The sequence below is a fragment of the Sarcophilus harrisii genome, chromosome 5 (genome assembly GCF_902635505.1).
Source record: "Sarcophilus harrisii chromosome 5, mSarHar1.11, whole genome shotgun sequence".
In the NCBI taxonomy this organism is placed as follows: domain Eukaryota; kingdom Metazoa; phylum Chordata; class Mammalia; order Dasyuromorphia; family Dasyuridae; genus Sarcophilus; species Sarcophilus harrisii.
In genome coordinates, this window is record NC_045430.1 from 273,909,743 (window position 1) to 273,981,362 (window position 71,620).

Genomic DNA, 71,620 nt, shown 5'->3' on the forward strand with positions numbered 1-71,620 from the left:
CCCTTCCCCTCCCTGGCCCTCCTCCTCCCCAGCCCCTCTCTCCCTCCCCTCCCGGCTCCTTTCCCTCCCCCCCCTCCCTCCCTCCTCCCCCCCCTCCCTCCTCCCCCTCCCTCCTCCCCCCCCCCTCCCCCCTTCCCCCCCCCTCCTCCCCCCCCTCCCTCCCCTCCCCTCCCTCCCCTCCCTCCCCCTTCCTCCTCCCTCCCCCTCCCGCCCTCCCTCCCCCCTCCCTCCCCCTCCCTCCTCCCTCCCTCCCCCCCCCCCCCCTCCTCCCCCCCCCTCCCTCCCTCCCTCCCTCCTCTCCCCTCCCTCCTCCCCTCCCCTCCCTCCTCCCCTCCCCCCCCGGCTCCCTCCCCCCTCCCTCCCTCTCCTCCCTCCTCCCGGCCCCTTTTCCTCCCCCCGTCTCCTCCCTCCCCCCGGCCCTTTTCCCCTCCCCCCCCCTCCCCTCTCCTCCCCTCCCCCCCTCCCTCCCTCCTCCCTTCCTCCCCTCCTCCCCTCCCTTCCTCCTCCCCCCCCTCCCCCCTCCCTCCCCTCCCCCTCCCCCTCCCCCCCCCCCCCCCCCTCCCTCCTCCCCGCCCCTTTCCTCTCCCCCTTCCCTCCCTCCCCCCCTCCCTCCTCTCCCTCCCCTCCTCCCCCTCCCTCCTCCCCCTCCCCCTCCCCTTCCCCCTCCCCTCCCCCTCCCCTCCCCACCTCCCTTCCGCCCCTCCCCCCTCCCCTCTCCCCTCCCCCTCCCCGCCCCTTCCTCCCGGCTCCCCCCCCAGCCCCTCCCTCTACCCCCCCCCCTCCTTTCCTCCCCCCTTCCCCTCCCTCCTCCCCCTCCTTTCCTCCCTCCCCCTTCTCCCTCCCTCCTCCCGGCCCCTCCCACCCCTCCCTCCTCCCTCCCCTTCCTCCTCCCCCCTCCCTCCTCCCTCCCCCCCCCTCCTCCCCAAGGGCCCCCCCATCGCCGCGGGTTCTTAGGGCAGGGACCCTGTCCACTGGGGCACGAGGGGAAGGAACTCCCCACCCCTTCTCCCAAGTACCAGACCACGGTTAAGGGAAACGGCGCCTCCCCCCAAAAGCCCCCCCGCCTTTGCACCGCCACAGGGGTTGGGAGCCGGCCCCCCCCGGCGGTCCGGGGCCCACCGCCCCCACATCCCTTTCCCGCCCCGCGCCCCCGCCTCAGTTTCCCATTACCACTCAACCGGGCGGCCCCGCCCGGACCCCGCACCACACTGCCCCCCCCCCCACGCCGCCGCCGCCCGCCTCCGCCCGACCCCGGGCCCAGGACCATCCTGCCCGGCCTTTGGGGACTGCCGAGGCTGGGAGGCAAAAACCCTTGTCCGGTCTGGATGCGGAGGGCGGAAGCCCGCCCCAGACCTGCGGGTCGGGGCGGAGGACGGGTTTTTGCCCCATTTACGCCGCGTGGGCCTGGGCCCCTGCGCCCGCCCCCAGCTGGGGGCTGAGGAAGGGGTGCTGAGGGACCCATCCAAGCCCGCCCCGGGGGCTTTGGCGGGGCCCCCTCCCACGCCCACCTGGTCCCTCGGCCTCTTGACCTCCTTTGCCTCTGGAAGCGGTTGCACAGATTAGCCTCTGAGGCCCTTTCCAGGTCCATTCTACTGGATGGATAGTGTGTGACATGATTATTTGTAAGGGGGAGGGGGGAGGGAGAGGGGGCAGAGGGAAAGAATGTGGCCTCAGACACTTGCCAGCCGTGTGATCCTGGGCGAACCACTCAATCCTGTTGCCTCAGTTTCCTCATCTGTAAAACGGGCTGGAGAAGGGTATGAAAGCCACTCCGGCACCTTTGTCAAGAAAATCCAGGACAACTGGTGACAAAACACACAAACATGGATACGTTTACACAGACACAGCCATACACACATAAACAGATTTATAAACATACACACGTTTGTAGACATACATATAGGTGTGTGTGTATGTATCTACATACACATAGTGTGTATATAGATAAAGAAACACACACAGGGTCCCATATTTAGCCTCTCAACCAGAGAGCCTAGATTATACAGCTGGAATCCCCATGCCCCAGATCCCAAAGGCAAAGAGCTAGACTCCAGGGAGGAACATCTGGAAGATGATTGATGCAGCTGTGTGACTCGGTGGATTCTTTACCTGTGAAATGAAGTTCACATCCCCTGTAGAAACCGCACTAGTTTATCATGAGGCCCAAAGGAGAATTAGGGAGGTAGCGGACAAGTCTCCCAAGCCAACCTCTTCATTTGACCATCACATGAATAGACAAGGATCCTTTGGCAAAGTGCTTGAGTCTCTTCTGTGGAAAATCCTAGGACCATACAGCAAAAGCTAGAAGAAGCCTTAGAGTCCATTTAGTTCATTCTTCTCGTCTGACAGGGGAGGAAACTGAGGCCCAGGGAGGATGTGACTTGGGACCAACAGAAGGCAGGTCAGAGGAAGCAGCTTTTGAACTGAGGTCTTTTCAAATCCAATGCTGCTTTCTGTTGACTTTCAGAAGTTTTGCTTCCCTTTCCCATCTTTTTTTTTTTTTCTTGGAGGGTAGTGATTAAGATGAAGCCCATTTAAAGAGAGCTTTCTGATGACCACAGAAATCATACCATTTCATTTGAAAGCATGCTCTACTTTGGGCATTGTTTGCTGTTAAAAATCACCACCCCAGCCCTCACAGATGGAGAGATGGGTCCTGAGAGGCCACTGAGCTGAGCCAATCCCTTCGATTGACTCCTAAGGAAACGAGCCCACAGAGGTGAGTGACTTGCCCAGGCTCTCACAGCACAGCTAGCAAGTGTGTGAGGTGGGCATTCCAAGGTCAGATCTTCCTTCCAGAGCAGGGATCTGTCCACCGTCCCCCCCAACCTTCTAGTTCTTGAGCAAAGAACATAGATCTGTAGTTTCCTCAGAACTCTCCAGGAAACCGAGCACTGCAGCCCTGCAGCCCGTCCTGCTGAGTGTGTAGAACGTGGAGTGATGGTCCCATCGGAGTGATCACTTTGCTTGGCCCGTGACGCTCACTCAATCCGGTCTTCCTTCCCCTTTAGACATTTTTATCGGAGGAACCATGGACGTGTGTCCCGACTTGCCCCGTTATTATAATCAACTGGAAGGCACCGACATCTTGTCCAACACAATCATTTCCAATGAAATCCACACGCCGTTGCAAGTCCCAGCACGGATAACTGCATCCGAGGACAGGTAAGGCAAAGAGAAAGAGTCTGGCCCTTTGGGGTGAGTCTCGGGCACATGCCCATCTTAGCGGAAGAAATCCGGAGATATTGTCTGTCTAAGGCCTGCGTTCAAGGCTGGCTCTGCTATTTACATGCAACAGCCTGGCTAAGGAATTAAAACGCTCTCTAAAAATGAGGAGGAATTTAATGAACTTAGCAAGGATGCAATTATTCAAGCAAGGGATCATCAGTACGAGTCAATTGACCAAGACACAAATTTATTAAGGGCTGTTATGTGGCCTGCATTGTGTTAGAAACTGGGGAGAAGGGGACAGGAATAGTAGGAGCATGATTTCTACCATTAATAAATAACCTCTGTCTTCCGGGAACATTTATTCTCCAGTCTGAGACAATGTGTGTTATTGGACATAAATGACAAATAAATATACATAAAACAAATTCAAGGTAATTTGGGGAAAGGTAGGGTAACAAATGTGGGGTGTAGAAAAAACACAAATTTGGAACCTGAGTTCAAATGTTGATTCTACCGTGTATTCCCTTGAGGACTCTGAAAACTTTATGTTCTCTCCTTTACTTGTTTCCCCCTCTGTAAAACTCTATGTGTGTGCATTAGTCTCCCCACAACTTAACATTTTATGATTCCATGTGCATCCTCGCCAGTCATGGCTATATTCTATTCCAGACCACAAGTTTAATAACAATAATGATAATAAAATGCTTTGTCTTCATAATACGACTGGGTACCTTAGTATTCAGAACGAACCTTGTGGCATTCGTGGCCATTAAGAACTTTTAGAAAGGTGCCTCTTACAATAAAAATGGGGAACCACAGTGCCTCTGTGGAGGCACGGAGAGAGAGGCAATGACAAAAATACAGATTTTTTGCATGTCCGGGGAAGAAGCTGAAGAAATCCTGTATTTGTCACCTTAAAAAATGCTATGAGAATAGAGCATTTCATGGTGTCATTATGCAAACCTGGCAGGGATGCCAAAAAAAGAATCCATCGATGAATTTTAGACATCTACAATGCATTCCGTGTCTCTCTTTATAAATTGATCTGTTAAGCAGCTTTTTGAGGGGAAGGGGAGAGAAGGGAGGGGTGTTTATGGATGTAAGAAACAAGTATAACATTTCACCAGGAGCAGTATTCTGCTAAAGAATTCTGAGACAGTTGTTAGTACCTGTGGTCTCGACTCCCACCATAGCAGGCAGCTAACTGTACGGCTCGCCTCCGCAGAGGTTCACTCCATCTGACTAGTATTTCTCTCTTACCCTTGACATTGTTGTGATTTACTTGTAAGTTTCCAGCTTGTCAGGCAAAATCCATCAAGAGGATCCTGTATCCAGAAACGGAAGGGACCCGTAAGGACATGGAGTTCAGGCTTTTAATTTACAGGTGGAAACCAAGGCTCACAGGGAAAAGGGTCTTGGTCAGAGTCACATGACTAGCAAATTCCCCTGATCTCAGATAGAGTCAGAAGGGACCTCAGAGACCACCTACTCCAACCTCTACCCATTTTACAGATGAGGAAAGTGAGGCATTGATAAGCTCCTCACTAGGATTTCCTTATGTCAATGATATCACAATACAATTTGGTTTAAAAAGTGATTTGAATATCTAAGGGATTCTACTGTACGTGTAGAATAGGTAGGTATAGGTCAGTAGAATATATATATGTCAGAATATAGGTCAGAGACACATAGTAGGTGTGTAGATGTGTTGATACATATGTGTGTATGTGCACACACGTGTGAAAGGAGGGGAAGGGAAAGAAAAGGGGCATCAATAGGAAGCCAACTTGGAAACCAGGGAGAGCTGGCCTCGAGTCCGTTCTGGCAAAGTCTGGCCGTGGGATCGGTCATGTGGAAGTCACTTTCTGAGTGTCCCGGCTTTCGGAGTCTGGCAGTTGCAGAGGAGACGGCCAAGCTGTGTCGGTGGAGGGTGTTTCCTCCTGTGGGAATTCCCCATATTAGAGAAGTAACAAGTACGAGAGATAGATAGGAAGGTGAGTGATGTGAGAGAAGAAAGGGAGAGAGACAGAGACGACGAGAGGCAGAGAAAGAGAAAGAGAGAGAGGAGAAAGAGAGGTGGTACATACTTGTAAATGACAGACAGACAGACAGATAGAGGATAGGGCAGCTAAGTGGTGCTATGTATCCATAGTTGGATGAGTAGTGCTGGGAAAAACAGAGAGACACAGAGAGAGACTGAGAGACACAGAGAGAGAGAGAGACAGAGAGAGACAGAGAGAGACAGAGACACAGAGACAAAAGAGAGAGACAGACAGAAAGGGAGACAGAGACAGAGAGAGAGAGAGAGACAGAGAGAGAGAGACACAGAGATGGTTCGTAGTTGTAAATGAGAAACAGACAGAGACAGAGACAAAGAGGGAAGGAGAGCGGGAGAGAGGGAGAGGGAAAAGAGAGATGGTACATAGTTATAAAGATAGACAGACAGACAGAAAGGCACAGACAGATAGAGGATAGAGCAGCTAGGTGGTGCATGTTCCAAGTTGGATAAACGTAGGGACAAGAAAACCAAGGGGAAGACAGAAGACAGAGAACACTGAGAACAGAGAGAACAGAGAACACTGAGAACAGAGCAGAGAGACACGAGAACAGAACAGAGACAGAGACACTGAGAGACAGGCAGAGAACACTGGGGACAGACAGAGAGACATGAGAGACAGGGACAGCAGAGACAGAGGGCACTGAGACAGAGACAGAGAGACAGAAGAGACATGGAAAGAGACAGAGACACGAGAGAACAGAGAACCGAGAAGAAGACAGAGACAGAAATGAGAGACAGAACAGACAGGACCGGAGACAGAGAGAGAACAGACAGAGAGACACTGGAGACAGAGGAGGGACAGAGAGCACGGACAGAGACAGAGAACCGAGGCAGAACGACAGAGCAGAGAACACCGAGACAGACAGACAAGGAAAGGAGACACGAGACGAGAAGAGACAGAAGAGACAGAGAACAGAACAGAGAACAGAAGAGACACTGAGACAGAGAGACAGAGCGAGCGTTGGAATGATTACAAACACACGCACAGGCCGAGCCGCCAGGCGGCGCTGTCACCCGCCGGAGCGGCCGGGCCCGGGTAACCCCCCCGGCTGGGCCGGAGCTGACACGCCCCGCGCTGTGACTGAGCCGCCCCCGGTTTCCCCCGGTTAGGTGGGGGCGATAACGGGACTCACCCCCGGGTTACCGGGGAGCGGAGGAGAGAAGGGCTGCTCGGCGCTCACCCGGCGCCCGGCACGCAGCGGGCGCTGCACAGCCGCTGGTTTCTATCCCTAGGGACGGACGGACGCACGGACAGGGACAGCCCATGCGGGGCCCAGCCCCCCGCCCGGGGGCTCCCGGGCGGCCCGAGCCGAAGCCTGGCCCAAAGGGCCGGGGACACAGGGTGTCGGGCCGGTTCCGCCCCGCAGCCCCGGCCGCCCCAGGCCCCCGCCCCGCGCCTCCCGGGCCGGAGCCTTGCCCGCCGCGCGGCGCGGGGACCGCTTCCCTCAGACGGTTCCTGGGCCCCGGCCCCAAACCGCCAGGCCCCCTCTGCTCCCGCCACGCCTGGGCTCTGGGGGCTCTGGGCGGGGCCGGCGACTTCAGGGGCCCCTTTTAGCCCCCTGGGACGCATCCTCAGCCGGGCGTCGGGCTCCCGCTTGCAGCTGGGCGCGTCGGCCACGAGGGGGCGCCTGCCCTTGAGGAAAAGTGGCTTTGTGCAAGGGAAAAGGGTGAAGGCCCGCCCGCGGTCGGAGCGGGGGCGCTCGCGGCCCGGAGCTGCGCGGGGCGGAGGGAAGCCGCGCGCGGGGAGCCCCGAGGCCCCGAGCCTGAAGGGAAGGGAGGGGCGGCCTGGGACCGGAGGGAGCGGTGACCAGCCCCCCCTCCCCAGACAGTGCGGTTTCTTGCGGGAATGTTGGCCCCCCTTGGTGGGGCCAGGAACGAGGAGGCCGCCACCGGTGGGGGGCGGCCCAGTAAGTTACGGGACAGGAATGTTCTGGAACGTAATTGCTCTGTAAGAAACGCCCGGCAGGAGGGTGTCGGAGGCCGGAGAGACTTGTGGGAACTGGGGCGGGGGGAGGGAGCAGGGCCCGGAGAGCGGCCACGGGCTTAGGTGATGGTCGCTCTGACGGCCGGGGCCTCCTCAGCAGCGAGAGGGTGCAGGCCCCTCCCAAGGTCGCGGGACCGAAAGGGCCGCCGGGCCCAGAGCGGCCGCGGGCCCTGGGCGGGGCGGGCGCAGCGGCTTCACCTTTTTGTTGTTCGGCTGCGTTTTGTTTTCTTTCTTTTTCCCTCTGGATCCGATTTTCCTTGTGCAGCAGCAGAGCTGCGCCCCTTTAACCTGGGGGGGGGGGGAGGGGGGGAGAAAGACGCGGCGCGCGGCCGCCAGGGATGCTGGCGCCCCTTCCCCCCGCCCGCCCCCCGGGTTTTCCTTGTTTTTCTCTGTCCAGGCCCGATTTTCCTTGTGCAGCCACATCGCTGCAAACATGTGTTGTATGTAAGGTGGACGTTAACATCTTTAGCGTGCGTGGGAGCGCCCGCCGTCTGGGGGAGGGGACTTGGAACAAGGTTTTGCAAGGGTCGGCGTAAAACGACCCTGGCGCCTTAAAAAAGGAAAAAAGGCTGAGAACCGTCTTTGCGCGTGTTTTGAAAATAACAAACTTTTTTAAAAGTTACGTTTAAAAAAGACTTTTCTGAGAAAGGGTCCGTAAGCGCCATCAGTCCGCCGGAGGGAGGGAGGGAGGGGTCCGGGCAAAAGAGGTAGCGACTCCCCGGGCCCGGGGGAAACCGAGGCCGGAGAGAGGCGCAAAGAGGAAGCGGGGCTGTTTCCCGTTTGTACTTGGGCCCCAGCGTGGGGGCGAAGCCTTGCACACAGCAGGCGTTTAATAAACGCTCGCTGGGTTCAATTGGAGCAGGAGTCTCGGAGCTGGTGTCTGTCAGAACCAGCCCCTTTGACTCCTGCGCTCGGCATCCTCGTTTCTTTTCCTTCATAAAATCTCCGCATTTCATGTTACGGACGGAAAGAACACGCGCTTCTAGAGCGGAAGGTTTTAATTGTCATTCGGTCACTTCAGTCTCGTCGGTGAGCCCCTTTGGGGTCTCTTGGCAAAGACGCAGGACGGGCTCCCAGCCTCCCCCGCTCCGTTTGCAGATGAGGGGACTGAGGGAAAGGGGACGGGCCTTGCCCAGGGCCAGCTCGCCGGTGTCTGAGCCTGGATCTGTACTAAAGGAGGGAATCCGGGATCCCGCCCGGCTCCATCCCCCGCGCTCGCACACCGGACCCCGCTCTGTCCCCCGAGACTGGCCCCTCAGACTATAGAATGGGCGAGATTGGGCGCCGTGAGGGCCCCAGCCCCGCCCGCCGGAATGGAACAGCGGGAGCAGAGTCAGCCGGGCCCGCGGCCTCCGGCCCCGCCCGGGGCCTCATCCAAAAGGGGCTTTGAGAGCCTCGGTGTGTCCGTGCTGCAAAGCGGAGGGAGCGCCCGCACTGTCAGGGGAGATGGGGGGGGGGGGGGAAGCACGTCGGGAACCGCAGCGTGCGCTGGGGGCGGCGATTACTCCTCCGAGACTCCGGACCCGCTGCCGCCGTCAGGGCTCCCCTCGGCCGGGGGGGGCTCGGGGCGCTCAGGCCGGGCCAGTCAGTGCCTGCCCTCGCTTTGGCATTAGGGGGTGAGTCCCCGAGGGGGCAGCTGCCAGGTTGTCCAAAGAGGGGCGAACCAGGCCGGAAAAGGTGCTGGAGGTTCAAGGGCCTCCGCCAGGCAGGGGGATCGCCCTGTGAGGGGCCCCTCCCGTGTAGCCCGGCCGAGGCGGAGGCACCTGCTGGGGGAACCAGCTCTTGTTAGATCTCTAGGGTCAAGGGAGAAGCCACTTCCTGCTGAGGCAGTCGCCGTCCCAGTCCTCTGTCGGATGGGAATTCCCCCGGTCCTCCTCGTCCCGCCCCCTGGCACAACAAGGCCCGCCCCTCCTCCAGGACCGGAGATTCCTGTAAATGCTGGGAAGCAGCTGCCCCCTCCCCCAGTCAAGGCCCCAGCTCTGCCCCATCCCCGCCCGGAGACCTGAGAGGTCTCTGCTGCCGGCAGCGGCCCAAGCGACTCCCTAAAGTGTGGTGCAGACAGAGGCGCATCTCCAGTGGTGGAGAGAGAGATGGAGACAGAGACAGACAGAGACAGAGAGAGGCAGAGACAGAGAGAGACAGAGACAGAGAGAGACAGAGAGAGACAGAGGAAAGAGACCCAGAGAAGCAGGCAGAGAGTAAAGGAGAGAGACAGAGACAGAGAGAGACAGAGACAGAGAGAGACAGAGAGACAGAGGAAAGAGACCCAGAGAGGCAGGCAGAGAGTAAAGGAGAGAGACAGAGACAGAGAGACACAGAGAGAGACAGAGACAGAGAGACAGAGGAAAGAGACCCAGAGAAGCAGGCAGAGATTAAAGGAGAGAGAGACAGAGACAGACACAGAGAGAGAGAGACAGAGAGAGACAGAGAGACATTAAAGGAGAGAGAGACAGAGACAGAGAGAGAGAGAGAGACAGAGAGACAGAGACAGAGAGAAAAGAGACCCAGAGAGGCAGGCAGAGATTAAAGGAGAGAGAGACAGACACAGAGAGAGAGAGAGACAGAGACAGAGAGAGAGACACAGAGACAGAGAGAAAAGAGACCCAGAGAGGCAGGCAGAGATTAAAGGAGAGAGAGACAGACACAGAGAGAGAGAGAGACAGAGACAGAGAGAGAGACACAGAGACAGAGAGAAAAGAGACCCAGAGAGGCAGGCAGAGATTAAAGGAGAGAGAGATAGAGAGAAAGAGACAGAGACAGAGAGAGAGACAGAGACAGACACAGCAGGGAGGATGTGCACACTTCTGGGGAAGGGGACATCTCTGGAGACAGGAATGTTTGCTGAGACATGAGGGGTTGAAGCAGAGGCAGATCCCAAGGGCAGTGATTTGTTGTTCTCCCCAAAGCACAAGAGACTCTCGTAGGCCACTGGGAGTTTGTTCCCCTTCCCACTCAGCCAACAATGGAGGCACAAACGGCACTCTATTCTCTGCCGCTCTGAAACTCTCTTCAGGGTCCTCCTTAGCCTCTGGGCTGTGCCCCCTCTGTGCCCTGGAAAAAGGAAAACCAAGAGAGCTGAGGAGCGGCCGGATTAATCTAGACCAGATGTGCTCATTGCACACCCACGGGGTAGATGTTGTATATGTGTGCAGGTAGATGCATGTGTGTGAGTGTGCGCATGTGCTGGGAAGAGAGGAGGAAGAAGGGAGGACTCAGCCAGAGGCCATCAGCCCCCTGAGGGGATGGGACCCTCCTCCGCTCCCCCCCACACGACCACCAGCCAAGGGAAGGAAAGCCATTGGGAGCACATCCCCCCCACCTTCCACATCCCCACCTCTCCACCTGCCATGCTCCCTGCACAAACCCAACGCCCCGCAACCTCCATGACGCTCTAGTCTCCCGGGGTTCCTTCTGTCCTCCACCTTTGCCATGGCTCCCTCCCAGGACCTCGGTCACCCCCTCCCTCCTACAGCCTCTGCCCATGGCAGCCAGACCACCTGCCCCTCCCTCCCCCCAGCCCCCAACGGGGACCCAGACTTCTAGGCCGCGGGAAGCCTGAACAACAGCAACACTGGAGAAATGCTCCTGATTTCACTCAGCTTTTAACAGATGCTTTCTTCCCATCCAGGTATCAGGAGTTTAAGAAATCAAATCCGGTCCCCAGGGTCCCATGGGGGAAAGAACGGGAATATGGCGCCATGGTACCAATGTCCCTGCCAGAAGAATACAAAGCAAAAATTGGGCCTCGGTTCTACAGCAAAGGACACAAGCATTTTGGCTTTGGGGGGGACCCCTGGCCAAGGTAAATGGGGCTCGGGGGATTGTTTCTCCATTGGTTCTGCCAAATTGAACCGTCCCTTCTCTTGTTCTCTCCCCAAACCCAGCTCACTGAACCAAACCACACAGAATACAAGAAATGACTGGAACAAAGAGGGAAAAGGGCTCCGCTGGCGTCATTTTGCTAAGACGTACTTGACATTTAATACATAGATGAGGGCACCATAGTGCAGAGTCCCCTGGGTCTTCTCCCCCAAGCTGCCTCCCAGGAGGGTGCCCCCTCCCATACCCGGCAGGCAGGTCTGGCCTCGGAAGCTCAGCCTGATCTCAGCTTTTCTCCAGAATGACTCACTGTCCTGCTCTCATTTATAAGTACTTAAAGGACACAGACACATTTATTCTTTATAACTGACAAATGTTAAATGGCTCCTTTCTGGGAGGCAAATTTAATATTCCAGTCCCTACAGACTGGGAAAAAGCTATCCCCCTAATGGAGGCTGGCTCCGGTAGCAGCAGACATAGCCCTAAAGAAGACCCTCTTAAACTGTCCAAAAACGGCGTCTCGGTGATTTCGAGACGTCCCCAGTTCTGTCATCCCTGAAGAAGATTTGGGTCTTTGGGTGATCAGTGTGGAAAAACAAACGCAGACTTCATGGCAGCTGGACACATCTGTTTATTACACTCCTTTTGGATCCTGAATAGAATCTCCTGATCTCTCTCTGGCCACTGGGTGCAGATGGTTGTGGAGGGAAAGGCGAGGCAGGTGACCTTATACTCTGAAATCCAAAGGGAATCACCGCTCTGAGGTCATGTTGAGAATAAAGGCCCAACTTTTCATGGAGAGGTGATTCAGGCCAGGTCCAGGAGACTGGTGATGGAGAGAGCCATCTGTCCCCGGGGAGGACTGTGGGAGCTGAGGGCGGATCACAACACAGATTTTCACTCTTTTTGTTGTGGTTTGCTTGGATTTTATTTTCCTTCTCATTTTTTTTATTTTTTTGAGCTGATTTTTCTCATTCAGCATGATAATTGTATAGATATGAGTACCTGTGTTGGCTTCAACATATATTTTTACCATGTTTAACATGTATTAGATTGCATGTTATCTGGGGGAGAGAGTGGGGAGCATGGGATTTTTCAGGGGTTAATGTTGAGGAATGATCCTTGCATATGTTTTGAAAATAGGAGAGAGAGAGAGAGAGACAAAAAGACAGAGAGAGAGAGAAAGAGAGACAGAGAGACAGAGAGAGACAGAGAGAGGGACACAGAGACAGAGAGAGAAAGAGACAGAGACAGAGAGAGAAGAAAGAGAAGAGAGAGAGAAGGCCAAACAACAACAGAATAAAAGCCTTGTGATAAAAATATAAATGATGAAACTTTGGGTCTCAGCTGTCCTAGTGTGGCCCACAGTTGTGGTATGCTCCAGGTGAACCAAGATTGACCTGGTGACCTACCGGCTTCCACCAATCAGGGAGCTGCACTTCCAAACTCCTCACCAATGGATGTGGAGAACAGTATTGAGGAGTATTAACACATCAGTACTTCCCAGGAACTTGCTGAGGTGTGCCTGCCCTCCACGGTGCACATTGCAGCTCATCCATTCCTATCTCCCCTTTGGATCCTTCCCACACCCAAGGGGGCTTCCCCCTCTGGCTTTGATTTGGGGGATTCCAGTAGGCCAGCCTCTCTCTGTGCTCCCTTGACGCTAACCCTCTGACCACCTTCCTCCTTTCCAGGCTTTACACGTTCTTCCTAACTTTAAAAAAAAAAAATCATCTTTCTGCATCTTAATTATCTTATTAAAAACATCATCCATAATATGTTTTGCATGATTTCACATGCATAATTGATATCCAATTGCTTGCCTTCTCAGCAGGCTGGAGGGAGGAGAGAATTTAGAACTCAAAAAAAAAAAAAAAAACCCTTAAAGAATGTTTTAAATAAATAAAAAAATAATTTAAAAAATAATCCCTAATCATCGCATAATGGAAAGCGAGAGGCAGGAGGCCTGGCACCTACCGCTATATAATTAGGGCTATTCTGGTTTTATAATCACCCCTCCTAAAGGACATACTGGGAAGTTTAATCTATATTATTTCGCTCCATCACTTCCTTAAGTCTGGACAATCGACAAAACAAGAAATCAAACTCTGATTTGTAGCATTTGCCAATTTCTAAGGCATAAATATTCACACTAAACATTTAACGACCAGCTCCCCGGAGCCAGTTTGGTCTGGCTCCTGCACAGCTCATGCAGCTTATACCTCTGCTAGTGGTGAATCTCTCTTTCTCCATCTGGAAAATGGGAGACAGTGGTACCTATGTAATTATGGCCATCCCTTCCAGGGAGTGTGCCCAGAATAGCCCCATTCCAGGGAATTGGGAGAGACCCGGCTTCTGCCATGAGCCGCAGGAGGGATGGCAGCCGTTCCCCAGGAACAACTGAGCCCTCCCAGGTGCATTGCTGATTGGGAAACCCAGCAAAGAGAGGAGAGGCTGTTTTGGGGCCGTTGAGTTGTTTTATTTTGTTTTATAACTGAGCTGAGTAAACCGTCCCCACATGAAAACCCCGCTGAATCCCTGGTGCTTCGGCAATTCGCTAATCATTCTGTTCAAAGAATAAAAATGCCCATTGAAACGTCCTAATGTGAGGGGATGTCCTGGCCCACTGTAAAGGAGGATCAAAATGAGGAGTCCTTCTTTCATCCCTCACGAAGTACTGAAAAATCCAGAACACCGGGGATGATGGGACTAGGAACAGGGGTCGAACTTCTCAAAGAAAGAAGTGAGTGAACGAGAGAGAAATGCTGTTCTTCCTGCTCTCCATTCTTCAAGGGAAAGGCTTGTCTCCTCCTCATAATGAGCTTAAAGGCACTGAACGCCCTCTCTGCGCTTTGGGGATGCACAGAATAGACTTTTCTGGTCAGGGCATGGGACTGTTGACAAGAATTGTGAGCTGCCTACTGTGTGCCAGGAAGGTACAGGGAGTGAGATCCTCTCTTTTCTGAAGAAGCTGTCACACATGGGACAATGCAGTAGCCGAATCTCCTTCTATGTAAGGACCCCAATGAGCTTTCCCCAGTCCCAATCACCCAGAGAACCCAAACTCATCCTCCATCTTTAGGGAGACCTCAGCGGAACATAAGCAGCATCTTTGAAGAGCTTCTGCACATCCAGGGAGTTGCTGACTGAAGACTATCTCGTTATCCAGCCCAGCTGGGTGTAAAATATAGGCCCCTTGAGGGAACTGGCTCCTGGTGGCTCCTGCCCTATTTTATTCCTAATGAGCAAAAACCCTTTGAAAAAAAGGACCTGAACACAATGCAATAAAAGCAGCAGGTACATGGTACATGGGAAGAGCCTTGGATTTGGAGGCAAAGACCCTTGGTTCAACCAATAACTCTACTAATTACTTCCTATATGACCTTGAGTTGGACCTTCATCTGTCAAAATTAAGACCTCCAAGATTCCTTCTGTCTTCAAACCTTCATCCCTATGAATTTGTGAGTTCAGGTGCCAAATTGCCAAATTACTGAAGAAAAAAAGTAATCAAAAAAAAATCATTGCTTTTAAAACAATTCACTTGCACATTCGGAAATGAAGAGGAAGTAAGCACAATCAAAAAGCTTTTATTCTGCAAATATAGAATCCCAGAGAAAATGTAAAATCCAGAATAGACAAAGTGGGAGAAAATGGTTTGAACTTTCCAGACGCCATCTCCCGCTCTAAAATGACATATCATCTCTCAGATTTCCATAAACCTTTGTCTTCATGACATATACCTCCCCCCAATAGAATGTAATCTCCTTGAGAGCAAGAACTCTTATTTTTTATGTATGCATATATTGGATTTCACATATATTTCTACTCTGTTTAATATATACTGGACTACTTGCCATCTAGGGGAGGGAGGAGGGAAAGGAGAGGAAAAGTTAGAATACAAGGTTTGCAAGGGCTTATGTTGAAAGGCTAATGTCCATGCGTATGTTTTGAAAAATAAAAGGCTTTAATAAAGAAAAAAAAGCTCTTATTTTTGGATTTTAAGGCCCTGGCACATACTAGGTGCTTTAATAGTGGTTGACCGTTTTCATGAGTTTGGATGAAGCTTAGATAACTTTCTTCTCCTCCAAGATGGTGGAGAAAAGACAAGGACCAAGAAAAAGGCTCCTTATGGGTTGACCTCTAAAATTAAATAACTCATTTTCTTTTTTCTTTTTTTCCCAGTGGTATTCCCATTCGACAGTTCTATCACATGACGCAGAACAAAAAGAGTAATCTTTATGAAAATGACTGCTTGTAAGTTTCAGTCAACAGGAGATCCGTGACCTTGTTTTGGGGGGGAATCACCATGTAGCACAAATATTCCCGTTCTTCTAGGATGTCAAAAGTGATGACTTAAAAGGGGATTTGTAAAAGGGCTGCGATAAGCAGAAAGTTAATAGGGCAGAACCAGTGATAGTCCTCAGAAAATAGCTTGGGAAGGGAGTGTGAGGAGCTGGGATGGGAGCTAAGGCCATAGAGGAAGACTTTTATCCCGGTCATCTCTGGGAGACAAGCGTTTTTCCCTTTTTTGGGTCCCTAACACATATATGGCACCATAGAGAAGTTCCCTTAAGGTCATGAGGTTGGTCCAGACCCAAGATGTCCCGGGATTTCCTAGTCCCCAGCCTGGCATGAGCTCACAAGCCATAGAGTGTGACTATCTCACAAAGGCACATAGTAGGCACTCAATAAATGCTTGGTGACCGACTGCTTCATCTCACAGTAAAAGCCCACAGCAGTGGCCAGTCGCTGCTCTCTTTAGAGAAATAATTCTTTTAGCCTTTCTTATCTAGCCTGAATGTCCTGGCTGCCTTCTCTTATAGATATTATTTTCTATTTTTATACCCAGCCATTTGGGGTGTGTGGGTACATCCATGTGCATATGGCAAATAAAAGCAAACCCTCTTATTGTTAATTAAAGAAAGACTGAGCACAAAAAGATGAATAAAACTGTTATGGGTTTTTTTTGGGGGGGCACGTTCAGCTAAATTGTGATTTCAGAGATTTGGGGAACTTCTATATTTTGCTGCTCCACACCAACAAATAAACAATATTGACATTTTTTATTACTCTCGGTGTCCATAAGCAGGGTTTCTCAAAAACCCGAGTTTAAGCTCCCTTAGCTGAAACGCTTGCATGTTTATAACCCACCCTTGCCTTCTACCTTCCTCAAAATGAATCTGGAGCCTGAACACTGGCACGTATGTTAAATCTAGAATTGTTCGGAGTTGTCCTAGCATCCTTCCAGCTTGAATATTCTAAACTTCTAGGGCAAAATGTCCATTTATTTTTTATTCTAGACATCTCTAACTATTGGAGAAATTGAGATGTCGATATCCGACTCGGCCACTGGGGGGCAGCAGAAGCACGTGCAATAGGCCAGTGGTCCTGCTACTTGTTTCAAAGATGCTGAACACCGGAGCCAGCCCTTGCAAAGTAGATGTATAATCTCCCAGCAGGACAGAAAAATTGATGAGCTGGTTTAGGTTCAGGAAATGGGCTGTCTGAGGCTCTGTGGGCTGCAGTCCATCATCCAGGGAGGTTGCTATGTGCTCTGGGTATTTAGCCAACTGATGGCATCCAATTTATTTTCGATTTGATTTGCCAGCCTTGCCCAAGTATTTTAAAGAGATTTTCTTGGATAGTAACATAGCTAGAGGGACTTTCCTCGCCTGGAGCTCCTATATCCGAGTCAAGATGGAACTGAAATCCCACAGAGCCGAGATAAACTTGCATTTGAATGCCCAACAGCATGAGAATATATCCATTTATAAATGGAAGGAAGCTTTCCCCACAAGCTCTTGGGTTAAGTGGGAGAATGTCTAATAGAAGACCCGGATTCCAATCCTATCTTTGACAGCTGTGTGATCATGGACTTGTTTCTGGGCCCCATCTATAAAGTAGGAAAAACAAGCCCTATAGTAATAACTGGAGGAGAAGCTTCATGGTAATGTGGATTTAAAGTACTTTTCACATGTTGAAATGTCAGCCGATATTCTTTACACCTAAATTCTGGTGTCAGTGAGCAGGTATTGAACCTTGGAAGGTGAGAGTGAGCTAGTCCTGGCTGGGTCACTCTGGGCAACTCACTTTGGTCTTTACTCCTCCCAGCTAGTCTAAAACAGTAACATGCGGAACAGTTTTTGATCATACTCTGAGGGAAGATAGTGACCCATCGCCACAAAACCACAGGTTCAGACCTTATTTAATCTTAGCCGTGGTGATGACTGGCAGAAGATCCAGGATTGAGAGATGGAAGGAACTTTGAAGGTCACTGAGTCTGATTCCCCTCATTTTATAACTGAGGAAACTGAGGTCTAAAGAGAGAATATAGAAGATACTCATTTAGGTGCCATTTATTGAAGTCTGTGCCACATGTTTAAGCACTAAGAATACAAAAAAGGCAAAAATAACATAAAGTGTTTGCCTTAAGAGACCTCACAGGCTAACAGACGAGAGCATCCTGGAACCAGAGAGCCAGTTGTTAAATTTTCAGTGTGAGTGTTTATATCTCAGAAATTGACAGAAGCAACAAATCAGGGCTTTGTTTGTTGTTTTGTCAGTTGTCTACACTTAAGAAAGTGGCAGGGATTAAAATTAAAGGTTTTTCATGAATTCTTTTTTTTTTTTTCAGAGAACTGATTATTAAACATTTATACTGACACACCCCTGAACTGGGAAGCCAACATGCAAAGAACTCTGTCCAACACTCTATCTCTATAGGATAAGTTAAGAGTAAGCCCAGAGGGAAGCCATTAAGATTAAGGGGGACTGAGAAGGGCTTCTTGAAGAAAGGGAGAATATAGCCAAGACTTGAAAAGAGCCAGAAGGTGAAAATGAGGGAGGGTAGGAGAGAGGGAGAGAGAAGGGAGAGAAAGAGGAGAAACAGAGAAAGAAGGAGAGAGATGAGAGGGAGAGGGAGAGAGGGGGAGAGAGAGAAAGAGAGAGAGAGAGAGAGAGAGAGAGAGAGAGAGAGAGAGAGGAGAAGAGAAAGAGAAGGGAGGAAGAAAGAAAGAGAAAAAAGAAAGAAGGAAGAAAGAAAAAAGAAAGAAGGAAGGAAGGAAGGAAGAGAGGAAGAGAGGAAAAGAAAGAGAGAGAGAGAGAGAGAGAGAGAGAGATCCAAGAAGCAACAGGGACAAGTAATGGGAGAGTCAGTCAGGGGATGGAGGAACAGTGTCACTGGCTGTGTGACCAGCCCAAACTCATAAAGATATTAAGGGGGGAAAGGTTATGATTTAAAGTCAAATCTTCAGCCTTCAGCTTCAGTGAGCTCCAAGTTTAGGGGGAGGGTTTTATTTTATGTTAAAGAAACTGCATGTGTGTGTGTGTGTGTGTGTGTGTGTAAGAAAGAAGAGCTCATATAATTTTAAATTTGGAAACAGATAAAGCTTAACCTCTGTTTCCCTTTCCCCCAATCCTACAGATCTTTACACAGGCTGAGCCTTGTTATGAAACCAAAATCCAAGCGAGGCAGGCCGCAGCCGGAGAGGGCTGAGTCCTAGGCCTGGGTGCAAAAGGAGCCCCTGGGTTTACTAATTGGGGGTAAATCCCTCTCCTCCAGGCCGCAGAGGAGAGTCTGCCTCTCAGCTGGTCTCGCCAATCAGTTTTTTTAAATTTTTTTTTTACATGACCAAACCGTTATTTTGCTGTACAAAAAGAATCAGACTCTGAAATACTGTACAATTAGCTTGTGAAGGAAATCAAAAATGCAGGTGGGCATAAATAGAGGGACTGGGAATTCAATGTAATGGTTCTTAGTCATCTCCCAGAGTTCTTTCTCTGTCGCCAATCAGTTTTACAAGCCTCAGTAAAGCATTTGATAAGTGGAAGTTGCCCCTGTCCTGGAAGGGGACCAAAATGGCAGGGCCAGGACTGTCACCTGTCCCTCCCAGGGCCCGTCCCGGGGCTGTGCCACATTTCCTGGAATCTCAACAAGCCCGGGAATCTCTGACTGGCCTGAGCTGGTTGGGCCTGGGGAGGGAGGGGTGAAAGTTTGGGGGAGGAGCTGCCCGTGTCCTCCTGGCGTTTATTGCATCACCTAGAGAGGGAGAGCCCTTAATGACGTGGGGCCTTCCCAGCTCCTGCCAGGGTGGGGGGGGCCACGGCTCACACGAGTTCCTCTGAGGTCACGGAGCTGGGCCCGGCCCGAGCTGTCACAGGACGTCCGAGGCCGGGCACAGAGGGAACTCTGGCCGAGAGCGAGGGCCAATCTCGGCGCGCCAGGGCTGGCTGGGGGCCGGAGCGTGATCGCTCCGGGGGCCTGAGGCAGCAGAGCCCGGGACCCCCAGGCCCCCCGAGAGCCAGAGCTGCTCAGTCCGGCCGGAAGCTGGCCCGGGGCTCTGGGGCAGAGTCTGCCTGTGGTGGGGGCGTCTGGCTTTTATGGATCGGTTTTTAAAGCTCCTTTTGTTGTTAAGTAGCCTTGAGGAATAAAAAGGGAATTTAGGCCCATTTCCTTAACAGCTTTTTGTTGTTTCCCTTTTGTTTTTTTCTCCCAGGCTTCCTAAACCACTCAATAGCACCGCAGAGTGAGTATTCTCCTGGCCAGACTGGATCTAGAACGCTGGGTGACTTGGGGGGGGGCAGCCCCTGCCCTCAGAGGGGGTGGGGAAGAAAGGAGGGAGGTTCCCGGAGAGGAGGAGGAAGGGGCTCTTTTAAAGCAGAGCCTTAATTTAACCTCCAAGTGATTTTTCTCCCATTAAGTGCCAGAGCGATGGCAACTCAAAATTGAATTTGCCCTTTTTTGTAGAGTGCTTCTGACGCAGCAGTCAGTGTGGATTTTAAAGAGCCCTGAAATTAAGGTCTGCGGGGTTAAAGAAATCATTTGGAGCAGCCAATCACAATGTTTTCGGGCCTCCTCTTATCTGCAATTAACAGAGAGGAGAGCATCCGCATGGAAAGATTGGGCTGTTTTGCTCAGGCAGACGGGCTGCCTCTTTAGCATTCTGCACGGAGTCCTGACAAGTTCCACAGACATTTGTCTGCTAGAAGCTTTTCCAATTTCTCATTAATAGAATGGCAATATCTCCGAGAGGCTCGAGGGGTTAGCAAAAGGGGGCCCGGGAAGGGGGGAGGGAGGGGAGGACCCTCATTCTCAACTGATGGATTCAAGTGAGTTAGGGACCTACTGTGTGCTAAATGCTGGGGATAGAAAGAGAGGAGCGGAACAGGGAGAGTGGAACAAGCCAGAGATCATTTTCAGAAGATTTTAGTGGCTTGTGCATGGAACAGCCGCTGAATCAGAGCTTGTGTAAGGGATCTCAAAGGGCAGTGGGTTGAGAAAGTCTTTGAAGGCCAAACAGAGCGTTTTTGTGTGATCCTGGAGTGATAGGGAGCAGGGAGCCGCTGGAGTTGGAGTAGGGGCGATGGGGACATATTGGAAGGGATGATGGGGAAGTATTGGACCATGTAGGAAAATCACCCGAGTAGAAGAATGGAGGATGGGCTGGAGTGGGAAAAGGCATGAGATGGGTAGACCCCTTCCCTCTCCCAGCAGGCTATTGCAGTAGTCCAGGTAGGGGACAAAGCCTGGACCAGAGGGGTCAGTGTCAGAGGAGAGCAGGAGGCTGCCGAGGTAATGGATTTTGGCAATAGCTTGGACGGGGGTGAGGATGATACCCAGTGGGGAGCCTGGGGGACTGGGAGGACAGAGCTACCTTCCACAATAATAGGGGAGGTGGGAGTAAGGGAGGGTTTAAGGGGGAAGGTAACAGGCTCTGTCTTGGACATGGTGAGTTTAAGATTTTACTGGACATCCAGCTCAAGATGGCTGAGAAGCAGTTGAAGAAGTGAGATGAGAGCCTGGCAAAAAGGTTAGGAAGAGAGAGGTGGGTAGGAGCCACCACATTCATGGGAGCTGGTGAGAGCACCAAGGAGAAAAGGCCCAGGGTTGGACCCTGAGGGACACCTAAAGTTAGAAGGGGTGGTCTGGAGGAGGATCCAGCAAAAGAGACAGAGAAGGAGCAGTCAGAGAGGCGGGAGGAGAACCAGAATGGAGGGGTGTCCTGAAGAGCCGGAGAGATGAAGGCATCAGGGAGGAGGCAGAGAGAGGGCAAGGAGAAGGAGGATGGGGAAAAGGCCATTGGATTTGGCAGTTATGAGAGGTTCCTTTGGAGAAGGCGGTTTCATTGGAATGATGAGTTCAAAGGACTGTGAAAGAGTTGAAAGTGAGAGGAGAGACAGTTTGGGAACCAGTGTAGACGCCTTTTCAAGGAGTTTGGCTGCAAAGGGCAGAAGAGACATAGATCAGCACGGATGGAGGATCAAGTGAGGGGCTTTTCAAGATAGGGGAGACACGAGCATGTGTGACGGTAGGAGGAAATGAGCCCGGACAGAGGGAGAGAATGGGTGAAAATTTGGGGACGACAAAGGCACTGACCTGCCCGGGGTAGTAGGAGGAATGGGATGGCTCGGGCAGGTGGAGGGGTTGGCTTTGTTAGGACTAAGGTCACCTCATCATGGGAGACAGAGGTGAAGGGAGGTGGGGGGGGGGGGGCAGGAAGCACCTGAGGAAGAGGGCAGGAAAGGAGGCTCCAGCAAATGGCCTCCGGTCTCCGTAGCCAGCCTTCCCCAGCACTAGAAGCAGAGCTGTTCAGACTGAGGGATAAAAGGCCCTTCCTTCCTTTATTACTTTCCTTTTTCACTAATGATTATCCCATTTTCAAAGAAAACCAGGTGTGATCTCGCCCCAAAGTCCAGATTTCATTTGTCCTCCCCACTACTCCCTATGTCATAGTAGCCCCAAATCTAGCATCCTTCCTTGTTAAATAAAACCAGGGGGGTTCTGCCTTGAGCTTTGTCTGGCTCTGTCCCCAGCTGTTACTGTTCTCTCCCCCATAGTTACTCTGCAGAGGTACCAGATTTATTTACCCGTGTCCCTGCTGTAGCCCCCTCCCCAACCCCGCTCTGGGAGGATGTAAGCTCTGACAGAAGCTTCCTCCATGTCTATGGGATCCTGCTAAGGGACACAGCTCAGTTCAGAGACAAATTAATTTTTTTAATTGATTGCTGAAGTTATCAGAACATTTGACTGAAGGTGAGACCCCTGGAGGCCCAGAGTAGGCTTAATGCTGTCCAGGTCTCCATTTCCATTCTGTTGTGATCACCCCCTTCTCTTTTTGCTAAACTACCCCAAAGGCCGCTGCGCATGGGCTTTCCAGTGGAACTGCCCTATCAGAGCCACACATCTCGGAGCGCCATGTTCCCAAGCTTCAGTCCCTCACAGGACCCAAAGGCCGGCCCGGCTGAGTGTGTCCAGCAGCCTTTTCCTGCCACCACAGGCATGTACAGGACAACCGTGGTGAAGAAAACAGGAGGTAAAAAAAGGGTCATTTCAGATAATGGGTCACAATCTTATTGCTTCAGTTGGGGGGGGGGGGAGGAGAGGGGGTGTTACTGCTGCTGTTGCTGAATCAGTGTTGAAGGAAGCGTGGAGGGATTGACTTGGGCTGAGCTGGGCCTGGCCCTAAATGTCCCCTCACTCGGATGGGAAGCCCACCCTCCCCTGCGATGGCTCCTCACACCATGGCCTTGGACCTGGGCTGCCCGGGGCCAGGCCAACAGGTGCAGCTTCTGGTAACTCCTGCATTAGACTAGATCCCAGATGAGGCTGTGGCCCATTTTCAGGGGATCCCAGATCTAAAGCTGGCCATCAGAGGCCATCAAGGTCAACCTCCTTTTACAACCGAGGCAGCCAGGTGGGGCTGGAGAGATTCTGACTGAGTGTAAATCTAGTAGTTGTGCAAGCCTATGTATGTACTTAATTTTTATCTGCCTCAGTTCACTCATCTGCAAAATGGGAATAATAGCACCTTTCTCCCTAGGGCTGTTGGGAGGATAAAAATATAAAGTGCTTTGCAAACCTGATAGTCTTTGTAAGGTATTTAAAATATCATATAAATACTGATATTGATATTGATAAAGTATCATATAAGTACTATCGATATTTTCATTTGTATTACAAAAGTGAGTCCCAGAGAAGGGAGTCGGCCCACGTAAGGTTACACTTAGCATCGCTCCTCTAAAGTTGGAAGAAGCTTTGGAGGGGATCTAGTCCAAACCCGTCCTCTTCGGGATGAGGAAAATCCAGACCGCAGAAATGCTTTGCTCTGGGTTATCCAGCAGGAAATGTGTGAGGCGGGATCTGAATGCAGGTCTTCCCCTCCCACCCCGCTCCCTAGCCACCATCCCAGGCTGCCTCGGGTTTGTGTCCGAGTCCCAGGCTGGCCAAACCCAGGGAGCCTCGTCATCAGCTTTGGTAAAAAGCGACGGCTCATCTGCTAGATCCAGGAGGCAGCGGCATCTGGTTGGGGGCAAACAAAATCACTGACCCCTGAAATATGGAACAAGACGCCCATTATAAATCACTGTTCCATGGATCCGAACAGAGTATGAGTTGGTTTATTATTTCTAAGAGCATGACTGGGGTGTGTCATCAGCGTGACCTTTCCATGGGTCAGTGCTCCACCGGCGAGCCACCCTGAGGGTGTGAAAGCCTAAAGCTTAGCCCACCCTCCTATAAAGATTTCCCTGCCGATCCTTGGCGGAAGAGCTCTTTGCAGGCTCATTTGCATTTCTGTCCAGAGACATATTTAGGATCAAGGTCATTCTCTCATTTTTCCACGTATTCTTCTTTTCACCTTTGCTGGGCCTCCCGCCTGCTCCGCCCCCACTCATCCTTGAGAGACCACGTCAACTGCTCCCTGAGAGGCCGAGGACAGACTCAGCTGTCCCATAAAGAGCTTCGACCATACAAGGAAATCAGTCGTACCTGGAGAAACCTGAGAAACCATCGAGTCCAACGCCCTGTTTTTCAGTCTGAAGGCCACAGGAAGAAAGTGATTTGCTGAAGCTCACATAGAAACTTAATGGCAAAGTTGAACCTGTCCCAAAATTTCATTGGAAGGACCCTCCAAAGGCTCTGTGCCCCATTCAGATTTAACATAGCATGACAATATAAGTTTGTTTTTTTGTTTTTTTAATTTCCTCAGTACGCTCATTTGAAAAATAGGGATAATAGCAACCTCCCTCCCAGGAGGATAAAAATGAGATACTCTCTGGAAAGTGCTTTGCAAACCATGAAGTATTACATAAATGCTATTGATTTTTTCATTTTTATTATAAAACTCAGTCCCAGTGACTCTTCTCTAATAAAGACACATTTAGTATCACACGTCTAAAGCCTTTGCAGGTTGTTTCTCTGGAGTGACAGGCTCCAAGAGGACAGCAGCCATTTTTTGCCTTTATATTCCCCAGCCTAGCATGATGTTTAGCACATTTTGTATGCTTAACAGATATTTATTAGTTGCTTGAATGATTTCCCAGGTCTTACCTTTTTCTGGCCAAACATCCCCATTTTATTCAGCACAACTTCCTGGCCTCTTATTTCCCTCCTAAAACATAGGTTATGTCAGTGCTCTTTGTAGTGTGCTCCATCATTGTTAAATACTTGCTGATCACTTGATTTCCCACCGTCCTTTACTTTCTTCCTATCCCCGGGCCATAATAGTGAGGGAGAAAGTCCCCGGGGTGCAGTCTAACCCACTCCAGATCCATGTCATCTAATCTAAACTGGACATTGCTTCTTGCTTAGCAAATTGTTTTATTTATCTCTTGTTGACTTTCCTGGCATAATCCTTCTTCCCTTAATCTCTTTATCTGCATTTACAATAGTCTAGCACTAGTAAGTAGCAATTAGATATTAGGGCAATATCATGTATAGAAGAGCTACTGATGAATTTAGAATCAGGAAGACTTGGGTTCAAATTCAACTTCAGAATGTGCTGGTTGTAGGAGCTTGGGCAACTAGCAGCCTTGGGTCTTGACTATAAAATGAAGAGGATGGACTTAATATGGTCTAAAGGCCCTTTCCACTCTAAATCTATGATCTTATAATTGATTGATCATTAATCACATTAATAAGAAAAGTAGCATGTCAAGAGATTGTAATTAAAAGCAACTATTCCAAGCTATTTCTACTTTCTTCCCCCTCCATTTTTGACAAATGATTGTGACCAACTATAAATAAAGGAAATGTAGCCCACCCAGGAGGCAAAGCTTTCATCCTTCTTTCCAAGTGTTCTTCTTGCCATTGTCTATGGACCAGTCTGATCCCATTGTGATCCAGGTCCCTCCTCACCAGACCCCTCTCCACTATCCATGAACAGACTGACCTGTAATCAAGTTGGTTGGTAGTCAAGTCAAGAAGCTTCCTTTACCAAAGCAGATTAGCTCCTTCTCCACTGTCTAAGACAAAGCAGAGAATCACATGGCCAATATGTGTCAGAGGCAGGTCTACTTGACCTGGGTCATCCTGGCTCCAAAAGCAGCTATTTATTCACTTCACCAAGCTGCCTCTCTTCCCTCCTATTCAGTTCTTCTTAAAAGTCTAGGGATGCTTCCTGACTGAGAAGTTCCCTATAACCTTCCCTTGGGGCACTGTCCATGGTATTATCCTGCCTGTCTCCAGACTCCACAGCTACCCATTTTGCCTGCTCTTCAATTATACCCTTTCAAAAATCACCATTGATCTCCTAATTAGGAACAACATGGTCTTTTCTCAGTCTTTATTCTCCTTGACTTACTCTGATTATCATTTCCTCTTTAAACCTTTCCTGCCGTAGCCCTGGAGTTGAAATCAAATCTTGATTTGATCAAGTCTTGAATCAAATCAAGTCTTGAATATTGATCACTTATAATCTGCAGGATCTTTAGTTAATCACCTAACTTCTCTAAGGTATAGTCTCACTACTTATAAAATTCAGGAGTTTAGATGGGGGGCCCTCTAAGGCTGACTCTAAATCTCTGACCTTATGATGATACAATCCTCTGTAAATCAGTCTTCTTTGTCTTCTACCTGCCCATGAACTTTAGTTCTTCCCGAAGTTTAGTCCTTCATTTTTGACTTTGTCATTACTCTACTTATATGTGGACCACTTTCAGAACTTTTCTCAGATTGACATCACCAGCCTTGACCTCCCTTTCAAGCTCTAAGAAGTGCTTCATCAGCCCATCTCCCAACAAATATTTATTAAGTGTTTGCTATATACTCCTACTTTTGCCTTCAAGAGGTAGAAGAACTAACTTCAAAATAATGAGAGAAACTCTTTTCTGTGACTTGAATAAGCAGAAGAGAAAATATGATATCGACAACCATACTCTTAGAATCGGCCTCCCATCTCACCATCGCTGCTGTATTCAGTTTAAGTGTGGTGTTTGTTCCGACTGAAACATGAATAGCCTTTATTTAGGACAAAGAATTAATAACCAATGGAGTTTTCTTTTGAAGCTTTAATATCTGCAATTGAGACATTTGACATGTTCCAAGAAACTTTTGGAAAAGAAATCACGTCAAGAGACAGAATTCATGATGGACACAAAAGGCTTTAAAGAAGTCAGGAAAGATTTCCATTAGGGAAGGACAAAGCAGTTGGTTTTGTCTCTAAAAGTAATGAAAATGTGGGGGAGGTCAAGGATGTGGGTTCATTCTAATAAAGAGTTATGAGTGATACATGAAGAAAGAAAGAGAGAAATTGATTCCTTCTGCAAAGAAAGCTTAAGTATAAGAAAAAGTGTTAGAATAGACTCCCACCCACCTCATTCTCTTGGAGTGATCAATAGAGAGAGTGAATGCTTGGTATTTATTTTTATCTTTTAAGAAGTTCAAATAAAAGTTTCTCAGGAAAAAAAGTAACTAGAAAATTTCACTAGGCCCCAAACTATACTTTTGTTTAAAAATTATTATTATTATTATTATATGTTTTTTCATTAACAAGTATTTTTATTAACCTGCCCCCCCCATCCTCTCATAGAGTAAATAAAAAATCCTGAGAAAATAAGGTCCTCGATAGCCATATGTTCCACTAAACCAAAATGCCACATTAACCTTCTCTGAAAATGTTAAATCTCTTTCAGCAGGTTAATAAGTCTCATCACCTCTGTGTCAGGAGGTGAGTAGGATGTTTCAACTTCATTTATTTTTAACTATTTTCTATTTATCACAGGAGTTTTGAGGGGGGTTTTATATAAATTAAAGATTTTTATTTTCAAAACATATGCAGGGATAATTTTCAACATTCACTCTTGCAAAACCTTGTGTTCCAAATTTTTCTCTTAAGTGTTCCTGGTTCTCCGGACTTTACCCTGCATCCTTTCATATTGACCCTCCCCTCCGAGTCTGTCCATTTCATCATTTCTTATGGCAAAATCATACCACCATTATAATCATATGCTACAGTTGATACAGTCATTCTCCAAATAGGGAAGATACCCCTTTATTTTCTAATTTGGGGATATTATGAAAAGGACTACTTATTATACTTTTTTTGTACATATAGACAGAAACATCATCTTCTTAGAGAGGCAACATGGTCGTGAACAGACATGTGGTTTTGACTGGACCTAAGAGTCAGAAAATACTGGCCTGCCCAGAAACCACTGGAGAGGTTATAAGCATCCTTTGTTTGTCCTTCTCCCTACCCTGAACTCCTCAGGATCTGTCCTTCCCAATATTCTCATCTCTCAGGATCTTCAGACTTCTCCTTAATCCTGATAATAAACCACAAGAAAACACACGAACTTTCTTTTTTTAATATAGTTTTTTTATTTTCTAAATACATGCAAAGATAGTTTTCAAGATTCACCCTTGCAAAACTTTGTGTTCTAAATTTTTCTCTCTCCCTTCTACCTCCTCCCCAAGATAGCAAGTAATCCAATATATGTTAAACATATACAATTCTTCTATACATATTTTTACATTTATCGTGCTGCATAAGAAAAAATCCGATCAAAAAAGAGAAAAAGGAGGAAAAAAGCAAGCAAACAACAATAACAAAGGTGAAAATACTATGTTGTTATCCATATTCAGTCGCCATAGTCCTCTCTCTGGATGCAGATGGTTCTCTCCATCACGAGTCTATTGAAATTGCATTGAATCATCTCATTGTTGAAAAGAGACAAATCCATCACAGTTGATCATCGTATAATCTTAATGTTGCCGTGTACAATGTTCTCTTGGTTCTGTTCACTTCACTTAGCATCAGTTCATCTCCAGGTCTTTCTGATATCATGATTGTTTCTTACAGAACAATAATATTGCATAACATTCATATACCACAACTTATTCAGCCATTCTCCAACTGATGGGCAGCCACTCAGTTTCCAGTTTCTGGCTACTACACAAAGAGCTGCCACAAGCATTTTTGCACACGTGGGTCCCTCCCTTTCCCTCCTTTAAGATCTCTTTGGGATACAGGCCCAGTAGTAACACTGCTGGATCAAAGGGTATGCACAGTTTGATAGCCCTTTGGGCATAGTTCCAAATTGCTGTGTATTGAATGGTTGAGCTATGTAGCAGTGTATCAGTTTTCCCACATCCCCTCCAACATTCATCATTATCTTTTCCTGTCATCTCAGTCAATCTAAGAGGTGTGTACTGGTACCTCAGAATTGTCTTTGCATTTTTCTAATCAATAGTGAATTAGAGCATTTTTTCATATGATTAGAAATTAAGGACCATGCCTTAGTTCACTGTAAGGGGGAGGTCAATTCTCCCAGAACCTTCACAGCTGTGACCATTTAAAGGAGTTGCAGGTATTACCCCCGCCCTCCCAGCCTTTACTGACACAGGTGTTGCTCATGGACTGGGAATGAAATAAATTGGAGGCAGAGGGAAGAGAAGAGAGGGCAGATAACTCAACGGTCTCTCAGTAGAGAGGTCGGAAAACAGTCTCCTTGTGTCATCATCATCCTCTCACAGGAAGAGAAAAAAGGTCTACCAGAGGTAAAGCAAAGTTTTCCAACAAGAAATGGTTTTAATTTTTTCTGAAAAATGTCTGTTCATATCCTCTGACCATTTGTCAATTAGAGAATGGCTTGTATTTTTACAAATTTGAGTTAATTTTCTATATACTTTAGAAATGAGGCCTTTAACAGAGCCCTTAGATGTAAAAAATTTTCCACAGTTTTCTGCTTTCCTTTTAATCTTGGCTGCATTGGTTTTGTTTGTACAAAACCTTTTTAATTCAATATAATCAAAATTATCCATTTTATATTTCATAATGTTTTCTAGCCATAAATTCCTTTCTTTTCTACAGATCTGAGATAAACTATCCTTTGTTCTCTAATTTGCTTATATTATCACCCTTCCTGTTTAAATCATGAACTGATTTCAATCTTATCTTTATATAGAATGCTAGTTGTTGATCAATGCTTAGTTTCTGCCATAATGATTTCCAATTTTCCCAGCATCTTTTGTCAAATAGTGAGATTTTATCCCAGAAGCTGGAGTCTTTGAATTTATCAAACACTAGATTATGATAGTCGTTGATTATTGTGTTTTGAGAATCTAGCCTTTTCTACCAATCATCTATTTCTTAGCCAGTACCAAATGGTTCTGATGACCACTGTTTTGTAATACAGTTTTATGTCTGGTATAGCTAGGCCACCTTAGTTTGCAAATTTTTTTTTCATTAATTCCCTTGAAATTCTTAACCTTTTGTTCTTCCATGCATTTTGTTATTTTTTTCTAGCTCTATAAAATAATTTCTTGGCACGGAATAAGTCGATTAATTTAGGTAGAATTGTCATTTTTATTCTATTAGCTCAGCCTACCCCATGAGCACTTGATATTCTTCTAATTGTTTAGATCTAACCTTATTTATGTGGAAAGTATTTTGTAATTGTGTTCATATAGTTTCTAGCTTTGTCTTGGCAAGTAGAATCTCAAGTATTTTACCTTAGATACAGTTATTTTAAATGGAATTTCTCTATCTCTTGCTGCTGAACTTTGTTGGTAACATATAGAAATGCCAGTGATTTATATGGAGACTCTCTTCTATATATGTTGTCCCTCCCAGTTAGAATGTGAGTTAGTTGCGAACAGAGATTCTGTTTTACATTTTGTATTCTCAGTGCTGGGCAAAGAGCACTTGATAAATAATTTTGTTTTGTTTTCTCACTTTCCTCATTTATAAAACGGGGATAATACCTGCTTCATAGAATTGTTGATGGGGCTCAAGAGAGCTGAAAGTTAAAAGGTGCTTTTAGAAATCTTAAGGAGCTAAATAAATATCGGATTTTATTGTTATTCTGTATTCTGGCTGCCAAGATGAATGCTTTGTTGCCATTTGCTTTTATCAGGGGCAGTTGGTGCACATGGTAGATATTTAAGACATGCTTATGGACCAGATTACTGAATGTCCAGGCAGAATACTTGACAAAATAGTCAAATGGCTAAATAGACCTGTCCTAGTGAAATAGGCACTTAGTACAGGTTGCATCCCCACATAAGTGCAAGTTCTGTGAGGGAAGCTGTTGGTCATTTACTTGTATGTTCATTGGACTCCCACAGTCACTGGTACATAGTAGGTGCTCCATAAATGTTCATTGTTTAGGACTGGATTTAGTAATCAACTCTTCAATGTCATAAAATCCCATTTCTTAGTACCAATGTGAGATACTAAAATTTTTAGTTTAGTTTAATCACTATGTGTGTGTATATAATATTTTAGCTTAATTTAGTACCAAAAATAAGGATTTTTATATAGTTATGAATCATGAAAAACTGTCATCTCAAAGACATCAATATTGTAGGAGCAGCAGAAAGACACAGTAGATACCAGTAGGCTGAAATATATCTCCAAGGAAGACTTCCCCCAACGAAGTGGCCTAAAAGGCATCCTCATGGCAGCTCAAGCAGGTATTCAGGATCAGGGGTCATAGGTGAATGAATGAATGGAAGAATGGATGGATGACCCATCAAGATCTACAAGATAGTTAAAGTGTAAAAAAAAAAAAAAAAAAAAAAAAAAAAAGGAAGACTTCCAGATCCTCAGGGGAGGATTCCTGTACAGGCGTGGATAGGAATTTAACAAGATAAGAAGGCATAGAGGGCCCATTATCTGACTGAAGATTACTTCCTTGAGGTAAAGAACTCTTTTATTTGTATATTTTTCAAACCCATTGTCAAGCTCGGGACCTGGCAGAAGGAGGCCCATGATAAATCTGTGCTGATTGATAGATGGAAGGATGGATTGATATACCCCAGGGAAGGTGATGTCCATAACCATGAGATCATACATTCCATGGAAAAAAAAGAGAATTTCTCTATGCTTAAGGGAGAGACTTTAGATTTCTTCTGTATCCCCCAGAGCCTGATGGGATGCTGATCACATAGTGCACACCCGGTAAATCTCAATGAACCAAACAGGATTTGACAAAGACATGAGGGCGGGACAGTTTTCCTCTTAGTGAAGACTTAAACAGAGGAACAAAATGATGAAAGAAGTCTTAATATAAGATAAATCCAATGGGATTGGGAAGGAGAGAATATGTCATGGCCTCCTTCTGAAAGCACAGCCAGAGAGGAACTGGAAGGTGAACGGAAGTAGAAGGTTAATGGAAGGGATGTGTGGTCTAGAGTACAAAGCAACAGAAAATGGACAGAGGAGCAAGATAAACAGCAAGAGCCTGGGAGAGACCAGTGCGTGAGCCTCCAGTCCACCCCAAAACCAAATCTCCGTAGCTTGAAATCTGGCTCATTTTCTGCTGACCATTCTGGCTCCCGCCCTCTGCCATGCTGCTTACCGATGACATAATTCTTTGTCTCCACCCAGCCAGGACGGGCTGAGACACGGGAGTGTGAGCTTGTTGGCAGCAATCAAGGCAGGACATGATGCCAAGGGTTCAAACTGAGTAGTGGAAGCTAGAATGGAAAGGAGGGTGTGACTGAGGTGAAAGATATTGCAAAGGAAGACTTGGCAGGAGCTGGTGACTATTTGTGGAGGGCAATCAGTGAGGTTCTTCTCATCATAGTTTTATATTTTTGTCACCCTTTCTACTTCTCTTAAATCCCTAGCATTTTGATCTGTCATGCCCATTTTTGCATGAAAACAATCCCCTTGGTACCTTCAATTTTATTGAAAGAGATCCATTACCTTTCTCATTGTATTTTTTTTTTTTCTATTTCTTTTTATAGCTCATTCAAGAAAACCTTCCCATCTCTCCTTGCTATTTTCTGGAATTCTGCATTCAGTTGGCAACATCTTTCCTTTCCATTTCACTTTCACTTCTTTCCTCAGCTACTTATTAAAGCCTCACCAGGCAGCCATGTTGCTTTTTTGCCCTTCTTTTTCTTCGCTGCCTCCTGTACAATATTATGAGTTTCCGTCCACAGTTCTGTAGGCACCATATCCAGCAGTTATATTCCAATACCCCCAAACTCCCCAAACTCTTACCCACTTATGTATCGCAGATGTCAGTTACAGTCTCAAGATCAAGATTTTCTTTTAACTCAGTTCTCCCCTTTGGGGATCGTTGCCTCGTTCTTGCCACTGATCTCAGGGGGACCAATGCAGACTACTTAAGTGCATTTGCCTTTTGTAACAGCGGCATTTCTGTAGAGTTTTCAGGTTTGGGAGATAACTTTAAATAATGCTGCCTCCTTGGGTCCTCCAGCCACCCTGTTGTAGGGGTAAGTAGGTGAAGCCATTATTCTTATCAGGAAAAGGAAGCCAGGATAAGTGAGATTATTCACCCAGGGTCACCACACAGGTAGTATCTAAGGAGACACCATGTAGAGTCATTTTGTCAATCACTGGATTGATCTTGCTAATTATTCTTACCCGATCATTGCCTAACATAATGACTCGCAGACCCTGGTAGAATATTTGATTTTTTCTAATCTCCTATATTATTTTAATTCCTATTAAGAATATTTCTCAAAAACTAGCCTTATGGAAATGTATAAAGAAAATTAAAAATATAAGTATCTTCCCCCTACCCTGTCCCTAAGGATTTACTGGAGAGGATGGTCTCATGTTTCTGGTACAGTCTTTCATTTTAAGAAAGCCTAGTTTAGAATCAAGCTATTTCAGTACTCAAGGCCTCCATTACTTTGTTTTAGGGCAAGCCCTCCACGGACACTGATCACCATCCTTCTGTAACTTAATAGATGATCTTTCATGAGGTCCTATGGCCAGCCTGGTGATAAAATTTCCTGTCCTTCAGCCAGCAGTATTGTCACTGGCCAATACTTAACTTGATAGCAGACACTGTCCCCTTCTGGCAAGAGCCACCGTGAACCCAAGGTCATCTTCATGCCAAGAAGAGATCTCAGAGCGTCGTGGAGAATAGAAATCAGACTAAGGACAAAAATTGACTTTCAACCACTCTTTTGAGGAATGGGTTCTTGCTGTCTCTGGAGAGAACTCGGATTTTAAATATTCTTTTTAAATGTTGCCTAATGTTAAAACATTGCCTAAGATCATGTTTCTCCAGAGAAGTGAACATTTGGGTTAAATGAAGGATCCCTGTCATTTATATTAGAGTCACTGGGGGGAAATCCAAAGCATGTTTGCTCCCCGTCGGATGAGATCATGTCTGTAAAGTACTTTGCGAATCTTAAAACATTATTGAGACGTCTGTTATTCAGCTCAGGGACTTCTCTGCAGGGAGAGATGAAGACGGTGGTGGTGATATCAGGACTTTAAAGGTTTCTAAAGTGCTTTGCTTTATATTCCTGCTGGTCCTTGAAACAACCCAAAATGATTTATCATTTAGGCAGCAACGTTATTCAGTGACTACAGTACTAGACTTGGGGTTAGGAAGACTGAAGTTCAAATCCTAGATCGGACTTGTCCTAGCTATGTGACCCTGAACAAGTCACTCACTTGCCACGAGATAAGTCAGTTGTGAGGACTATTATTACTGTGCCCTGCCCCTTGGAGTGAACTCGCACGCCCTGGTAGAATATTTGACTTTTTCTAATCTCCTTTGTTATTTTAATTCCTAATCAGAATATTTCTCAAAAACCAGCCAGGTGGAAATGTATTAAAAAAATTAAAAATATAAATATCTTTCCCCCCCCCCCCACCCTGTCCGCAAGGATTTACTGCAGAGGAGAGGATGGTCCTATATTTCTCGTACAGTCTTTCATCTTAAGAAAGCCTAGCCTAGGATCAAGCTATTTCAGTACTCAAGGCCTCCATCACAGCTGACATTTCCATGATTCTTTAAGGTTTGGGAAGCACTTTGCCAAAAGCCTCAGTTTCCTTACCTGTAAAGTGAGGATAATAATAGTACTTATATCACAGGGTTATTGTTAAGGACTAAGTGTGATCATGTCTATAAAACACTTTAAAAACAGGTATCATTGGGCAGCTGGGTCCACAGTGGATAGAGCACCAGCTCTGAAGTCAGGAGGACCTGAATTCAAATTTGGCCTCAGATATTTCCTAGCTGTGTGACTCTGGACAAGTCATTTAACATCCCAATTGCCTCAGGGAGGGGAAAATAAAACAGGAACCATTTCTCCCATTTTCTTGACTGTTTCTCATTTAAAAATACAACAGCCTATGTCTACACTGGCATCTGAGTTTTGATTTGTTTTTTTCCCCGGAATTTTCAGGTAATCCATATCGACATGAGATCCTGAAAACCATTGATCCCCGAAAGAGAGTCTTGCATTGGCCTGGGCCGAGCACATACTACAACGTAAGTGGTTCCAATGTTTTTTCCTGAAATAAAGCCAAGCACATTTGGATAAAGTGGCTCTGGGATCAAGGAACCTGGGTTCAAATCTCCCTCTGATGCTTCCTACAGAAGCATCCTGGATAAGTCATGTCATCTCAAGTCAATTCAGTTCTTTGGACCTCTGTTCCCTCATCTGTAAAATGGGAGGGCTAGACTAGAAGGCCTCTGCGGTCCCCTCCCGTGAACTAGTATTTGTTCATTCAGAGTTGAACAGATCCTGGTGTGGAAACCCAAGTTCCATTCCAGCAGGCTAAGCTGGTTCCAGTATACAAAAGCAGAATTGAGAGGGTAATGGGGAAGGATTCTGAGGGTTATCCAAGGGAGAAATGCTGTGGGAGGCTGGGAAAGTCACTCATCTCTCACAACCTAACAGTCTGTTATCACTCCCATTGTCATCACAGCCTTTCTCTGTAGACAGTCACCACATTGCATGGCTGACCTTTCTATGGTGCTTTAAAGGTAAGAGCCAGCTCCATGTCTGGCCACTGGACCCAGAAGGCTCCAGAGGAAAAAGTGAGGCTTGTGATTTTGTATAGCCCTACAAATGACATTTACCTGCGTGTCGTGGCGTCAGGTCCCCCGGTGCCATGGCCCTCTTCGAGAACAAAGGACAAACAACAAAAGCTTTAAGGATACAGGGTGGGGAGACTCAGAATATTAAAGAAAGAAAGAGTGAAAAGCTTGGGATACCTGAACTTGAAAGAAAACCAACTAATTACAGGCAGGCTTCTAGTCAGGAGCTCCAAGGCAGGAGACAAGAAGGCCAGGCAGGATTACCAGGATTGGGTTCCAGAAAGGATGGCTTTTAATGTTCTGGGTGAATTTAGGATGTGTCTTCCTGACCCCAGACCCAACACTGCATCCACTGTCCCCCAAATAATAATGTATTATTTAGTTATTCAGTCGTTTTAGTTGCGTCCACCTGTTCATGCTATGACCCCTTCGGATTTTCTTGGCAAAGATACTCTAGTGGTTTGCCCTTTCTTCCTCCAGCTCATTTTACAGATGAAGAAACTGAGGCAAACACTAGGGACTTGTCCAGTGTCACAGAGCTTGTAAATGTCCAGGCTCTTTAACCACAATTCTATCCTACTTTTCTTCATCTTGGTAAGAATGAAAAATTCCTGAGTCACATCAGTAAATGTGCCCCAAGGGGATCATAGCATCCTGGATTCAGAACTTTCAAGGGACCTCAGAGACCATCTATTCCAACCCTCTTGTTTTAGAAATCAGGAAATTGAGGTACAGAAGGTTGAGTCACCCAAGGCCACACAACTATTAAACTAGACCCAGGATTTTAGCCCATTTCCTCTGCTTTTGAGATCAAGCCCATTTTCCAGTGTACCATGCTCCTTTCCACTAGGGAGGAGGTTTGATTACTCAACTCATTGGAAAGAACACGGATATTATTTCTGGGAACCTAGGACAGAGCATTGAAATTTCCTAGGAAGATTTTTATGGGTTCCTTCCTCACATGTTTATATTTGTCTCCTAGTTTTCTCCTATGATTTTCATCTTTAAAATGCTCTCCTTGTATGTAGTTGCCCTGTGGCCATTAGCAAAGCTCAGTCTACTCCAGAAACCAGAGACCTGTGTTCTGACCTTTGTCCCTCATGAGTGTACTGGCTCAGCCCCAGAATCCTCTCCCAGTTAAATATAGCCAGCTCCCATTTCCTGATTTCTGAGCCTTCATGGTTGAAGAAGCAAAGCTATAACTAGCAATTTGGGGGGCACCCACATTCAGGGCAAACAACATGAAACTACCTTCGATTCAACTTTGTAATTCACAAATGAGACCAGAAGTAATGGAGAGCTGTTCAGCTAAATGGGAAGGGGAAATAGTTACTGTCGTGGTTGTAAAAGCTCAGAGTTGGAATATGATCCTCTCGGAGGTCACGGGATTCCAACCACAGAATTGGAATCCCGTTTTCTTTCCACCCCCCTGGAGATGGGGAAAGGAGAGCTACCATATAGTCTGGAAGGGCAGTAGAATGGCCTTGGATCAGAGGGGTTATCTCTGCTTAGAGAGATGAGGCAAGATGGAGAAAAGGGGAACTCCTGGGGGGAAAATGCAGAAGTTTGGGTTTATGGGAAGGAGGAAGAGAGAATACTAGAACCTAATTACATCATGTAAATATGATCATGAAAATATTGTGATAAAATAAACAATAGTTAATCTTAATGACTAGTGTCATTAGATAATATAAATCTTTGGTTTGTTTTTTTTGTTGTTGTTGTTTTGTGTGTGTGTGTGTGTGCGGCAATTGGGGTTAAATGACAAGTCTCATAGCTAATACTCATTAAGTATCTGGTATTGCATTTGAACTTGGTTCTCCTGACTTCAGGGCCCATATTCTATCCACTGTGCCATCTATCTGCTCCTGATAATAGAAATCTTAATATCCTGTAACTTAATTATTATCATGAGTAAATGAAGGAACAGTTATTAAGTGGTTGTCATGAACTAAGCATTATGATAAGTGCTGGGGATATAGCAGCAAAAAAACAAACAATCTAGACTCCTTTGCCTCCTCCATAGCTCCAAGCAAGATCACCCATTGGTCCCTCTAGAAGTAATGAGAATTTATTTAGGATCCGTTCCACTGTCATTCTCCTTATGTCTAACCCAATCTCCATTTCATTTCCTCTAGTTGTTAAAGGAGTGAATGAATAAAACAATAAATGAAAAAAGTATATATTAAAGAGGGATGAGTGAAACAATAAATGAAAAAAGTATATATTAAGGACGTATTGTTCGCCAGGCACTGAAATACATGAAAGCAGCATGATTCCTGCCCTCAGTGAACTTAATAGGAAAGACAACACACAGAATGTGAAAGGGGATTTGGGGTACCAAGCTTGGTTTGGGGCAAAGAATAAGGCAAAGGCTCTCTTTTGAGACAAACTCAGACATGGTAACAGCAAGATTGTGTCGTGATCATCTACGATAAACTTAGCTCTTCTCAGTAATGCAGTGATCCAAGACAATTCCAATAGACTTGGGATAGAAAATACCATGTGCATCCAGAGAGAACTGTGGAGATTAAATGCAGATCAAAATTACTATTTTCCCTTTCCCCCCCCCCCTACTGATAGTTTTCCCTTTTTGTTTTGATTTTTCTTTCTCAACATGTGACTCATGGAAATATATTTAAAATGATTGTATAACCTATACCAGATTGCTTGCTGTCTTGGGAAAGGGGAAGGGAAAGAGGAAGAAGAGAAAAATTTAGAACTCAAAATCTCATAAAAACAAATGGTAAAAACTATCTTTATTTTTTATAACAATAGGTTTTTATTTTCAAAATATATATAGAAATAGTTTTCAACTTGCAAAACCTCATGTTCCAAATTTTTCTTCCTCCATGACCTCTAATCCTTTCCCTAGATAGCAAGTAATCTAATATATGAAAATTGTTTTTTATTAAAGTTTTTTATTTTCGAAACATATCCATAGTTTTCAACATTCACCCTCGCAAAACCTTGCATTCCATTTTTTTTCTCCCTCCCCTCCCACCCCCAGATGGCAAGTGATCCAATATATGTTAAACATGTGCATGTTAAACATTTTATATATATTATATATATATATGACTGTCTTTATATGTAATTGAAAAAAATACTATTAAGAGACGGGGCTCAAGGAAGGGTTCCCCCCTTTTTTTATAGCTTTTTATTTACAAGTTATATACATGGGTAATTTTTCAGCATTGACAATTGCCAAATCTTTTGTTCCAATTTTTCCCCTCCTTCCCCCCCACCCCTCCCCTCAATGGCAGGTTGACCAATACATGTTAAGTATGTTAAAGTATAAATTAAATACAATGTAAGCATACATGTCCTAACAATTATTTTGTTGTACGGAAAGAATCAGAGTTTGAAATAGTGTACAATTAGCCTGTGAAAGAAATCAAAAATGTAGGCAAAGGAAGGGTTCCTTTTAGTTGTTTTTCTCTCTATGGATATCCTTCATATTCTCCAAAACATTGATCTACAATGCTGTTTTAATCATCTCTATCACTCAATCAATCATGCCCTCATGCCTGTTCAGAAATTTTCAATAATTCCCTGGTACTTAAAAGATCAGGCCTCCAGAATCCCAAGAAGCAGTGGGGATTGGTAGATAAAGTGCTTTCTTGGAGTCAGAAAGACCTGGCTGTGTGACCCTGGGCAAACCATTCGACTCTGTGGACCTCAGTTTCCTCATTTATAAAATGAGGGGTGGGCTTCTATGGCCTCTAAGATCCCAGTGCTAAATCTGGGCCCCTGTGAGGCTCAGGCTTCTCCCTGTTCCCCATCCAGGTTTCATCTCCAATTTCCCAGCACTCCCTCGGGAGGTTCTGCTCTTACCAAACTGATGTGCTCACTGACCCCTATCATACCTCGTCTTGTCGAACCTGTATCAGGTGGTTTATGCTGTCGCTGTGCTCAGCATATCCTTCTGGCCAAACAAAATCCAAACTATCCTTTGAAGGGTCAAATCTAATCTCAAGAATAATCATAGTTATTGTGATTAATAATAGCATAACAAGTGATATTTCCAGAGCTCTTTCTTTATGCTAAACTCTTTACAAATATGATATTTGATCTGCCAACCATTATTGGGAGGTAGGTGCCATTATTATCTCCATTTTACAGATGAGGGAACTGAGGCGGAGAGAGCTGAAATGACTTGCCCAGGATCACATAGCTAGGAGGTGTCTGAGGCTAGATTTTAATCCCAGTCCAGAGCATCCAGTGTAAAACCTTCACTGAGGGCGATGTGATACATTAGAAATAATGAGCTATATTATAGCTCCTGTTCCTCGATACTGTTTTTTTTCAGCCCCCACCCTGCTGACTCAGGGCCAACCCATCATGCACTGTGATCCTCAGCTGGAGTCGGCATCTCCCTGCATTTTGCTTTTCTTTCTTCTGCCCTTGTCATCGATGGACTTTGTTTATTTGCTCTGGATCACTTCTTGGCTAAGGGCCCTTGGATTTCTGCTTCCACCTTCCCAGGTGCAAGCCAGCCTCACCGCCCCCATTGTGGACGGGTGGCCCAGTCTCCGGGACATCGAGGCAGCCCAGAAAAGTTGTTTACTAGGCAAAGCTTAACTTCCCCAGCCTGTCATCTTCCTTCAGCCTCCTGGATCCAGGACATTTAATATCTGCACCCCATGCTTCCTCCCTAGGATGGCAGGCCCCCTTTCACTTCCTTTCATGCATCCTCTCCCATTCAAACATATGTTTCTTAAGGGCAGAGACTATTAAGTTTATATATATGTATCCCACAACCTGGCACACAACACACTTAATAAATGCTTTATTTCACTATCCCAATTCAAATTCTATCAAGTCAAATAACCATTAATTAAATACCCACTGTTTATAAGACAGCTTTCCCAAGCCAACATGAGTGTCCTGATTCTTCCCCATCTCTTTCTAAAGCTTACCCAACATCCCTTTCTTTATGAGGATGTTGCCAAAGATGACAAGGATTCAGAGGCTATCTTTCCTGGGAGTATTTAATAGGAAAATTAGTAAGAAAATCTTAATAGGAAAAGAGGCTAATCCTTCAAGCACAGGGACAATCTGCAGAGCCACCACCTTATGGCCTGGGCAGAAGGCAGAAGGTGGGAGGAGTTAAACTTTACTCATTTGCCCAAGGATGGATGTTGGGCTACTCCGTGGGTAGCCACCCTCTGGAAATGAGCCTTTGACCCACTACACATGTTCTTCCTGATTCTAATTACCTGTGCTGAGTATCACAAGATGAATTTAATTTATAAGTCTTGAGAAACTTAAGATAGAATAATAAATCGGTGATTAAGATTAAAGAGTGAATAAGTAATAATTCTACAGGCACACCATTGTTCCAGGGCTTTAGCTTACTTGGCTTGGCTGGTCCTTAAAAAAGTTAGTCTGTCACCAGGGCCATCTCCCTAGCCCTTACAGTGGTGTAGGTGACCTGCCTGTGCCAGTTCACTGGCAGAGTGTCTGAGAGGTGAGAGACTCACCTCTGTCATCAGGAGGCAATGAAGAAGAGGACTTTTATAGACATTCATATTCTACAGGCATATATAACACTTATGTTCCACTAATTATAAATCAGTTGCATTAGTATTTTATATTTTTCATTTATCTTTAACGTAGATAATTTTTATAGTTCAGATAGATAGATTTTTATCTTTCAGATTTTGCATTTTATATTTCTTTTTCAGATTTTATATTTATTTTTCAGGTAGGTAAATAGATAATTAATAGACAAATGAATGGATAGATGGATGGGCAAACATAGACAGTCTGATAAATAGAGGGCTTGGTGATTTTCTAGATGAATAGCTAAGTAATTGGATATCCAATCTGCTAAACAGAGGCAAGAAAAAGATGAAAATCATTCCCTGCTCTCATGTGAACTGTTGTTTTTCTTGCATCTGGGTTGAAGGCGTCTCCAATTATCCTCATCTGGAGAGTTCTGGTGTGACACTCCCAGGGGCCAGTTTAGCTGCCTCTTGCCAGTCAGCAAGTTTTGCACTAGTTGGGATTCAAGTATAGGTATCCCCCAGGTTACTGACAGAAGACTGAATCATGGTGCTGTGAGCACTACAGTGGTCCTAGAGGCCATAGGCTCCGAATTGGTCCTTTCCACTATGACACTGGTCCATCAACTTCAGTCATATAAGTATACATATTGCTGTACAGCCCTAGAGAATATAAAGTTCCTAAGAGAATGAACATAGAAAAAAGCATTTATTGAGCACTTGCTATGCCAAGGACTGTGCAAAGAATTAGGGATCCAAATACAAAAGCAAAACCATTCTCTACCCTCAAGAGGCTTACAGTCAACTGGGAGAAACAACAGACATAGGGCATAATGGCCAGAAATGGGGACTTTGGTCAGAAAGCTACAGAGATATTAAGTAGGGCCATAGTCCAGGAATGGTGACTCGCCCTATTCAGGAACAATGGCAGGAATAACTTAGTCATGGTTAATTATTCTATGATGAATAGAAGGGAGAAGGAAAGGTATATTGTCAAGGAGGTTGTGGAGGAAGAGGTAGCCAGAAGAGAAGAGGAGTGAAAGATAAAAGTGAGGGATGCTGGGGGAATCTCCTAAAATCATGTTCTGGGGCAAAGCTTCTTAAAATCATGGTTCACCGTGTCGTACACAACAACAGCAAGATTATACGATGATCAATTTTGATGGACGTGGCTCTTTTCAACATCGAGGTGATTCAGACCAGTTCCAATGGTCTTGTGATGGGGAGAGCCATCTGCATCCAGAGAAGGGACTGAGTGTGGATCACAACATAGCATTTTTGTTGTTGTTGTTTTGTTTTCTTGCGTCATTTTCTTTCTCATTTTTTCCCCTTTTTGATCTGATTTTTCTTGTGCAACCCGATAAATGTGGAAATACAGATGGTAGAACTGCACCTGTTTAACTTATATTGGATTACTTGCCCTCTAGGGGAAAACGTGAGGGGAGGGAGGGGAAAAAATTGGAGTACAAAGTTTTGCAAGGGTAAATATTGGAACTATCTATGCCTAAATGGGATTTTTGAACTACACAATTTGAATATGTGAATGTTTAGGGCACTTCCACTGCAGATTAAGCAAACACTGAGAATATTGCAAGCCCAAACTTTACTGAGCCTCATACAATGATCTTGGAAAGTTTTTACTAGTCTCAGTGATGAAAGAAGCAAGCTAGGCTTTTTGATTCTATAACTTAAAGCTACACAGATTTACAAAAGCACAGATACTGAGGACTGGCTAATTTGGTAATTCTCATTGATCAGATTATGGTTATTGGAAACACTTCAGGAGAAAACCAGACAATTCACTTGGTGCTAAGTGTCCTAGCTGAAGGCTTCTGGGGCCCTGGCATTCCTAACCTCATGATGAAAATAAGCTGACTGATCCTGGTGGACCACACTGCACTTGAGTTTTACAATGCCAGAGAATTCCTCCCAAAGAAACAGCTTTTTGGTCTCTCTTGCTGGATTTCAAATGGGTTTTGCTCTTGTTTCCCATAATTCCACCGAGCTTATTGTTATATGTTTGAGTCCTAAATGTTGCTTCAAAATATTAACTATTTTAGATTGATTGGTTCATGAAGGAGGAGGGGGTAGAAAAAGAGAGCGCTAGATAATATCCATTAGGTCCACACAGCAGTGTTTTTAATTTTTTTTAAATGATGAGTTTCCAGCTTTCTGTATATTTGCCTTTTATGTTAAACTAATGGAGTATATATAAACTGTGCCTGACACTTTTTGAGGAATATGTGGGTTACTGTCACCCTTTTTCCAGCTAAAAAAGGAGGTAGAGAGGGGGCACTGAGGTCAAAGGAAACAGAAAGCAACAAACCCACCAAATATTTCCAAAGCTCTTTAAAGCTATCTTTTTCATTTAAGAACTTAGCTTTTCTTTACTCAAATGCAAGTGTAAGGAACATTATCATTCCTCCAGGAAAACAGGAAGGTAATATCCTACTGCTCTGGTCAAATTGCATTATTTTACAGCCAAATGCTACATGAGAATAGAATAGTTCCAACATTGCATTTGTCACGCCATTCATAACCCTTGCATTGGAGACTCTTCTGATACAAAAGGTCCAGATTTACTTTCAAGGTCATTCAGATTAGTAGGATCAGAAGGGCATTGGAGGTATGGGCTCACTCCCTTTAATATTATATTCCCCTCCTCCTCAAGTGCACCTCTGACCACTTGCCTGTAAAATAATTGTATGAAATTATTTAGGAATTTTTCCAATTTAAACATGATTGTGCTTCCAATAATGGAAACCTATTTCATGTTTCACTTGAGAGATAATGATGTCAGCCTCCAACTCCAGGTGCAGGCTGACCCACGCATAGTTTAGAAAAATAAAGCTTTTATCCACCTAGAGACTAGGGTGAATACTAAGAGATAAGTATTTATTTGAATATATTGGGTTGCCTTCTCATGATCTTTCCTTATATTTTCTTATTTCCCACCTACTCCCCCTACCCCTAGATACTGAGTACATTGATGGGAGAGAGTAATTCAGGCTTATTGTATAGATTTTAATATATTATGAATGCATTTGTAAGACATTTGGGGGTTGGGGGCCTAGATCTTTTTTTAAATTTTTTATTCTATTTATTATTTTTACTATTTTTTTTCTTTTTCAGAAAGTAAGGATAAATACCTTTTTGTCCTCAGTTTTCATTTATGATTTCTTGAAATATAGCTCTGAAACATCCGGCTTTTAAAAAGCTCAATGGTGTTTTAAATGGAGCTATTTGACTAATCTTTAAACTTAAATCATTCTGGCTGTCTCTGAATGGTCAATAATAACTTCTAACTCAAGTCTCTGGGGCTCATTTTTAGGTTTTGTTGACTCGGAGCCAGTGTAAATAGCAGTTTTCTGTTATGGTCAGAGGTCTTCCTCTCCCACACAGATAATTTTGCAACGAGAAGTTGGGCCATCTTTGGTCTCAATTACCTGAGGGTATTCTGCCAAAAGGAATGTAAATTTTGATCACATGAAAACCTCATAAAATGTCTTGGGGTTTATCAGCTAGATTTCTCTCTTAAGGACCCAGCCTTAAACTCAAACCACTCTGGTTCTCATAGATTGGCCAACAGGACTAGCTTTACATGGTCCCTGGATCCTGATTGCCTCAGAGTAAATGTAAATAGCAATTATGTCTGTTTTAGCCTTAAAACCAAACCCTAAGGGTCTTTTCCTCCCAAAATTTTTTTTGAGTAGGTAAAAGGGACTATTCTTTGCCTCATTTCTCACCTAGCCTTAATCATTGATTTTGCCTTACTTAAAAAGGCCAAGGTTTCCCATTGCATCCAGGACCACTCCCAGTCATCTGGATCTCTATGTGGCCATTGGGCCCTGTGACTCCGGAAGGAAAGTGAAGCTGGTGACCTTGCACAGATTCCCCCACCCCCCTTCATTTTAATCCAATTCCTTTGCTTGTCATGAAGTCACCTCCCTGATATGGAGAACGCAGCACAAGCAACAATAACGCCCAGCCCTGAGTCACTGAATGGGTGTTGCCTCAGACAAACTGAACCTGGAGAAAACCTTCATTTCCAAAGATCTAGGTCATCCCCTGCGTTCTGATCCATCACTTGCTATCTTGACTTTTGTCTTCACCACTGGATTTGGATGACTCTGGAGGAGAGTAAATGAGGCTGATGACTTTTTGTAATTCAGCCCCACTTAAATACAATTCATGAGCAAATAAAGATATCACCTGTGATGTAGTTGATTTTCTTCAAGAATGAAGGACAAAAACTTGTCTCGATATATAAGTATCTGTGACATTTATTTTTAACACAATGTAACTGTCCAAAAGGGCCATTATTGTGAGTGGCTGGTCTATATAAACAGAAATGCATAAATGTGGGTACCAGAGCTAAAGTTGGTAAGAAGGGGAAATATATTTTTCTGTTCAACCCAAGGATTATTCCCCAGACCCTGAGAAAATTTGGGTGTAACCATGTAGTATTGGCCTAGACTCCTTGATCTGTGACCAAGTCAGTCCAGAGGGAAAATGGGGATCACAGCCCTCCTCAAGGAGTGACTCGGCCTGGGTGTAAGGAGATTTTGAGAGCTGAGCAGGTCACTACTCCAGATATCATTATCTATATTACTTAGTGGGAATGATCACATAATAAAATTGTAGAATCTTCCTTCCCACATCTTCTACCCATAATGTCAGATTTTAGACCCAAGATGATTGTTCAGTAAAAAAAAGGTAAAAACCTGGATTCAGAAAACCCTGAATTTAAATTTAAATCCTTTCTCTGCTGGTTAATTTGTATGATTTTTAGAGAAATTACCTGATTTTTTTTTCTGGGTCTTAGTTTACTTATCTGTAAAATGAGGGTTTTAAACTAAATAGATTTCTTTCTTTTGTTTTTGTTTGTTTTGAAACAAGTAAAATGATTTGTCCAGAATCACAGTTAAATATCTGAGGCAGGATTTGAATTTAGATTCTCCTGACTCTAGGGCCAATACTCTATCTCCATTGTATTATATAGCTGCCTACATCTTAGCAACTTTATGGATGGCTTAATAAACACGGCACCCAGTTTGTGTAACACCAGATCCTGGGGCTCTGCATTATGGGTCATAGACACAATTCTGTATCTTCATCAGTATGTCATTCTTTGGTCACTAAACAAAGATCTAACAGATGATCAACCGTTAAATTAACCTAAACTCTGTTAGTTATTCTTATCCCCCTTGGTCCATTTTCGGCATCTCTCTTGTCATAATCACTGGAACACCTAAGATTGAGGGCTCCTTTGTATACCTCATTGTCCCATTAATTGGCAAGATCAGAGAATTCCTCCCCAGTGGCTCGGCCTGCTGGTAAGTGAATCTCTTTAACCTGGATTAGGCTGTTCCTAGCTAGAGTCTCAGAACAGAGTTTCAGCCTCTTGTCAAGATCCTCCTTGAAAGCTTTTCCAGCATGGGAGAACCTACCAGAGGTTGTTTGCTTTTAGCACTGACCTTTGAGGATCCCTGTGGTCACCTCCCTAACACAAAGTCACATTTGAGGAGATCTCTGTGGAGGTACAAAGATTATGAACCATGAACCAAAAAGAGGACTGATAAGGGCACGGGATAAGCTTTTGTGTGGGAAAAGGTGAAGAACTTACAAATTCTAAAGTAGATCAGGCCTTATAGGCCTGAGTTTCGGCTTCTCCAGAGTCACATGATTTTAGATAAGGCCTGGACTACGTGGCCGAAGAAGCTGTATATCACCTTGTCTACTACATTCCACTGACCAACTAGGGGAACAGTAGATTTATTGGCCACATAAATCTATGGCCAATCACAACATATAGAGGGTGGGATTTTGGAGGTTCTTTGTCTGAAATGTATAAAAGCTATAAGCATTTTCAAGGCTCTGGCCCTATCCTGCTGTGAAATTTTGCTTGCAGACCAGGATGGGATCCGCTTCTCGAGATTCTAATAAATAATTCTGCTTTCTGTGAGTGATCTCTGTAGTAGTCAATTCGGGTAGGTCTTTTTGTCCCAAACACTTTGGACATTCCCACACTATTGGAAGTTATTAATCCCCATAATCATTGTGTTTCTATTCTAGATTCCTAAACATGTTCACAAGACTACCCAGATATACCACCCTAAACCTTCAAAACTCTTGTTACCAAACAGTACCGTAGTTACAATGAATCCTTTATTACTTCTAAAAGCCGGCAGACAAAGAATTCTGGAGCAGTCCCATTGGATAACAAGCTACACACATGATTTCACAGGTATGGATTATCTTTAATGTGAGCAATAAGGAAAAATTACTTTTGGCAGTGCTAGTCTCATCCACTCTTTGTTCATAGCCCTCCCCCCCATTTCTCCATCACACTGAAAGGATATTGAGGAGGTAATATTTTTAGGTGGGTTGGGAGGAGGTAAAAGATGGGTTTTTATTTGGAGGTATAGTTACCTTTGGGAGGCAGGAATTAGAACTGATCTTTATTTTGCCTTCCTCATAGTGAGGAATGGTTTTATTTTATTTTTAATTTTATCAGATGGCACATTTGTGAGACAGCATGGCAGAGTAGATAAAAAGCCAGCCTCAAAGTCAGAAAACCACAGGTTTGAGTCCCACCTTTAACACATTGCCCTAGGTAATCTTCCAAAATTATTGTAAAGCAATTATTGCTGTGCATTGGGAAGAAGGAATTTCCTCCCGAGAGTTCCCTATGAATCAGTAAAAACCACAGGTCCAGTCCCATTTTGCTTGGGGACACTTCAATTGGGGAAGTAACCCTCAAGGAGTAATTTGCTGCTACTCACCCTATTTTCTAACTAAATAATAAAATCTATAACATTTCCATTAAGGTTTAGGTTCCATTAATCCCTTTCCATGTATCGATGTTCATGAAAAAGAGGTAGCCACCTTAATTGACTCACCACCTGTAAGTATTTACATACAACTTTCGGTTATGGTTATTGTGGGGGAGGGAATGATCCAGTTGGTGTGGATTCTTTAGGCACTTTGCTTGTCCTGAGGTTTTGCCTCCCTCTAGCCCACTCACTGTTGTTGGTGGTTAAGGGATGTTGGTTCTCAGCTTTTACCTTGACCCCATCGCCACATTATTATTCTATCTTGACAGTATGGGGTCGGGGAAAAAAACCAGTTCTTTTCTCTGTGCTACTGTAGATCAGTTCTACTATGCTGGAGCTCTGTTGAATTTATATGGAGTATGGGACATTTAATTTAATTTAATTTTACTGAAAATGTTCATTAATCCTTTCACAAATCCTTTGAATTGGTGCATGTTTGCATATCTCGGTACAATATCTTACTCTTGGATAAACCAGAACATGTCTTCCTCCCATTAGCCTTAATAAATGAGAGCTGGCTGTATTACAGCACGGAGCAGACCTCAATAAATATTTGATTGACAACATAAAAAATACTAAGAAAAATGATCAAAGACTAGTACAAAGGCAAGAGTTATATGATGTCTAATTGAATTCTTGGTGAAGTAAAACACAACAATCTAGCCCTCCATGGCTTATGTTTTCACCAATGATTTAATAAAAAATGGGGATCCCAAAATGGGCCCTTTGTGTATCTACAGAAGATTCTAAGGAAAGTTAATAATTTCATGAAAGTTGAATGCAATGAGAAACCAAGTGTCTATATTATGAATCCATGGGAAAGTGAAAGCAATAATAGTCTAAATTCTCATCCATTACAACATAAAGACTAAGCAATTATTGAAGGAGACTTTAATGATTCATAAAATCTGAGCTGATGGCGGCTATTCTTCCCCTCTCCCAGCCTTCCTCAGTGTAATTCAGAAGCATATGGTCTCTGAGTGTTAGAAGCAATCTAATGACTGGCCAGCAAATAGCAACCATTTTATAAATCATTGATTGAGCTTTCTAATGCCTTCCACAAGGCTTGACCAATCCAGGTGATTCATCCAGTGAAATCTGAAGGCCAAATTGATTATTTTACCTTCTTCCATCTCAGATTGACATTAAGGGCTTGCACCACAGCTTCTCCCTATGTCTCGCCAAGTACCATCCCCTCGTCCTATTCCATAGAGCCTTGTGATCATCCAGAACTGAAGTAGTCTTATTTTCTTCAAGAAAGAACTGTACAGTTATATACATTTTACATAAAGAGCCATGTATAAAATAATTACAGAGATGAGTTAACATTAAATTAGTATTTATTCCTAAGAGGGAAAAAGTTCTACAGCATTATTTCCCATAATCTTGAGTATTACATTTATTGAGGGATGAGCAGGAGAAGGCTGGAAGATAGTTAAGCCTGGTGATCCTTGGAGACTACTGGATTTCCCATGGAACACCTAGGTTCTTGGAATAGGACAGGTTTGCTCCAATTATACTATTTTTAAAAGCTCATTTAAATACTTAAGTTTACAATTCCACTTGTTCAGTGACAGAGGCATCTACACCATGGGAAGTGAGTGTGGATCACAGTATAGCATTTTCACTCTTTCTATTGTTGTTTGCTTGCATTTTGTTTTCTTTCTCAGTTTTTCTTTTTCTTCCTTCTTGATCTGATTTTTCTTGTGCAGCAAGATAACTGTATAAATAACTGTATAAATATGTATACATATGTTGGATTTAACATGTATTTCAACACATTTAACATATATTGGACTGTTAGGGGAGGGGATGAGGGGAAGGTGGGAAAAATTTAGAACAAAAGATTATGCAAGGGTCAATATTGGAAAAATTACCCATGCATATGTTTTGCAAATAAAGTTTTAATTTTTTTAAAAAAAAAATATATATATATATGAAAAAAAATACTAAGGTTTAGGGAAAAAAAGACCAAAATAATTCCTCTTCATTTAAAGGAATATTATTAAGGCAAAGACTGTTGTCATATGGTGGAATAGATGCTAGGTTTACCATCAAAAGACCCTGAGTTTGAATCCTGGCTTTCACCCCTTGTGACTGTTGTGACCCCAGAGAAGCTATTTGACCTCCTGGCTTCTCAAAGGAGGAAGGGTTTGGCCAGCATCTCCTGGTGTTCTCCCTTCCACCTTAAAAATCCACCAGTAATAAGGATTATTCATATACAACTAGGAACCTTCCTCATAACCATCCCTTGAAGTATAGGAAGACTAGGACAGAGGAAAGGCAAAGTGCCCATAGTGGTACCATTAGCAAAGAGACAGTGCTGGGTTTTGAACCTAGGTCTCCTAACTCTTAAGTCGGGGCTTTTTTGTGTTTGGAAGTGAAATTGGACTCATTGAGCTCAATAAGTCAAATACCTGGATTTTTGTCTTTTTCTCTACATGTTGTCCACCCACACCTAATAAATGAATGTCTACCCAATCACCAACTATTAATAAGCACCTACTATGTGCTATGGAACTGGGGATATAAAATAACAAGTGACTTATATTCAACCAGGGAGACAACAGATAGATGTATAATTATGCAAAGAATAAATGTGACAAGAAGAAATGCAAGGTAGTTAAATACAAAGAGGGAGGATACTAACAATTGAGGGAATCAGAAAATGTTTTATAGAATCTGATGCTTGAGCTTCATCATGAACAAAGAGGGGGATTCCCTGAGGAAAAGATGAAAAGAGACCATTTCTGAAAATAAAAGCCTGGAGGGGGGGACTTGAAATAGCCTATGTGAGTAAGGGGGGATGATGTGCAAAATCCTTAAGAAATCCTTCTAGACATACTGATCCATTGACCTTCTTTTGTCACCCTAATAGGAGAGTTCTTTGAGGGTATGAGACTGGTTCCTTTTGGTTCCCTATCCATCATCTAGTATAGGGCTTAGAACATGAAGAAACACCTGGTGATTGATAAAAGCAATCCCTTATGGTTGAAGATACCAGAAAAATCCCACAACGGATAAGGGAGCCCATTTGGGTATTTAAATGTCCTTTTTAAGTACAACTGCAGAAGTTTAATCAAGCTCTTGAAACTAGAAGCCCAAATAATTTATAATATCTGAGCAGTAGCAATGGAGTGCCCATGACTTGTGATACCAATCTCTTCCCTTCTTTGTCGTCTCCTTAACCACAGAAAGAAAGACTCCAGGATTCCGCCATTATGGAGGAGAAGTTTCCGGTCCATTCTGTGCCCGGCCATGATGAGATGTTGCCCACTAAGGGGAGCCCTCCAATAGGACCTGTGGCTCCCAAGGACCAAATTTCTGAAACTAGAGAGATGATCATGAATGGGGAAATGCCACCAGCTCCATACGTTTTCCCCATTTGCCAGAAGACAAAAGAAGGCGAGATTTATCAACAAGGCTTCTATCCCAAAATCACGGACACTTACAAGAATGATGCTTTGTACTGGAGGCAGCTATGTTTCAGGCCCCGCCCCGAAGTGTGCATCAAGCCCGAGGAGAAGTTCTACTATGAAGACATGAAACCCAGCCGGCTGAGCCAGTACGTTGTGTGGCAAAACCCCATCAGCCTCAGTAAGCCCAGTATTCTGCCAGAGCGAGTAGACCTAAAACCTGCCTTTCCCCCCACTCACCTCAAAGAGCCCCAGACGTCTCCAGAGACATCTGACAGGGGCATCCAGGAAGAAAAAGAACCCTCCCCGAAGCAGCCCCCCAAAGCTGGAGCGCTCCAGCCACAGACCTCCCTGCTGGATCTCCAGGACGCCTTCTCCAAGACAGATGCCCACAAACGTCTTTTGGAATCGATCGTGGAATACCAGAAAGACCTCCGGGACAACCAACACTTAGGAATGAAACACAATTTCTATAACTATAATTCCTATTATTTCTTTAATTGATATATTTCTTCATCCAATGGAAAACTAGCATCTGGCAAGAACATTAAAAAAAAATATAACAATCCTCTCTGTGGCTGTGCGTTGCCTTCTATGTGACGTCTCAATATCCTGGTTAATAGCAATGACAACTGTCATTTGTCAGACTCTAAGGTTTGCAGAGGGGCTCATCTGAACCTCCTGACAGACGTGGGAGGAGAGTATATATCAATTAAAACCAATCTCGCTTTACAGATGAAGAAACCTTAAGGCTCAGAGAGAGAGGATTGAACCAAAGGCACCCTGTTGTTAAGCTTTTCTGCTGGTACTGCCAGTGCTTTGCGCTGCACTTCACACTGTTGGATGGTCGGGGTCCCTCGGACCCAGAGAGGACCATCTGACAATCTCCATGTTAGAGCTGAGTTACACGTGTCCGACTGTGACTGATCAGAGCTCAGGGATGGCTTTTGATTCGTGCATAAATTGGATTTAAGCGAAGCAGACTTGCACAAAGCCGTCAGCTTCGCTCTCTCTTCTGAAGCTGCCATTGTCCAATGGTGGAACAGAGTGGAGAAGCCTGGGGAAGATGCAGCGGATGACCTCGGTGTCTTCGACAACGTCAGCCGAGCTCTCCGTGCTCCACATCTGTTCCACAACGTTTCACCCGCCTTCATGGCCATGGGAACAAATTGTTCTCCTTGGCCCATTCCACCAGACACCCCGAACTCACCATAAGGACTGATACCCTTTGGTCATGTCACCCTCAACCTGGTTTAGCCTGTCTGCTGAAAGTGTGCCTGCTACAGCTTATGGGCTTAATAAATGCTTTTTCATTCATTTATAATTTAAATATCATACAAAAACAAGACAGGCTCTGCCCTCAGGGACCTTTTATTGCCCGGTTAAATAAGATTGCTTTTTAGCTTTCTTACTTTGAGTATCAAAGGCTGGATATGGCAGGTTTCCCTGACTTCAGAACCAGTACTAATCCCTGAACCATCTACTGCCTTGTAAAAAGTGTCAGTGACTTACTTTAAAAATCAAAGGAACTGACCGTTCCCAGCACAGAAGGGAAATTTAGTCCTTACAGAGATACCAGAACATGTAGAGTTCCCTTGACAACAATTAGGGATCTGGAGTCAACTGGATGTAACCCCTTACTCTTTAGGTGAAAAATAAAACTGTCCTAAGTGTAAACTTCCATGATGACTCAGTTTCCTTATCTCTAAAATGGGGATAATAACAGCACCTACCTCCCAGGATTGTCTGAAGATCAAAGGAGATCACATTTGTAAAATTCTCATCATAATGGCTAGCACATGGCACAATGGCTATATAAAGGTTCTTCTTATTATTCCCACAATTGCCATCCAATTGGTTCTGGACAACATTTTAAAGTGTCCTTTTATGCAAAGCACATCAAAATTTAGCAAAGGGTCCCTATATATCATAAGACCCCTCTTAGAGAGAATGGCAAATTTATTTTGGGTCCTTCAACCAAATCTGTCCCCTAATGGATCCCTTACTACTTTAAGGGCAATTTATAATGGAGTTTCTTACTCAACCCTCACTAGGATAAGTAGATGAACTTAAAGAGTAGTGAGAAAACCTCTCCAAGCCATATGAGTGCTCCCAAAAAGGGATTAAGCACTTAGGGTTTATTGCTCAGGGATTTCAGGCCAGCAGGTAAGCCCCTTTTCTATGGCCCTGCAGGCTCCAGAGTTGTCTGGAGGAGTCACAATAAGGTAATTGGTCTAGAACTGCTTCATAAAAGAAAAAAGATAGGACTATTTGGAGCAAATAAAATCCTCACTGCTCATATCAGTTCAATATCAATATCTTTAAAAAGATTGAGTAACAACAGATATTGGTAGGTACCTAATCATTCAAAAGGCAAAAATTCATTACAAAAAAACTGGTGGTACTTTTAAGAAATTACCTTGAAAAACATTCCAATTGAAGTTGAAAAAACAGAAGGAAAAAAAACCTTTAAATAATAAGGTAACCAATAATAAAGATTTCTTTTGGAGAATTTTTCCAGTGGGTCTCCCAAAATGCAAAGTGCCTCAAAGAAGTCCCCAATGTAGAACGGCCTCAATTATCCCAACTCCCACTACCACTAGTGAGTCAGGCCCCTTTAGAGTTATCTTTGAGAGGATGGTGGTTGTCTTTCTAGTAGTATACCTCATGAGTCCCCATTAGTGTGTTTCTTAATAATTATTAGTCAGCCAGACTAGATTAGCTTTTAGAAAGTGGTATTTAGTAAGAAGGCATAGCCAAAAAAAAAAAACATTTCCTAATGTCCCAAAGTCTGCGATACACACTCCCAGATACATACAGAGTCCACGGACAGCGTGTTCAACATGTGTGACAAAAGAGTGATTCACAGCTATTGGGACCATTTTTCACAAGATGTTCTCCTTAAATATGGTTGGACTCTTTGGAGAGCCTTTGAATTTGCATGTAATCCATCATTGATCCTTTTTTTTTTTAAGCTTTTAATTTTAAAACATATGCACAGTTTTCACCATTCACCCTTGCGAAACCTTGTTTCAAAATTATTTTCTTCCTCTCTTCCCCTAGTCCCCTTCCTAGAAAGTAAGTAATCTAATATAGGTTAAACATGTGCAATTCTTCTATACCTATTTCCATAATTATCATGATACACAAGAAAAATCAGATCAAAAAGAAAAAAATAAATAAACAAAAAGCAAGCAAACAACAAAAAAGTGAAAATACTATGGTGTGATCCACACTCGGCTTCCACAATCCTCTCTCTGGGTGCAGATGGTTCTCTCCATCACAAGACGATTGGAACTGGCCTGAATCCTCTCTTTGTTGGCAAGAGCCATGTCCCTCAGAATCAATGACTCTTGATGCAGACACTGCCTTTAGCTCATCTAGGAACAGTCATGGGGAGCTGGGCAGTCCTCCAGACTTCTAAAGTTTTTGAGGTGCTTTTCTGTTCAAGAGGAAGGAGACTGAAAATGAAACTAAGTCCAAGGCCTAGGATTCTGCTACAAGCAAAAAGTGAATGCTTCCTTAGGAGGTTAACTAGAACACTATATTACTCACTCAAATTTTTCTAGTTCCTAAGTACTCTGCTATTTTATAAAAGACCCATAGGTCAAGTCTTAGCCAATTTAAACACGTCTCTCTACATTACTATAGCTACCAAGAATTTTTTCATCCTCACCTTAAAGTTGATGACTACTTGATTGAGATATATTATCACCTCGTTAGTGTATCAAAGCTTGGTAAAGTACTGGTGTGGGATATTCTACCACTCACTCAATGATCCCCATCTTTATACAAAGAAGGCTCTCATAGAAGAATAGTATTTCAATATATTACATACGAGTCAAGTTAAAGAGTCCTTTATTGATCTAATTATAGCAGATTCTTTATTAAATCAATCCTGTACAACAAATGCTTTCAGCAGTCATTTCTCAAGTTAACCCTCTCCCTCTATAAAGCAGTATAGACATGAAGGGAGGGAGGAGACGCATATATCCTTAACTTCGTAATGTTTTTGTTCTTCCATCAAAAATCAATTACTTTCACACTCCAATATAATAAAACTGACATCACCTAAATTAGTTTCCAGCTTTAATACTATATCAGTCAAACTACCAAGAGGATGCTTTATCGAGCTTATAAGAACAAAATTAATTCAGAGGAACCAAAGTTCTAGCGGAATCTCAAGGGAAATCATGAAAAACAAAATAATAAGGGAATAGCACTTCAGCCCTTCCAACTATATTATAAAACGGTGTAACCATCAGAACTATTTGGAACTAGTTGAAAAGTAGACTATGTCAGGAAGGCAAAATAATCAAACAGAAAAAGCAGTAGATGGGCCCAGAAGACCAAGATCAAACGCCAGTCCCGGCTCTTGTGATCTGTATGACTTTAGGTCAGGCACTTCAATTTGGGGCCTATCAATTACCTCATCTGTGAATTTAGTAAAGACTAGCAGGTAGTAATTCTAACTAGAGATCTAGGATCCTACCATTTGTCAGAGGATGATGATGATGATGATGATGATGATGGAGATGCAACCTAACATTTATATTGTACTTTAAGGTTTCTTTTCCTTGGTGCCTACATCATTTCAGCTTCCAAATCCTATCATTCTACCTGTGTTACATCCTTTCCATTCCTATTAAAGTCACATGAAAGTTATATCTCTTCATACCTAGCTTATTTTAATAGTTTGCTAAAGTACACAACAGACCACTTTCCATCTCTGTCTCTCTTTCTCTTGCCTCTTTTTTTTTCTCTTCTTTCTCTTTCATCCCCATCTTCATCTCTTAATGTTCTACCTTTCTTCGAGGCCCATATATTCCCCTTTCTTCTCTGATTCCACTCAGATGAAAGGGATCTCTCAATCCTTAGTTTTTCAATTGCCTTTTACAAGGCCCTCTCTCTTATACACAACTGTATCTTCCTTTTATCAAGGATTTCTACCTCTGTCTTCCCTACACTCTCCCTCTCCCCTGTTTAGATTGTAAAAAGGCCCTGTATCACAGCCCTCCAGGACCCAGCATTGGACAGTGTCCTACCCATAATTGGCACCTACTGAATGCTTACTGGATGGAATCACTGCGAATAAAAACTAATGTATTTGTCATATATATCAAGGTGTGCTCTTTTTATGATTTTCGATGAGTCTGGCTAACATTTTTCTTTTTATACTGTCTCTGGTATGGAAGAATATTTATTCAAAGCAAATCTGTGTTCTGCAGAGTAAAAGGGTTGGGTCTTTTAGAAAGAAGAACAAAAAAGTAACATAAGCCTTGCTATATTGTACTGTTAATTCCTCCTACCTTTTAACGTGTTGGCAATGTTAATTAGATTATTTAAAAAATAGCTGAACAAGTGTCTCTTCCTAGAGCATTTTGCCTCAAAGGAAAAATTCTTTAATTGATTCAAGAAATGCTTCTCAGTTCCAAGTATGGATGTTCTGAGAGTGTGAATCAACAAAATACCCAAGAAACACTCAAGATGTCTTGTTTAAAGCACGCAGCAGTGTCATATAGCAATTAAATGGGATCCTCGTATGACAAAACTGGGGTGCTCAATAGTTATTGCTGTCTAATTAACATTAAAATGGCTATAAAGACTCAAAAAGCAAAGCATGAAATGAAAATGTAAGCCATTTAGCTCGCCTAATGAAATGTTCTCCCATCCATCCTGGCATCTTGTATCATCTTTAAACCGTGAAACCAAAAGGGAGCAATAGGAACTAGCATGGATTCTAGCCTTGGAGCGGAACAGTTGGAAGGAGAGGCAGAGGAAACGGGATCGGATCCTGCTATTTATTTCCTGTGTGGTCTGTGGGCCTGTTTCTTCATCTTTATGGGATGTAACCTCTGAGGTCACCTTCAGCTCCATTTATCCATAAATAAAATGCTAGCCACGTTCAAACGATGGACATACACAAAGGGAAAGTTCTGCTGTAACCCAGAGACTGCTGGGCTTGGAGTCAGAGAGAAATTGGCCGGGAGCTGCCGATACTGAATCACAAATGGGCCACAATTCGTCCTCTGGGAAAGAATACGGGAGCAAGGTCCCAACTTCATCTCAGTCCAGAGGTGAGAACAGGAGTGGTGGGTGTGAGGGTGGAGGGGTAGGGGCAGATCTAAAGATATATTGGAGAGAGAATTGGGAAGTGACTAGAGGAGACAATTAGAAAGAAGGAAATTTGGTTAGCTAGGGGGTGCAGTGGATAGAACACCAGCTCTGAAGTCAGGAGGACCCAAGTTCAAATGTGTTATCAGACACTTAACACTTCCTGGATGTGTGATCCCAGGCAAGTCACTTAACCCCAACTGCCTCAGCAAACAAAAAAGGAAATAGGGCAACAAGTTTGTTGGTAATGAGTTCTATTTTGGACATGTGAGATTTGAGATGTGTATGGAATATGCTGGAGCTGTCCATCAAATAGTAGATGTAGAAATGGTGTTTGGAGGAGAGATTTGTTGTTCAGATGTTTTCAGTCACGTCTGACTCTTGGTGACCTCACCTGGGACTTTCTTGGGAGAGATACTGGAATAGTTGGCCACTTCCTTCACCAGCTCATTTTACAGACGAGGAAACTGAGGCACAAAGGATTAAGTGACTTGCCCAGAGTCACCCAGGTATTCAGTATCTGAGGTCAGATTTGAATAAACAAATAAGAGTCTTCCTGACTTCAGGCCTGGCACTCTACCCACTGTGCCAGAGAGATCTAGGATGCATACATAGCCCTAGGAGTCTATTTGAATTCACAAGAGTAAAGAACACCAAAGAGAGAGAGCTGAAGGCAGCACAGGACAGCCCTGGGGACGCTGGCACTAGCCACCTGGACAGCAGTCCTGCAGAGGAGACCAGGGAGGAGAAGCCCAATAAGTAGGTAGAGAGGAGCAGCAGGGAGCCAATGAGGAAAAAGGCGTCCAGAAAATACAGATGGTCAAGAGTATGCTAAGCTGCCTGAAGGTCAAGAGGAGAGGCCATCAGTGAGGATGCTGGGAACCTTGGACAGAGGAGAGGCCATCAGAGAGGATGCTGGGAACCTTGGACAGAGCAGTTTCTACAGTCATGGGATGGGAAGAGACTGAGAAATGAGTAAGAAGAAGCTGGGGTCTAAGAATCTTTCTAGGAGTTTGGCCACAAAACAGGGAAGAGGGCAGGATGACTCGAGAGGGGATGGCAGGGACAAGAGAAAGGTTTTTCAAGATAAGCTGGTCCTGATCATGTTTGAAAATAGTGGGAAGACACTATGGGATATGGAGAAACTAAAGGGAAAATGTACACCAGCAATTGAAATCAACTGGAATGAAATCAAATGAAATATTGTGCAATAATACAGAGGATCAAAGAGCTTGTCCTGTCCCACTAAGAGCCTCCTCCATCCCCACCTGAGCTTCTAGCTCTGGACTCAAGCCCTGCACCTAGGTCAGTCTTAGGGGAGCCTGGCCCCTAAAAAGAGGGAAATGTATAATCTAGAAGCAGAAGAGAGGATTAAAAGAGGTTCAACAACCCACTGCTTCAGGTTGATGAATAAGAATAATATAGACAAAAGGTGAAAAGACAAGAGGGAAATCAGGGTGGACCGTGGTCTAGAATGAGAGCAGTGCTAATGCAAATGCCAGATCCATTTCTCAGGTGCCTCCTTGAATCAGAGAGAAGAACGTGAGATCTTGAAAGCTGTGACAGCCAAGATAAGAGTCCTAAGCAAGTCCTGCCAAGCCGGGGAGGCTCTGCCACAGGCCGGGTCAGGTCCGTGGCCCAAGGGCTGAGCTAAGTCTGGACAGATTTACTGCTGGGAGGCTGACCACCAGGTGAGGTGAGGTGAGATGAGGTCAGATTTCATGATATGAAATCATGTGATGTGAGACAAGTGATGTGAGGTGGGCACTAAGACATGATTCAATATGATGTGATACTGAATAATTCGAGCCAGTTCAACTCAGGAAACATTTGTTATGTGCCCTGCACTGTGGACAGAGTGCCAGACTTGGAGTTCAGAAGACCTGAGTTCAATTCCAGCCTCAGATTCTTATTAGCTGTAAGAATAGCTAATAAGTGATTTGACTCTGGGCAAATCACTTAACTCAGTTTGCCTCAGTTTCCTCATCTGTAAAGTGAGCTCCAGGAGCTTTGCCAAGAAAACCCCAAACGAGGTCACAAAGAACTGGCCATGAGGGAAATGACTGAACACGAACAAAATGATTACAACACTATGACAATATGATAGGTAACATTTATCTATAACTCATAAGTCTTGAAAGCACTTTACAAACATAAAATGACATGCGACAACACAATCTATATTTCCTGGTTAACTTGTGGAGTTTACCTGCTAATGCAAGGAGAGGTTATAATCTCCTTCGGATGCAGGAAGCACCATGTCACTAAAGGGACACTAAAGCCTTTAGGGGCTCCCTCCAGCGACCTCTGTGAGTAAAGCTGGTCTGGAATTGCTCAGTTGAAAGACTCCCTCCTTCCTTCCTTCTGTTTTTTCTTCTTTGTTTCCTTCCTTTTTTTCTCCTCCCTCCTTTCTTCCTCTTTCCCTTCCTTCTTTCCCTCCCTCTCTCCCCCCTGTTTATTGGCTAGATTTCTTCTTCTATCTGGGAACCCGCCTTAAAACAAAACCAACCTCATTCTCTCTGCCCACTAATAGGCCCCAGGCCGGTTCCCATTTGGTTGTAGTTTGGGTCCTAATGGACACAGAACAATGTAACCAGTCGGTGCTTTCTGCTTTTGGGCCAGAACCCCCGGGGGTTTTCCCCTCCCAGATTCATTCATTCATTCACTTAGTTATGTATCCAAGTGAAAGAGATTCTCTGTCTCCGTTTCCACGGGGCCTTCGCCCGGAATGGGCCCTGGCTCAGTCAAGCCGAGAGCGGTCCCAGACCTTGGCTTTAAGAGGCCCGGGCTCCGGCTGCATCCTGGGCCATCTCCCGGCCTTTTTCTGGCCCCGGACCCCAGATGGCCGGGGGGGGGGGGGGGGGGGACCCGGCCTCCCCTCACTCAGGTCCCGGTGCTGCCTCCCTGACACCCAGCTCCTCTTCCAGAACAGGACAGTGGTAACCCTGGGGGCTGCCCCCCTCCCCTTCCCCGCTCTCGGAGGACCTTCTGTCCCCGGCAGGCTCCTAGCCTCCCCCAGCCACCCCCTGCTGCGAGGGCCGGCGCGTCCCCAGGCCTTCCTTCTGGCCCTTCGGTGCCTTCTTCCCGAAGCCTCGGTCCCGCTTCCGACCCAGAGGTTCCGGGCTCACCTTAGCGCCGCCCACCCAAGCTTCTTAGAGCGACCCTGGAAGGCCCAAACTGAAGGCGGGGTCCCGAGTGGGAGGAGTTTAAGGAATTGTAAAAAGCGGGGCCCTCCTCCTCCTCGGGGGTCTCTCCATGGCAGGGGTGACCTTCACTGAGGTTAGTGAAAGGTCTGTCTTTACTGCACACACACACACACACACACACACACACACACACACTCATACTGACGAACACACACTCACAGACACACACGCACTCACACAGACACACACACTCAGACACACACACGCACTCACACTCACTCACACAGACACACACTCACTCACGCACAGTCACACCGACGGACACACACTCACTCATATACTCACACACACACTCATACTGACGGACACACACTCACACTCACTCACACAGACACACACTCTCACACTGACACACTCACACAGACACACACTCATACTCACACACACTCACACTGACGGACACACTCATACACACACACACTCTCACACTGACACACCCACACTGACACACACTCTCACACTGACACACACACACTCACACTGACACACACTCACACTGACACACACACTTTCACACTGACACACACTCACACTGATACACACACACACACTCTCACCACGACCACACACCTCCACTACACAACACCCAACCTCACCTACAGAAGGAAGGGAACTCGCTAAGTGGATGGAGGGGTTGGGGTTCGCTCTTGAGGGGTCAAGTAAGTAGGGTTTCGCTCCTTGCCTCTTTCATGTACAGGCTGCCCGGACACAACTAACTCTCATTTAACTACACTACGGCAATTACTCAACACACTTCATGAACAACAATAAACTTTACACTGACAGAAATACAATTTCATAAACATACATGGACAACTATAACCATACTTACAATAATTGAAACAAATTGAAACTTTCATAGAATACATTTCAACTTTCTACTTCATTTACATTTACAACATATATCACACACTTCACTCACAGGAAAAGGAACCCTGGCTAAGAGTGAGGAGGGATTGGGCTGAGGCCTGAAGTCTCTCCACGGTGAAGCCCTTGGGTTGCTTTGCCTCTGTCCTTGGCTCTCCTCACTGACAAGGGGCTTGCCACCCTACACACACTAATTACACTACACCACACTCACTCACACACTCAGACACACACTCACCACCAGACACACAACAACCACACTCACAACACACACACTCATCCTCAACACCTACACTGGGCCACCATCCCCACACACTTCCACTGACACACACCCAACCTGCACACACCACTCACACACCAGACACACACCACACCCCCTCTCACTCACACACACTCACACTCATACACACACTCACTCACACACACTCTCACTCACAGAAGGAAAGGGAACCTCGGCTAAGAGTGACGGAGGGGATTTGGGCCCGTCTCGCTGAGGCCCCGGAAGTCTCCCACGCGGTGAAGCCGCGCGGGGGCGGTGCTTGTGCCTCGCTCCTTGGCCTCCGTTTCCTCACTGTACAAGGGGCTCGCCACCCCGGACGGCCCCAGCCCAGGGGCGGGGACTACAGAGCTCCCGTTTCCCGGCTCGATGACGGGCACGCGAGGCATACTTGCCTTACTGTCGTTGCCCTTATTAAGGGTCGCTAGTCATGGTTTTTGAGTCTCAAGCACACGGCGGATGAGCACCTATTGCGCCCCTGCTGTGCGCGGGCCCCCGGCTCCGCACGGGCCGGGGCGGGACACCCGCGCACAGAAAGCGGCGTCTGCCGCGGCCCTCAGGGCGCTTATAGTCCGAAAGGGGCATTGAGAGGCCCCTCCCCCGGCGCGGGGCCTCGGGGAGCCCCTGGCCCCGCCCCCGGGGGGAGGGGTGACGGGGCGGAGCCCCAAGGGCACCTCAATGTCAGGGGGAGGGGCAGAGGCAGACGCCCCGTCAGCCCCGCAGGTTCCGGTGAATAATAACCATTGCCGGTAATTAAGTATCTGGAGAACATCCCGCGCCTCCCCGGGCGCGGAGGGGCCACTTTACGGCCGGCTCTGACCCGGAGGGTTCGGGTCTCCGGCGCGAAGCTCCGGGATCCGGAGAATACAGAGAAGGCGGGCGCACCTTCCCCACCTGCGGCGGGCCGCTTAGCTAAGGCGCACGCGCAGCCTACCAGCCCGGCTTTTACCCCGTGCTCCCAAGCAAAGAGAAGCAGAGGTCCGGCCCAGGCTTCGGCGGGCGGAGAACGCGCGTGCGCAAAGCCCGCCCTCGCTACAGTCGCGAGATGTCCGGTCGTACGTCATGACGTCACTACCGGCTAAGGGAAGTCGCGGAGGGGGGGGGGGGCCCGCACAGCCTACCTTGTTAGTGGGGCCGCGCCGCAGCCGGGTCACGCGCCGGGCCTGTCGGAGTCTCGGATTGGCCGGCTCCCCGTGACGTCGCCCGGAGGGCGGGATCGGCGTGTTCGGTTGCACCGATGCCGGTTACATAGTAGCGGGTACGGCGTGTCCTTGGGCAGAGGAAACGCGGGTCTGACCGGCGGTCGGGAGTGAGGGAGCGAGCGCGTAGTTTTGCGGATCGAGCCGGTGAGCAGAGCGCGGGGGCGGGGCCCGGAGCCGGACGTGCGCGCGGCGGGGCCCGGGGCAGCGGGAGAAGGCCGGGCCTGGCCGAGCGCCTGGGACCCGGGGCCGCGTGGGGGGACAGGGAAACGGAGCCTCGGTTGCGCCCCTCCGCGGACGTGACCTTCGGAGGGCTGGAGGGGGCCGGGTGACTCCCCGCTGCGGAGCCCCGGGAGGGGCAGCCTTCTCTGCCCGGCCTCGGGGAGAGGGAAACGGAGCCTCGAGGGCCGCGCAGGGTTCGCCAAGGTCACGGCCATTGCCCGGAAGTGACCCGGCCCCGGTCCGCAGTTCTGTGGGACCCCGAGGCGGGTTTTACGGGAGGAGAAACTGAGTCCCGGAGGCGCGGGGAAGAAGTTCGGGACTAACTCCCTGGCCCAGGCCGGGTTCTCCTGGGGGCAGTGGGCTTGAGACCGCCTCAGAGTCTGCCAGTAATCTGGGGGCAGTGGAGACCCCCCGCTGCACCCCGTGGGTCTCCGGCCATGCGCGGGGCGTTCGCAGAGGTCCGCGCCGCGGCGGGGCGGGGTGGCGGCCCTGACCCCCGCGTGACCTCAGGCAGCCCCTCTGCCGCGGAGGATGCGTCCCGCAAGCCCCCGTGACCCTTAACCTCACGGCAGCGTTTGTTGCAGGTTTCACCATGGGGGACGTGGAGAAGGGCAAGAAGATCTTCGTGCAGAAGTGCGCCCAGTGCCACACGGTGGAGAAGGGCGGCAAGCACAAGACCGGGCCCAACCTGCACGGGCTCTTCGGCCGCAAGACCGGCCAGGCCCCCGGCTTCACCTACACAGACGCCAACAAGAACAAAGGTGAGGGCGGCCTCGGTCCGGGGTCGGGGTCGGGGTCGGGGGTGGGGGAGCAGGGGCCGGGGTCGCGTCCCCTGCCCCCGGGACCCCCTCCCACTAACGCCTTCCCCCCTGCAGGCATCATCTGGGGAGACGACACCCTGATGGAGTACCTGGAAAACCCCAAGAAGTACATCCCGGGCACAAAGATGATCTTCGCCGGCATCAAGAAGAAGGGGGAGAGGGAAGACTTGATAGCCTACCTCAAGAAGAGCACCAATGAGTAACAGTTGTCCGCTGCCTTATTTATTGCCAGAAGGAGATGTCGCCCCGATGTTTCTTTTCTTTTTTTACACGCGCCGCAACAACCCTATTTAAATTGGTTTCATCTACTGGAGAATTTTGATCATGAATGGTTGTTTTAGAATTTTGTTCAGTCCTAATAAAGGAGTGGTCATCATCACAGCCACAACCAACCTATCACACTGTTCTGTTCTTTAAAAGGTTCCATCGAGCAACTTTGTCTCTGAAACAACGGGGAAGCTGTTCAGTAGCTTCATGTGGCTTTGACTTGTACACCTGGGGTGGGGGGCCGGGGTCGCAGCTTTATCCTTTGGGAAAAGTGCTCCCGATGTGTCCAACTTAATTGCTTTATTTTCCATCCACAAACGGCCTCTTAGAATGATTTAAGTCCTGCCTTTAAATTGTTGAAAAGTATTTTAGTGTTTTGCATTTTTTTTGACCCTAGTAAAGAACCTCTCAGTGTGAGCCATTTTTGAGTTGGGACTGAGGAAGCACAGACGGGTTCAACCAAAAGGATGGACCTTCTTTTAATCTCACTTGTCCCTTAGCAGTCACTTTTAAGTCCCATTGAACTTAAGGTGTGCAGACATGTTCTGTAGGATGTGAATAGTAGTCTTGACTCAGCTGTAAAGGTGTACCATTGGTACATCTGCTCAATGATGTGATCATAGACTTAATTCAGCAATTAAACACTTGTGAATATACTTTTCCTGAATGCTCTCAGTTGGTTCATTCTTTTCATTTTAACAGACTTAATAAATTCAGATGTGACCTTTGTTAATCTGTGCGGGCTAGTTGCCTCTTGTGCTTGGGCAAATTTATCTTTTTGCCAGCAGGAAACGGTAAGCGGAAAGAAACGTTGAAATTCTCAGAGCGAGTTTTGTCTCCCTTGAGTTTCCTTTTCCCTTCATTAAGTCAAAGGAAGTTTCTGCCCTTGACTTGCTAATGTTCTGGGTTGATAATGATCATGATTGATGCTGAAAATGGAAGTTACCTCGTTTTGGGAAAGAATTTTGGGACACAAGTTCAGAGACCACATGGCCAGGATGAAACTGAATTAGACCAGGTGGTGCTCTGGAAGAGAGCCTCAGGTTTTAATGTGTTTTTAAAGGAAAATTAAGTCACTGTAGGAAAGTGGATGGAAAGGAAAGCGTGCCATCTTGGAAATTTGTGCTGCAATGGACAAGATGGAGTGGGAATGGGGCACTGGAGGTGTGGAGGATAGTATTGGCAGGACTTTTGAATATGTAAGGGTACCCCAACTCAGGATGTGGGTCTGGACCATTTTGTAAAGGCTGCAACTGGCTAAATCTTGTATATCTTTGAAATCTCCAGATTGTCAAAAAACTTTGATTATCCAGCTTAGCCCTAAAGTTGAAGCTACTGTGGATGCTGGGCCTAGGGACTGGATATGGGTAACTTTGGCTATGGCAGGGCTTAGGCCAAGTCATGAGGGAGGAACAGTGAAGGCCCTGCTCAGCCAAGATGGGAAGAGCTGGGTGAGAAGCTTGGGTGACCCTGCAGGTGCCAAGGAACCCCCCTTTGTTAGTGAGATCACATCTGAGCTTTAGTATAAAGTCACCTTGGCCCCTGCTTGGAAACTGGGTGGAGTGGGAAGGGGCTTGTGTGGGAGATCAGGTGGAAGGCCCCAGGGGTAATCTGTCTAACCAGTCACACCCTATTGAAAGTGGGAGGGCACATGACCTGCATTCTCCAACTGGGACTTTGGGCCTGCTAAGTTGGAATAGTATTAAGTGAACCTTTTTATTTATGATCATATCCTTAATCACAAAGTCCCAATCCTGAAGAATAGCCTACTCCCCTATTTTACAAATGGGGAAACTGAGGCAGGGAGCTTAGTTGATCAATCTGGGGACATAGAGATGGGGAAAGCTGATCCTGAGCCACATTTTTCTCCACAACCTGATAGGGTCCTTGTAATCTAGTTAGAGTTTTATTGGTTACTCATTGAACATAAGACCTGAGCAGAGGGAACTTGGATAGTTTTTAAGGAGAGTATCAAGTGATGTCAGCCTGATAAAATGCCCATCTTTTCTCTGGGCTATTTTTATAGAGCAGATCATTTGTCTGGAAGTCAGAGCAGTTTCTACACTGGGCTGGAGAAAGCCTGACTTTGTAGCTTCTTTGCTAGGCTCAGTCTGACCTTCACTTCTCATTTGGAGCCTTTTATCTGTCCTCAGGTTTTCCACTTAATCTCCTTAGATTTTCATTTCTTTCCTATTACATCTAGGCTCAAGCCAACTTTGATTACACCCCTACACGCCAGTGCTAGGAATATTTACAAAAACTCTAAGACAATCTTCGACCTTCAAATAACTGGGGCGCCATGGCAAATTTACAGGTACTTAAAAGTCATTTTAGAAGGGAGAGAACATAATCATTAAGATTGGAAAATTTTCCTAGGAAGATAGGACCCGAGTCAAGGATTCTAGGAGGCTGAAGAGGAAGTGTGCGCCAGCCTGGAACAGCATCCTGAGGAAGGCCGATTTGGGTGGAAATCTGCAAAAGTGAAATGGAATTTGATTGGCCAGGGCTTTAGACGCCAACTTTGAGAAGTTTGTCCTAAATCCTTGAGACAGAGAAGGTCATTGAAGGTTTTTGAGTATGGGAATAAGTAATGAAGGGGTGGCAAAGACAGGAACCAAAAGCAGGGAGCCCACCTGAGAGTTTGGGGCCTGAGAAGGATACTGGTCATGTGAATGGCGAGGTGACAGATGGCTGAAGTTGTTGGTGCCCTCAGCAGAACTAAGATGTTGGGGCTGGAGGAGGGAGGATGAGTTCAGTTTTCAATGGTCTGAGTCTGAGGTGCCCATGGGACATTCAGGTGAAGATGTCCAGCCCACAGAGTGAGGATGCAGGGCTGAATTTCAAGAGAAGACTTGGGGATTGTGATAGAGATTTGGGGATCATCTGCATCGAATGAGAGAGAAAGGGAAATATCAGGAAAACGGTGAGGAAAGGAGGTAGATATGAATCCTCTTTGGGGTCACCTCCTGGTGTCCCTTGGAAGACCAAACTAAAGTGGTAAAGTCCCTCCCTACAAAGAAGGGGCCTCTACTTTAAAGTGAATATTAAAGAGTCGAATTTTGCCCATGATAATACCCACTAAACCTTTATTAAACACCTTCTAAGGAGTTAGCAATTTAATGGAGAGATAATTTGCCAATGATAGATTTCAAAGCAAGTTATAGACAGGATTAAACAAAAGATGATTATTGGAGGGGAGGCACTGGAATGATAGATTTCTCAGTGTAATGGCCAAGATAATCTCAGGCTGCATCTGCCCAGCTGCACACACAGTTTCAGGCTGGCTGGATTTGATTGGATTGCTTCTGTGGTAACCATTTTATTAAGAAATCTTTGTTGATATTCTAGTCAGAATGGCATATTGAAAAATAAATGTCTTCCTAGGGCTTAATTATTGATATAGTTCTGCCTGTGACAGCTTAAGCAATAAGGCCGACACTCAACACGAGCACCAGATCAAAGTTCTCCATCCCTTCCACCTTTCAACATCAGGGGTTCTTGGAAGACTCGTGGACAGATGGTACAGGGTCTGTGAAATTGGATGGGAAAAATCCATCTTTATTTTCCCCGGTGTCTGACTGAAAATGTTTCATTTCTTTAATGATAAAAATTTAAAATATTTCAAAGAATCCATAGGTTTGACCAGACTCCTAAAAGGGTCAGTTAACACAGGGGGAAAAAAAATGTCTACAGACATTTTAAAATGTGTTCCAAAAGCCGCTGTTAGACTAGAGCCCATGATAGAGTTTACAAAGCATTTTACCTAGAGCTGCTATAGCAAAGATAATTTGCAGCAAAAGCCTCTGGGATGAGGAGGTTCTGGGAATGTTGGCTCAGTGAAGAAGGGAGTAGTGGGACAGCTGAGCCAGGTCCCCCCCGCAGGCAGCCCGAGACTCGTGTGGTTCACTGACCCACTTATGGCCCTCTCTGCCTGCCCAGGATTGGCTGCTTGCTGAGGTGGCCTGTCCACTAACGTTACCTCCTTGCCTCTCCTCCGCCTGGCCAGCTGGCATCCCACCCTCAGCAGTGACCTCCTCTGCTTAAACCTCCCTTCACTCGGCCACCTGCATTTTACCAGGAGTCCTTTCTTCCCACAAAGCTTTGAGCAGACGTGCAAGAGAGGAAAGAGAAACTCTCCCCTGCTGCTCTGTCCCATCAGTCGGGAGTCTTGTCGATTCTCCTTTTCTGGCCCTTTCCTTACTTGTTTGGTGACCATCCCATCGCCTAATCGCTGCCAGCTTCCCACTGGCCTCCAGGGTCTCCCCTGGCCTCCCACATATTCCCCTGAAAGCCCGGATGTGACTAATCACCCTCCTGCCTCTAGAACACTGTCTCAGACCCCGCTGGGGCTCTCCGTCTTTCCACATTTGTTTCATTTTACTTCTTCTGGCAAACTTTACTTCTGGACAAGTCGGCCTCCAAACTTAACTATTCCCTGAGCCTAAGGTGGGATCTCCAGTCCTCCCCCCATTGTGGGGTCTCAGCTCCAGCCTCAGGATGCTTCCTGGAAGCCCGTGCTTCCTTCAAAGTTCCTCTGAGGGCCCAGAGCTTAAGGCAAGCTCTTCCTCTTCCTCTGGGACAGAACCAAAGGTGTGGGTCCAGAGCGGAGGGACCGGATGAAGTCGCTCATCCAGTTCCTCAGAGCCTGTCTCCTACTAGTGGGGGCCTCTGGTCCTTTCCAGCTGTAGCATCTTAGGCCTCCCTTGAGAGGTGAGCTCTTTCTGCTCCAACATGTCTCTTCTGCAAAGACACAGGAAGGTCCAGGATTGCCTCCACCCAGCTCCCCCAGTCCTGAGGTTCCACCATTAGAGTCAGCCTTTCCCCTCCTCTTCTGAAGTCTTTTAAAGGTAAATATTCCAGGAGAGCTAATGCTTTAAACAAACTCATGAGGGAGGAGAGAGTGGATAAAATCTGGACTTGGATTCAAGAGCCTACCTCTTGTCCCTTCCACTTTATGCACTTAATTCTTTTTCTGTCAAGAGAATCTGAATTCAGATCCTCCTTGTTATACTTAGTAGCTCTGGGACCATGTGCCTCATTCTCTCCGAACCTCATCTTTGGCACCTGTGAAATAGGAACATTAAAATCTTTTTTTTTCATAATTATAACTTTTTATTGACAGAGCCTGTGACTGGGTATTTTTTTACACCATTATCCCTTGCACTCACTTCTGTTCCAACTTTTCCCCTCTCTCCCTCCACCTCCTCCCCCAGATGGCAAGCAGTCCTATACATGGTAAATAGGTCACAGTATATCCTAGATACAATATCTGTGTGCAGGATGGAACAGGGGGACATTAAGATCTTTAGTGTGTGTCTGGTGCTTGTCGCCTGAAGAGAGCAGGGTGTTATGATGCAATGATGAGCCTGAATCTTCCTGGACTTATAGCAGACGCTGAGATAATGATGGTGAAGCCCTTCACAAGCCCCCATTCACTACATTAATTATGTCATATCTAAATCAATTTAATACAAGTTAATCAATTTAATATGTATATATATATATAATTTATATTTTATACAAAATACGAGATATGGTTCATATAAATTTTGTCCCATGTCTTACATTTACAAATGTAAATTTTAAACTATAAATTTACTTACTAGCTGTGTGAATTTGCCTCAGTTTCCTCATTTGTAAAATGAGCTGGGGAAGGAAAATGAAACCGGTCCAGTATCTTTGCCTCGATCCGGGGGGGGGGGGTCACAAAGAGTCAGACACGAGTTTCTGCCTTTCTCTGCATCCCCTGACCTTAGCAGCGTCCCTGGTACACAGTAGGCGCTCACTAAATGCTTCTTGACTGGCTGACGGACGGCATGGGCAGGGGGAGGAGCAGTGGGGGCAGAAGGCCACCAGGGGGCAGAAAGGAGAACGGAAGCTCTGCGGAGGCGAACGAGGTCTTCCCTATCTTCCCCACGTTCCCAGCCCGGCCCTTGGCCGCTCCCAGGCCCCGGCTCGTCGCGGTGGTGGCGCCCCGCGGCCGGCAGAGGGCGCTCAGCCCCCGCCGCGTCTCCTGGGGCCACCTGGGCCGGCAGGTGAGGATGCTCGCTCTGCCCCGCGGCTTGGGAGGGCGCGGGGGGAGGGACCGCTCCGGTGCTTGTGGAGGCCGGGCCCGGGCAGCTCTCCCGGAGCTCGCTCTGCTCCCCTGCAGATGGGGGGCGGGGGGGGGGGGGGGGGGGCGGGGGGCCGGGGGTCCGAGGGTCCGTCCGATCTTCCCGTGATTCACTGGGGGCTTTCTGAGCCACGGGGTCCCGTCCTTCTGACGTCACCGTCAGCCTCCCCAGGACCGGAGGGATCTAGCCGAGAGGGCTCCGGGACTCAGTTTCCCCCCTGGTAAAACCAGGGCGTTGGGTTGGACAAAAGGTGGGTGTGAGGGCGGAGAATCGAGAAGCTGCGCCCTGTGCCCCGGGGGGGGGGGACGGGAGGGGGGGGGCCGCAGCCCGGCCTCCTCTGGTCCGTTCGGTCAGAGCAGGTCCTAGGTGCCCGCTGGGCCCCCGGCAGAACCAGACCGAGTCCGGGCCGGGCCGGGCGCTGACCAGCAGTCTTGTCGCCCGCAGCCAGGTGCGGACCGGCCCCAGAGGGGACCTGTTTAGGGGCGTTCCTGGCTGTGTGTGGGGGAAGGCGTCAGTAGCCTCAGACCCTGCGCCCAGAGCAGCCTCTCATTTCTCTCTTTTTTAATAAAGCTTCTTATTTTCTCCCCCCCCCCACAATGTGCGATTGTTTATTATTGTTATTATTGTACCATATTAAGAAGTAAAGAAAATTAAGCTTCTGTGGGAAAATCCATCCTAAATATACACACCAGGACTAAGCAGTTCTGTACACCAGAGGACCGAAAGAGTAGAAAAAGAATTAAGAAAAAGTTCCTCCTTACAATTAATTTTTTTGAGCGCGCAAAAGACTCATTCATGTTTGAGCGCTAACAGTGTCTTAAATTTGAACAATTCTTATAAATATAAATTTTATTTCATTTTTGCAACGCAAACTAGTTATCTGAATTAACTATGATTTTCGCAAAAAAGCAAAATGACAAGACATAAATAACTAGAGACTTGGAAATCTCCCTACACGTTTTTCTTATTTGTATTATACATGTGCAAGATAAAATATGGGTGTTCTACAATAAGAGAGAAAATGAATCTTCTGACTTTGTTGTATAAAGTGTATACAGATAATGCAACAAAAAAAGGAGACCACCACAATTGGGAAGCAATTTCTTTTGCTGAAATGTAGTTCAGAAGTTCCTTCCTCCCAGCATGACATGCAATTCCTTTCACATGCTCTAGGGAAAAGAAAGGTAACAAAATATTTTTGTCATATGAAACAAATTATGAAACATTAAGCTGGGATTGTGAAGGCTGGCAAAAGCATGCAAAAATATACAGTGTAATTAATAGTTCATGCAAAGCTTTTTATTTTCAAAACATATGCACAGAAAATTTGACATTGACCCTTGCATAGCCTTATGTTCCAAAATTTCTCCTCCTTCCTCCCACCTCCTCCCCTAGATGGCAAGTAACTCAATATATGTTAAACATGTTCAAATATATGTTAAATCCAATATATATAAACATTTAGACAATTCTCTTGCTGCACAAGAAATATCAGATTAAAAAAAAAGTAAATGAATAAGAAAACAAAATGCAAGCGAACCACCATAAAAAGTGAGAATGTTATGTTGTGATCCATATTCAGTTCCCACAGTTCTTTCTCTGGGTGTAGATGGCTCTCTTCATCACAAGATCATTGGAACTAGCATCAATCATCTCATTGTTGGAAAGAGTCATTCATCAGAATTGATCATCTATAATAT

General features: G+C 45.8%; 2 protein-coding genes across 2 annotated transcripts; both read left to right on the forward strand.

Moving 5' to 3' along the window:
• The first annotated feature begins 2,991 nt into the window (after window positions 1–2,991).
• C5H7orf31 (chromosome 5 C7orf31 homolog) lies at window positions 2,992–52,683 on the forward strand. Its single transcript, XM_031940565.1, has 9 exons — window positions 2,992–3,165; window positions 10,843–11,016; window positions 15,216–15,287; window positions 19,529–19,558; window positions 22,167–22,345; window positions 34,435–34,520; window positions 46,658–46,829; window positions 47,413–47,489; window positions 50,613–52,683. Exons 1-9 carry the CDS (start codon window positions 3,032–3,034, stop codon window positions 51,336–51,338), a joined length of 1,650 nt encoding a protein of 549 aa, XP_031796425.1. The 5' UTR covers window positions 2,992–3,031; the 3' UTR covers window positions 51,339–52,683.
• A 9,814-nt stretch (window positions 52,684–62,497) lies between these two features.
• On the forward strand, window positions 62,498–64,535 carry LOC111721251 (cytochrome c). The gene is made up of 3 exons (XM_031940566.1): window positions 62,498–62,644; window positions 63,304–63,480; window positions 63,595–64,535. The coding sequence occupies exons 2-3, from the start codon at window positions 63,312–63,314 to the stop codon at window positions 63,741–63,743; spliced, it is 318 nt and encodes a 105-aa protein (XP_031796426.1). The 5' UTR covers window positions 62,498–62,644; window positions 63,304–63,311; the 3' UTR covers window positions 63,744–64,535.
• Window positions 64,536–71,620: the final 7,085 nt, after the last annotated feature.

Coding starts and splice junctions, on each gene's coding strand:
- C5H7orf31 (XM_031940565.1), top strand. CDS start 3,032: ATGGACGTGTGTCCCGACTTGCCCCGTTATTATAATCAACTGGAAGGC. Junction 22,346..34,434: donor CGTGGTGAAGAAAACAGGAG/GTAAAAAAAGGG, acceptor CGGAATTTTCAG/GTAATCCATATCGACATGAG. Junction 47,490..50,612: donor CCTTAATTGACTCACCACCT/GTAAGTATTTAC, acceptor CCTTAACCACAG/AAAGAAAGACTCCAGGATTC.
- LOC111721251 (XM_031940566.1), top strand. CDS start 63,312: ATGGGGGACGTGGAGAAGGGCAAGAAGATCTTCGTGCAGAAGTGCGCC. Junction 63,481..63,594: donor AGACGCCAACAAGAACAAAG/GTGAGGGCGGCC, acceptor TCCCCCCTGCAG/GCATCATCTGGGGAGACGAC.